Source organism: Nicotiana sylvestris, chromosome 7 (assembly GCF_000393655.2).
Source record: "Nicotiana sylvestris chromosome 7, ASM39365v2, whole genome shotgun sequence".
Taxonomy (NCBI): Eukaryota; Viridiplantae; Streptophyta; class Magnoliopsida; order Solanales; family Solanaceae; genus Nicotiana; species Nicotiana sylvestris.
The window spans coordinates 20,865,140-20,934,080 of record NC_091063.1 but is presented as its reverse complement, the minus strand read 5'-3'; the positions used below and the strand labels follow the sequence as shown (position 1 = coordinate 20,934,080).

Sequence of the window (68,941 nt, the reverse complement as noted above, 5' to 3'; positions counted from 1 at the left end):
CTAATGCTTATCAGCTACTTCAAATCAGTTAATCCAAACGGGCTCTTAATCCTTTATTTTTGTTCTTTGGTTGACCATTGACTTTGTTTTTACATGCCAACTGTTGATGACTTTGGGAGTGAGCGCGCTGAAATTTGCGCTTCATCCCCATATCAAGTGCTATTTAATGTGACAATTAGACCATATCAGTGAATGTTCATACTATGAATGTGAATTCAAATTAGTCAAACAATAAACAAAAAATAGTATATGAATAAATTAGAGAAAAACTATAAAATCCCAAAATTAAATCGATTAACAGGTTTGGTGGCATATTACTAATTCCCGAGAATGCCTCATAAGTTATGTATTCAGATTTAAATCTTTAGAGCTCATAACTTGGTTCAGTGGATTATAGTTCATAGTTCAGCTACGTTAGATTCACGTAACTAAGCTGTTAGACAATTAATTTAATTAAAGTTTAATTATTTTCCGTTTGTTTGCACTAATGGTATTTATGATATTTACACTCAATAAGACTCGGTTCGTCCGACGATTCATTAAAGGCAGATGTCAGTTACGTCCCACCCCAATTTGGAGCGTAACAGTTTAATGTGGGAAATTCGGAACTAAGGCACACGTTTGGGGAATGCAACCACGTGACAGATGATCTAGCCAAACATAGAATCCTTTTAGAAGTTTTTGAAAGCTTAATGTTATATGATGTACCTCTTGTGTTTTGCTTTTATCTTCTTTTAAACTACTGTTTAAGTACTATATATCTAATATGATATGGTGTTTATCTCATTCAAATGATTTGGTAATTAATTTTATTGATTTGGTTTGATTTGGTAGCCAATCTTGTTGAATTGGTATGATTTGGTAGCCAATTTTATTGATTTAGTTTGGTTTGGTAGCTAATCCTGTTGAAATTGTGAAAAGGGTGTGCAAATTGTCAAATATTGTAGGCTTTAGAGAGTGAGGTTTTGGCTATAAAAGGAGAGATTTAACTCTCATTTCTACACACCAACAAAGAGAGAAAAGAGAGAGCAAAGTATTCCATAAATTATAAGAAAATAGTTTGTGAAGAAAAATAAAGTGTGGGAGATATTGTAGTGAGGTGAAAAAAGCAAAAGAGTATTTATTTCTATTGAGGGTGTAGTGGTCTTAGGAGTATTTTTACTCGTTACTACACAGTATAAAATTCCTCGATATAGTGATATCAGTTGCTCTTCTTGGTCGTGGTTTTTCCCTTATTCAGAAGGGTTTCCACGTAAAATCTTGGTGTCATTATTGCTGCATTTCTATTCTTGTTGATTTAACCATAACTTAGTGTTCTGCGTTTATCACTAATACCGTGAATATTATTTTTGCGGGTCTATTTTTCTCAACAAGTGGTATCAGAGCCAAGGTTCTGTCTGAGTATGTTCTGTAGTTGCAGCACAGTCTGAACTTCCACATCAGAAAAGAATTACTTTGGTCTCCTAATAAATAGTATTTGTATTTGTGATAAACAATGGAAGCCAACACTAGTAGAATGATTACTTTGAATGGCACAAACTATGCCATTTGGAAGGGCAAAATGGAAGATTTGCTCTATGTCAAGAATTTTCATCAACCTGCCTTCACCACTATAAAGCCTGATAATAAATCAGATGAAGAGTGGAGTTTGTTACTTAGGAAGGTTTGCGGCTTTATTAGACAGTGGGTTGATGCTATGTTTTGAACCATATTTCTGGGGAGACACTTGCTCGGACCTTATGGGAGCACCTTGAAAGTTTGTATTCTCGGAAAACTGGAAACAACAAGATGTTTCTGATAAAGCAGATGTTGGGTTTAAAATACCACGATGGTTCCGCGATGACAGATCATCTGAATAATTTTCAGGGGATCATGAACCAGTTATCTGCTATGGGCATCAAATTTGATGAAGAAATTCAAGGTTTGTTTATATTTGGTTCCCTACCAGATTCTTGGGAAATTCTTAGAACTTCATTATCAAATTCTGCTCCGGATGGTATGATCTATATGGATCTTGCCAAGAGCAGCCTTTTAAATGAAGAGATGAGAAGAAAATCTCAGGGTTCCTCCTCATCAGATGTCTTGGTGACTGACTCTAGGGGGAGAAGCAAGAATCGTGGTTCTCAAAATAGAGAACATAATAGAAGCAAATCCAGAAGCAAACTTAAAGATATTGAGTGTTATCATTGCGGGAAGAAAGGGCATAGAAAGAAGTTCTGCCGGATTTTGAAAAAGGAGAATAGAGACAAGGAAGAACAGAAAGAAGATGGCAATCGTGTGGCCATCGTCACTACAGAAAATCATGTTACTGTCCTTGATGCGGATCTGATAAATATTGCTTGTGATGAGTCAAGCTGGGTTGTGGACAGTGGTGTCGCATCTCATGTGACATCAAGGAAGGAATTTTTCTCATCCTATACTCAGGGTGACTATGGAACTTTGAGTATAGGTAATGAGATTGTGTATAGGGTGGTTGGTGTTGGAACGATTTGTTTGAAAACTAGTATTAGAACTAAACTAGTTTTAAACAATGTAAAGCATGCACCTGATATTCGTTTGCATTTGATCTCTATTGGTGTTTTGGATGATGAGGGATATGTCAGTACCAATGGTGCTGGAAATGGATGGAAGACAAAAAATAGTTTCTTTCCAGTCTCATCCTCTTTCAAGAAAGACAGAGTTTCTTGAGTTAGTGCATTCAGATTTACGTGGTCCAATGAAGACAAGGACTTTGGGTGGTGCACTTTATTTTGCTACCTTTATTGATGATTGTTCAAGAAAACTTTGGATCTACATCTTGAAGACTAAAGACCAAGTGTTGGGTGTCTTTAAGCAGTTTCAGGCTTCAGTTAAAAGAGAAACTGGAAAGAAGTTGAAGTATATTCGTACTGATAATGATGGTGAATATTGTGGACCGTTTGACGAATACTGCAAACAACAGGGTATCAGACACCAGAAGACTCCTCCTAAGACTCCTCAGCTTAATGGTTTAGCAGAAAGGATGAATAGGATGATAGAAAGAGACAGATGTTTGCTTTCTGAAGCAAAGTTGCCGAATTCTTTTTGGGGTGGGGCTTTGTTGACCGCCGCACATGTTATTAATCTATCCCATGCGGTTGCTTTGCAAAGTGATGTTCTAAACAAATTTTGGTATGGCAAGAATATTTCCTATGACCACTTGAAAGTGTTTGGTTGCAAAGCTTTTGTACATGTGCCTAAAGATGAGAGGTCAAAATTAACTGCCAAGACAAGGCAGTGCATCTTCATTGGTTATGGCCTTGATGAGTTTGGTTACAGGCTATATGATCCAATTGAGAAGAAGGTCATGAGAAGTCGTGATGTTATCTTCGTGGAGGATCAAACCATTGAAGATATTAACAAAGCGGAGAAGCTAAAATCTCCAAGTTCTGAAGGTTTAGTTAATCTTGATCAAGTTCCTTATACAAATGCGGATGAAGTTGGTGGGCTCAATGATGATGGTGATGCCTAAAACCATATTCCAGATCAACATATTGATGGTGATGGTGATGACAATGCTAATGTTGATGAGGAAGATGTTCATACTCACGAAACTGTGGACGAGTTAGATATTCCACTCAGGAGGTCTTCTAGACCTCGTACTCCTTCCTCCCGTTATTCACCCAATGAGTATGTATTACTCACTAATGGGGGAGAACCTGAATGTTATGCGGAGGCCATAGAAGATGAGCACAAGGATCAATGGATTGAAGCCATGCAAGATGAGATGAAATCTCTGCATGAGAATCATACTTATGAGTTAGTGAAATTGCCTAAGGGCATGAAAGCTTTGAAGAACAAGTGGGTGTTCAAAGTTAAAGCTGAAGAACATAGTTTGAAGCCTAGCTACAAAGCTAGATTGGTTATCAAGGGATTTGGTCAAAGAAAAGGTATTGACTTTAACGAAATATTTTCTAATGTCGCGAAAATGTCCTCCAACAGTTCTTGGTTTGACTGTCAGTATTGATTTGGAGATTGAGCAGATGGATGTGAAGACTACTTTTCTTTATGGTGACTTAGAAGAGGAGATTTATATGGAACAACCTGAGGGCTTCAAGATAAAAGGTAAAGAAAATCTTGTATGCAAACTTAAAAAGAGTCTATATGGATTGAAGCAAGCTCCCAGACAGTGGTACAAAAAGTTTCAGTCTGTATGGGGGATCAAGGCTACAAGAAGACTTCTTCAGATCATTGTGTGTTTGTACAAAGATTTTCTGATGATGATTTTATCATCATCTTGCTATATGTGGATGATATGTTAATTGTGGGCAGGAATGCTTCCAAGATTGATGATTTGAAGAAACAGTTGAATAAGTTTTTTGCAATGAAAGACTTGGGTCATGCTAAGTAGATTTTGGGCATGAGAATTACTTGTTCAAGAAACGAAAAAAAGCTTTACTTGTCACAGGAGAAGTACATAGAACGTGTAATGGAGCGCTTCAAGATGAAAAGTGCTAAGCTGGTTCACACACTCCTTCCTGGTCATCTGAAGTTGAGTAAGAAGATGTGTCCTACAACAACGGAGGAAAAAGAGAGAATGGCCAAGATTCCTTATTCCTCTATCGTTCGAAGTTTGATGTATGCAATGGTATGTACTTGACCAGATATTGCTCATGCAGTCGGAGTTGTTAGCAGATTTCTCGAAAATCCAGGAAAAGAGCATTGGAAAGCTGTAAAGTGGATACTCAGGTATCTAAGAGGAAGCTCACATGAATGCTTATGTTTTGGAGGATCAAATCCAATTTTGAAGGGCTATACAGATTCTAATATGGCAGGTGACCTTGATAACAGAAAATCCACTACAGGATATTTGTTTACTTTTTCAGGGGGAGCTACATCATGGCAATCGAAGTTGTAAAAGTGTGTCGCACTGTCTACAACTGAAGCGGAGTATATTGCGGCTACTAAAGGAGGCAAAGAGATGATATGGCTCAAGAGATTTCTTCAAGAACTTGGATTGCGACAGATGGAGTATGTTGTCTATTGCGACAGTCAGAGTGCAATAGACCTAAGCAAAAACTCCACGTACCATGCGAGAACAAAACACATCGATATCAGATATCATTGGATTCGTAAGCAAGTGGAGAACGAATCACTTCAGGTCAAAAAGATTCACACAAGTGAAAATCCTGTTGATATGTTGACCAAGGTGGTACCAAGAGACAAGTTCAAGCTATGCAAAGAACTTGTCGGCATGCACTCAGACTAGAAGACAGTGCTACCTCCTCTAGATGAATGAGACTGGATGGGGAGATTGATATGGTGTCCATCTCATTCAAATGATTTGGTAGCCAATTTTATTGACTTAGTTTGATTTGGTAGCCAACCTTGTTGAATTGGTATGATTTGGTAGCCAAGTTTATTGACTTGGTTTGGTTTGATAGCCAACCTTGTCGAAATTGTGAAAAGGGTGTGCAAATTGTCAAATATTGTAGGCTTTAGAGAGTGAGGTTTTGGCTATAAAAGGAGAGCTTTAACTCTCATTCTACACACCAACAAAGAGAGAAAAGAGAGAGCAAGTATTCCATAAACTATAAGAAAATAGTTTGTGAAGAAAAATAGAGTGTGAGAGATATTGTAGTGAGGTGGAAAAAACAAAAGAGTGTTTATTTATTTTGAGGGTGTAGTGGTCTTAGGAGTATTTTTACTCATTACTACACAGTGTAAAATTCCTCGCTATAGTGATATCAGTTGCTCTTCTTAGCCGTGGTTTTTCCCTTATTCAGAAGGGTTTCCACGTAAAATCTTGATGTCATTATTGCTGCATTTCTATTCTTGATGATTTAACCATAACTTAGTATTCTGCGTTTATCACTAATACTGTAAATATTATTTTTGCGGGTCTATTTTTCCCAACACTATATAAATCAAGCTATGTAACAAACTCCTTTAGTAGTAATAATATTAGTTTTCTTATGGCAAAAAAAAAAAAAAAGTATGCTTTAACTGTCTTTTCTTAGACAAAAACTCATTCTAGACTAGAAAAAATCCAAACAAAATCAAGTGAGTCGCAAGTTCTAGACCACGCTTTCTACTTCTCAAACACAAAAGGGTAGACTTTCACTTTAAAAAGATAAGAAAAAGTAATAATTTGCAATTGGCTCAACATCACTGATGTATTTGCTAGCAAAAGGTAGAATTAATGGTACGTATGAATTTCATATAGAAGAGTTACTACGTAAGATGTGCTATATCAACATTCTATAGTTTCTCGAACTCCTACTTCATTTAGACATAATAAAGTAGGGAAAAAGTTGTTTTCATGTGACCTATAAATTAGGGATCCGAATCGTGGAACCAGCCATTAATGCTTGCATCAGGGTAAGCTGCCTATATCATATCCCTCGGGGAGCGGCCCTTACCCAAACCTAGTGTGAATGCGAGATATTTCCTATACTGGATCGTCCTTTAAAGTAGGGGGAAAAACAATTTTAAGAAAAAGAGATGATTGTGTGAAAAGGAAGTTGAGAAAAAGGGAAGAAAAAGAAAAGGCATGGAAAGGATTCGCACTTTTTAAGATTCTCGAAGGATAAGCAGAGAAAAGGGTAATTTCTATCGCCCAATTTTGTGAAGTATGGAATAAAGTTTCTTTGTCACATTGTCACAGGTTGTCGCAACTCATTTGTTGATGAATCTGCAAAGAGTAAAGGACACTGCACCTCCACTGCCAAATTGCTATTAAAAAAAAAAATCAACTGCACGTCCGTGTCGTATTCTGAAAATAGAAAATCCATTAGTCACTTGATCTTCCCATATATAAATGACCTTTCTTTTTTATTGATATTAATGATAAAACTGAACTCTAATTATTGAAATGTGAACGATAAAAAGTAGAATGATGGCTCATTCTCAAAAAGGAATTACTGATTTTTTGACATTAAAAAGATTGATAGTTTCAGTTTGCATATTGCTTTCATAAGGCTCCTTCTTCGAATGAAATTCAATGGTATACAGAGACCATGTTAGACCACGTCTTCATCCATACGATTCTAAAAAACCCTTCGATCAAAAGTTCAGAAGCCGAAAGCAATACAAGCGAGCATTTAACCAGTCTGCCAAAAGATGGACTGATTCTTGAAGAGCCCTGGTTCGAGCCTTTATTTTGTGACCAACAGGTCATGGTTCGAGCCGTAAAAATAACCTCTTGCAAAATTGCAGGGTAAGGTTGCGTACGATAGACCCTTGTGGTCCGGCCCTTCCCCGGACCCCGAGCATCGCGGGAGCTTAGTGCACCGGGCTGCCCTTTTTATTCTTGAAGAGCCCATCTCCGAAAAAATGTGATATTGCAGCCTGGATAAAAAAACATTTAAATGTAAACATAATCTAATGAGCTCTCAAGTGTCACTGTCTGTATATTTCTCACTGTTCTATTTATTTGTTTATATGATTGATTTGTTATTACAGTTCCTTCTTTTTTGGCGAGCTGCATTGAATTACATTGCAAAATTTGAGTTTGGAGAACTAACTCTGAAAAGAAAGGTGGTAGTACACCTGGTATAGCCATAAGAAATAAGGAAGTACAAAATTCTGCATTCAACCAAATAAGATATCAGGGAGAAGACACAAAAAGGTTGAAAACGACAAGAAAACACATTCTGAAATCAAATCAACTTAACTTATTGAGGGAGATATTATGACCCCACCACCTAAAAGAAATCCTGGTTCAAAATCCTTAAAAGCTTTAATTATAGTGGTATTATTATATAGTACCTCATATTACTGGGAAAAAATATTTTGGCAACTGCAACTATTGCTCTAGACAATAATAAGCTGAAGTTGAACATAAGTTACAGAATTCAAGATGGAGAATAGTGCAATAATCTCCAAATAGCTCTAGTCTTTCCCTTTTTTCTTTTCTCTAAACATTGTTAGCTGAGAAAGATTTTTCCTATCTTGTATGTATATAAGTTTTTCGATGAAAAGAGGGGATTATAATAAGCAAAAGGAATACATCATTTACTCCACTAAAGTTACCTTCCTTTTCTATTCTTACATAATTTATCCCTTCAAAAATTGCTAAGGTCAGGAGTCCAATTCTCCTCCTTTGAAGCTGAAAACGGTGCCATCATTTCATAGGAGCCTACTAATAATGGAGGTGACACTGTACCACACACAGCAGTAATCCCCTGTTAGGTGAAGGTTCAATAACAAAGACCCTTCAAAAAAATAAAAAGATATTTCAGTTTACAAAAGAAACTAACAAAAGAATAATACTATTACAATATCATTTACAACGTTGCTTATGAGTTACAGTATAGAATGAAACAAAAGCGAGCACATAATTGTGTTGTGTATAATGTAGCTTGAATTTTAGCTCCACAGACCAATCAAAGCGTCAAGATGGTCCAAATGAAATGAGCAAAAGCGCACTCTCGTGCAGCTTAGTGATCAGCACAAGCACCTACTATTTGTCCACAATCTCCAATCTTTTTTCAGCATGAGATGGGATCATTCTGAATTACGTTTCCCCTGAAAATTGGGATTTAGTGACATCTCAATCTCTTCAAGAGATCGGCCTTTAGTCTCAACTATAAAATAGTAAGCAAATGCTGCTGCCATCAAAGAAAAAGCACCGAAGCTTCCATAAACTGGAGCAACACCAAATTTCTCAACGAGTTCCAGAAAAAACAAACCCACCAAGAAGTTGCAGACCTGTTCAATCACCATCAACAAGTCCAAATCAGTATAAACATCTTTCACCGAGGGACAATTGCTGCTGAGATAAGAGGCTACACAGAAAAAATAAGAATAGCATTTAACAAGAGGAAAGGGACAAATTACGAATGGCCATAGAAAGCTCAAAAAAATAATAATGTAAAGGGTGTGTCTGAGAAATGCCCTTCTTACTGTTCAACTCCCATTGGCTAGGAAAAGATGCAGGAAAAATGTAAAAATTAAAACTGAGAGAGAGTTCATGCAATCAACTTAATAGGTTGCAGCTAATCAGTTTGAAGCGCAGAAATGACACACATGATCTTGCTACATACCCAATGAACAGAGAAACTAAAGCCCATTATCTTCCCTCGCATCCTGCTGCTGCTGAGCTCTGGTATTATAAGACCAGTTACAGGCCCAGCTCCAACAGCAAAGGTGAAAATATACCTACACCAGAGTGAAATGGTAAAGAGAGAGCACAGGGAAATTCAAGTAGCATTTTCAGAGCATTTTTTGTATGGACGCATACAAGATTGCTCTTTTTTTTTTCAATGAAAAGGTAAAGATGGATGCATACAAGATGGTTCCGACAATTGATAAGTTGTTGCTTATTTCACCTTCCAATGGAAAGCTGATAGCACAGACAATAAGAAACATTGATAAAGCCTGCAAAAGACAGATCCGATAGAAGTGAGTTGACTATTTGAAAAATGACCTCCAAGAATTCTATATTTATTATCCCTTTCTCTGTTATAGAGCCAGGAGGGGGGGTTGGGATTGGGAACCAGAAACATGCCACGGGGGACTATCTTGCAGTCACCTAGCTACTTCCCCCACACATAGCAAGGTTTTGAAGTGTATAATCCTTAAAAGACAAGACGTCTAAGCTACAGAGCGGCTCAAAACATGAGGACAAGCAAGATAAATTCCAAGTCCCTTAAATATTAATCTTAAAAACACTTGATGGATATAGGTCTAAGACGTAACAATAGCAATGAACATTTATGTTATTCACCCCATTCCTTCTTCACCCAAAAGAAAACTTTTACTTAAGGAGAGAAATATTTTTTCCTCACCATTCCAGCATAGCTTCCTACTAGAAGCCTCTGCCTCCCCTGCTTATCCATCAAGTATAAAGCACATAGTGCACCTGCAAAAAGCACACAGTGATAACTAAACATTATCTTGGAACCAAGTGAAATTTAGTAGGTGATGCAAAGTGAGTCTCAAGTCCTTTAGACCCATTAAATACCTGCAAAGTTGGTCAGTCCTACATATAAGCTTGCTAAAGCGCTGCTTGAGATTCCAACATCTTTGAAAGTCAAGGATGAGAAGTAGAGAACTCCATTTATACCAGCGAACTGTTGAAGTACAAACAAGGCACCTCCAATGGTAGCAACTGAAAAAAAAGAATAAAGTTGAAGCCTAATTTGGAGGATTGACATTTGTGTGAAGCGCATGCTCCCACAACATGCATACTATCAGCAGATTATGGCACATATTACACCAAGACGTGTGAGTATCCAGCATGCCATACAGGAAAAATCTTAAGACAACAGATGAAGATATTAACTATAGGCCTTCCACCAAACAAGCAATAAGTAACAAAAAAAATTAAAAACATTTAGTCCTTGGGAAAAAAAAATCAAAGAAGAAGATTATAACTTCCATTGAGTTGGGAAGATGATAGTCCACTTAAATGCCAAAAGTCATCTTTAACAATGTTCAACTTCAAAAGTGGAGGCAGCTGTTAAATTTTGCCAACCAACTCATACAAAGAGAAATCCTGCAAAGCTCCACATATATACTAGCAGAAAATCATAATTCTGTCCTGGTACTATGCAGCTTTACTTTTCAAGCATATTTTCATGATATTCGCATCAAACCCCCGCAGTCTGTAAGAAGCTAAGAGACAATCATCAAAGTCAATCTTAAACATTTTAATCAAACAAAGAGAGAAAATGGTTGCAATGTACGGAGATTTTAGGCACCGGAATGGATCAAATTAGCATAGTGAAGTTAATTTATATACGAAACCTAAACAACCACCATAAACCTAATAAAGGATCATGCATTAACAAACAAACCACCTTCATACAACCTCTAGAGTGTGGTTCCTCTAGGAGTTCCAGCCAACAGCTGTCCAAGTCACTGCCATCATTTTTTATGACGGATCCAAACTCTTCGATAGCTTTATCTACTTCTGATGAACCCCATATGTTTCTGATGACCTTTTTTGCCTCATCAAGTCTCCCAGCCTGCATATATCTCCCATGGCAAGATTAGTGGCAGTCACAGCAACAGGAGTTAATGAAAACATGCAATGAATAAAAATTGCTACCTTACATAGCCAGCGGGGGCTCTCAACAGAAAATTGCATACCAAGAGCAAGAATAAATCCTGGAACACTTGCAATATAGAGCATTGTCCTCCACCTGCCAATGGTTGCATAAAAGTATCAACAGCCAAAGCTTGTTGCATCATATCTTGCCTACTTCTGGTAAGCAACCATTAAAAGGACAAGAAACTACGGGTTGCTTGGTTCGCGGTCTAGTTATGCAAGGACTATATTGTAAGAACTGTTATGTAGGTAAATAACAATGTATTGATTGTTAAAAGGAGACTAGTAATAATACACGGACTGTTGCTGGGGATTGCCTACTTTTAAGTGCAGTTTTGTCTTTAGATTCTCTAATCGACATATTGCTAAATTGATAATACATGTATTCGTACTCCACATTCTATCCCTTATAGTAACATAGATCAAGCACAAGTTATGCTAATATTAGTAACTTACGTAGAGTTTCATACCGGAAACCAAACGTTGAATTAGTTATGCAGAGATTGTGTTACCTTTACGTGGTTTTTATATTGGAAATCAAATGCTCCATATGTTATGCAGAGTTTTATACCAGGATTAATTTTTCTTATCTCAAACCAAATGACCCATAAAAGCATCAGAACATAAAATGAAAGAGGTGAGGAGTATCAACTAGTTCATTGCCAGACAACAGAACAGGTTCTTATTGTCCCCGCATAACATAAGCTAGGATGATTAGAAGCTGGAATCTAAAGTAATAAATTAAACTTCAAAAGCAGAAAGGCAAAGAAAGGCCCTCAAGGATTAAAATTATTTTATAAAGTCTTAAATTCAACATTAAAGCTGGATCTAGATTCTGGTAAAGATATGGATTACCATCACACTTGAAATTTAGGAGTTCTTGCAACATGGCAACATAATCAATTTAAATCGTTTCAACAAAGTTCAGTACACTGACTGCGGTGGAAGGTAGTGGAATAGAAAAAGATAACGACAAGTACTCACCAGTGCGGATCATTTTCTGAGGGAATTGCCAGACAAAGTGATGCAATGATACCAACACATGTACCAATTTGACATAATGACCCCAGGGAGCCCCTATACTGCGTTGGAGCGACCTACAATACAAGCATTTAAGATTATTAGAGAAATAAAATCTCTCTTCAAAGTATCTCTGCATCCCTACAGATATCTGATTGATCGAATAGATATGTATTGTCAAGCAAAAGAATATCCCACAAATACTTCCCCAAAACCAAAGGATCATTCTCAAGAAGCCTTTCCCTCCTTAGTAAAAGATAGCTCATCACTCTCAAAAACAAGAACGGAAAAAACATCACTCACCAAAAATGTTCAAGGACAGTCAGCACAAAACTTGCAAACCAAAATTATCATCTCTCAGCTGCAGCTGTCTTCCAAGATGTTTTAGCATGTCTTATGAGGATGTCTAAAGTTCAATACGTTCCTTCTAGAAATTTTCCCGTTTTCTTCTTCTTTTTCCCCGAAAGGTTAAATTATGAATCATAGATAAGTAAATCTCATCCTTGGATTAACACAAACACGAGTTTTCCAATCTGGGAAGATAAAAGTAGCCAAACCACAAGACTAAGTAGTTTATTCAGATTTTCCCCCTAGTATCTTTTTCAATCAGACTTACCTCTCCATGCACCCCAAAAATAAACAGCAAAAACAAAAGTTAGGATGGATTCTAAAGCATGACTTTTCTTTAAAACTTTTAGAATGCGGACTTAGATAAGGAAATTATAAGTTAAGAGGCATACCTCAGAAATATAAATTGGAACTAATACTGTATTAACACCAATACCAAGGCCAACAAGGAATCTTCCCAAGAGCATTTCTTCAATGGAATGAGCTTGTGCACTGTCAATTGAAGGACATCACACATCAAAATTGGAAATTACTAAAGCACAAGCAAATTATTCTTCTCTTCTTTCCAGTTGTTAGGCGTAGACAAGAAGCCAGAAGATTTAACAAGTGAATGAGAATATAATCCAATTTGCAACTGTCCCACCATCTTAAGTAATGAAAAATCTTTTGGAGAAGGGTGGATGGGGGGCTCATTATCCACCGAATTTCCAATCGAGTGCCACTGGCCCTTGGGGATTTCTCAGTTATAAAATAAAGTACGAAGAATCTTACTACCTATCAGCTCCATTTCACACGAGATCAGTTTGTCCCGAAACTATGCTGACGTTCATAAAAGGAAACTATTTGTCCATATTTTCTACTATGTTTTCACTCATTTGCTAGAGAAAATGTAACATCGGAATACTACTTTCTTTAAGAGGATAAATTCTTGAAAAGCATAACTTTATGTCAATTTTGAGATAAGCCTTTATAAAAGATAAGTTACTTTATCTCAATTCTAAGACCAGCTTCTATTAAATTACAATGAACTTTCTACTCTTACCTCTATCAAGAAGAGAAAATATAGATTGAGAATAAGAGCGCAAACCTTCTTATGATCTTAAATCTGGAATGTTTTGTTTATGTACTTCCTAAACTATTTATACATGTAAATATTTATTCTCAAATGGCATATGAATCAACGTCCAAAATTACCCTAAATTATAGGAACAGTTTTATACTTAGAACTGCATAATTCTTTTGGGGTAAGAGGAGAAAAAATAAAGATAGCAAATATAGCCAAGCAACAAATACCAATATGCATGATCATAAATGGATTACCTTACAATTGCCCCAAGAATAAGTGGTAGTGTGTCAATTTGAAATGTGCGACGATAACCAAGTTTATCAACAAGGGAACCAGAGGCTATGCTTCCTATGAATGCACCAACAATAAATATGCTCACCACAAGTCCTTCAAGAAATGAATTCCCCTCAAACCCAAGCTCTTTCGCTATCGATACAATAGGACCATTCATTACTCTGCATAATATAGCAAAAAATTAAACACTAAAAACAAAAACTAAGAATCATACAAGATACATCTGAAGTCCCCGGACACTAAAGTAAACATAAAGCTTCCATTTTTTAGATTCTAATTCACTATAATAAGTTACAAGTAACAAAAATAAACAGTTGTTCCTTGTAAGGTCAGAGCTAAACAATATTTTTTTCCAATGTGATAACCAAATAATTACCCAATCCATTTCATCATCAACAGAAAATTGGACATAGAAGCAGTCAATAGATTAAGAAGAAAAACTAACAAATAACATAATTACCCAATGTGATAACCAAATAGGAAATTGGACATTGAAGCAGTCAAAACGTGAGGAAAGGCAGGTAACCATCCCAAATCCAATTCATCATCAGCAGCAGCAGCAATAACCTTTTCTTGTAACAACTCATTTTCATCATCTGAAAATAAAAACTGAAATTCAATTTTGAAAAAAGAAAAAGCCAAGTAAAAGACAGAAGAGTGAGCAAAACCTCTATTTTCAGAATTTATTATATCATGGGGTTGCTGTTTGTTAGCAGCAAGAACTTTTATCTCTCTGGAAAGTGAAAAAGAAGTAGAATTGGAATAAGGATACAGTGTATTAATTTTAGGAGAGTTGTAAAAGTAAGGTTTTGGATCGAAACGGGGTGAGTAGAAGCATTGAAAAGGGTGAACTGCTAATGCCCGCTGCATTTGGATGAAGCTTCTCGTTGTTTGCGTTTTTTGACAAAACGAGAAAGTATATTTTGATCAATCATTCTGAAAATATCTCTCGGGTCAGGTGGCACTAGCGGCTTTGGAGCTGCACCGGGAAACCTGAAATTATCCAATTCCACTTATAACCTGTTTTTTGCCAAACGTGCTACTTTTAAGTATTTGGCCTCACTTTTAAAAAAAAAAATGTACTTTTAAATAACGAAAAAGGGTATAATATATCCCTTTATTATAATAAATTATTTAAAGTTGTCCCATTTTATACTATTGGACCATAAAACTTCTTGCCGTCTTACTATCCTAACAAATATTTTCTTAATTAGACGAAGGTGACACATGGCACCCATCTGTGCCCTTTTTACATCTGGGCATATTAAGCAACCCGCTCCACGAAACCCCCATACCCATAACTCGTAATTCGTGATTTATAACACAAAATAAACCCCTATTAAATTATATTACGGTAAAAAAAATATTACAATATAGTGTATATAATTCTCCCACTTATAAAAAATTTCTTTTAAATAATTCATATATAGTCCTCGGGTGGGGCAGAGTGTGGGGTGGGGTTCAGGGGGTGGGTCGGGTAGCAGGGGAGGTAGAGGGGGCAAGGGAGCCTATAGGTTGAGAATCGGGTCATGGAACATAGGTTCACTAACGAATAAATCCATAGAGTTGGCGAAAATCCTGCAGAAGAGGAAGATTAATATAGCGTGTGTCCAGGAGACTAGGTGGGTCGGATCGAGGGCGAGAAACGTGGATGGGTATAAGTTGTGGTACTCTGGTGTCTTGAGGGGTAAGAATGGAGTGGGTATCCTGGTAGATAGCCATCTTAGGGAGTCTGTGGTAGAGGTAAGGCGGGTGAATGATAGGCTAATGACTATTAAGTTGGTGGTGGGTGAGGGTACTTTGAATGTCGTTAGCGCGTACGCACCACAAGCAGGCTTGGATGAGGATATTAAAAGGCAATTTTGGGAGGGGTTGGATGAGATTGTTCGTAGTATACCGCCTTCTGAGAGGTTATTCATAGGAGGAGATTTCAATGGTCATATTGGGTTATCTGCAGGTGGGTACACTGAGGTGCATGGCGGATTTGGTTTCGGAGAGCGGAACGGAGGGGGCATTGCGCTGTTGGACTTTGCCAAGGCTTTCGATCTAGTCATTGCAAACTCGAGTTTTACGAAGCGGGATGAACATTTGGTTACTTACCAAAGTTCGGTGGCGAAGACTCAGATTGACTATCTCCTCCTCAGGAGATGCGACAGAAGGTTGTGCGAGGACTGCAATGTTATCCCAGGTGAGACCCTCTCAACGCAGCATAGGTTTTTGGTGATGGACATTTGTATTAGGATAAGGAGGAGGAAGAGGTCAGTACGAGGACGCCCCAGGATTAGGTGGGGCGCCTTAACTAAGGATAAAGCTAAAGAGTTGGAAGGAAGGTTATCGGCAATGGGAGCTTGGAGAAGTAGTGGAGACGCAAGCACAATGTGGTCGACGACGGCGGACTGTATAAGAAAGGCGGCGAGAGAGGTGTTAGGGATATCTACGGGCCACTATGGTGGACACAAAGGAGATTGGTGGTGGAATGCAGTTGTCCAAGGTAAGGTGGAAGCAAAGAAGACGGCTTACCTAAGGTTAGCAGGGAGCACTGACGAGGAGGAGAAGAGAGAGAACAGTCAAAGGTATAAGGTAGCTAGGAAGGAGGCGAAGATGGCAGTGATGGAGGCTAAGACGACAGCTTTTGCTCGTCTGTATGAGGAACTAACGAATAAAGGTGGGGAGAAGAAGTTATTCCGACTCGCTAAGGCGAGAGAGAGGACAACTCGAGATCTGGACCAAGTGAGGTGCATAAAAGATGATGACGGCAAAGTTTTGATGGGAGATGACCAGATTAAGAGGAGGTGGCAGACTTACTTTCATAAACTTCTAAGTGAAGAAGGGGATCAGGATACTATACTTAGGGAATCGAGGAATGCCGACAGTCACCATGAAGTAAGTAATTGTAGGGACATTGAGATCGATGAAGTCTTAGAGGCAATGCGTAAGATGAGAAGGGGCAGAGCTACCGGGCCAGACGAAATTCCGGTTGAACTGTGGAGGTGTGTGGGTATAGCAGGCTTGGAATGACTTACTGCATTGTTTAGTGTTATATTCAAGACTAATAGAATGCCTGAAGAGTGGAGGTGGAGTACAATGGTCCCGCTGTATAAGAACAAAGGTGATGTCCAGAGCTGTAACAACTATAGGGGCATCAAATTATTAAGTCATACCATGAAAGTTTGGGAGAGAGTGGTAGAAATGAGAGTGCGAAGGACGGTGTCTATTTCAGACAACCAGTTCGGGTTCATGCCGGGACGATCTACCACAGAAGCTATCCACCTTATTAGGAGGATGGTGGAACAGTACAGAGATAAGAAGAAGGATCTCCACATGGTGTTTATTGATCTGGAGAAAGCGTACGATAAGGTTCCTAGGAAGGTCTTATGGAGCTGCTTAGAGGATAAAGGGGTCCCGAGTAACTATATTAGGGTGATTAAAGACATGTATGATGGAGCTAAGACTCGGGTTAGGACAGTAGGAGGCGACTCTGAACACTTTCCAGTTATTACGGGGTTGCACCAAGGGTCTGCGCTCAGCCCATTCCTATTTGCCCTGGTGATGGATGCACTGACTCATCATATTCAAGGGGAGGTTCCATGGTGCATGCTATTTGCTGATGACATTATTCTAATTGACGAGACAAGAGGCGGCGTCAACGAGAGGCTAGAGATTTGGAGACATGCTCTTGAGTCTAAAGGTTTCAAGTTGAGTAGGACGAAGACGGAATACCTCGAGTGCAAATTTGGAGTTGAGCCGACGGAAGCGGGAGTTGAAGTGAGGCTTGACTCTCAAGTCATTCCCAAGAGAGGTAGTTTCAAGTACCTTGGATCGGTTATTCAGGGGATCGGGGAGATTGACGAGGATGTCACACACCGTATAGGGGTGGGGTGGATGAAGTGGAGGTTAGCGTCGGGAGTCTTGTGTGACAAGAAAGTGCCACCGTTACTAAAAGGTAAGTTTTATAGAGCAGTGGTTAGGCCTGCCATGTTGTATGGAACTGAATGTTGGCCGGTAAAGAACTCACACATCCAGAAGATGAAAGTAGCAGAGATGAGGATGTTGAGGTGGATGTGCGGGCATACAAGGATGGATAAGATTAGGAATGAAGATATTCGAGAGAAGGTGGGTGTGGCCCCCATGGAGGACAAGATGCGGGAAGTAAGACTCAGATGGTTCGGGCACATTCAGAGGAGGAGCACTGATGCACCGGTGAGGAGGTGTGAGCGACTGGCTGTAGTGGGCACGCGGAGAGGTAGAGGAAGACCTAAGAAGTATTGGGGAGAGGTGATCAGACAGGACATGACGCAACTTAGGATTACTGAGGACATGGCCCTTGATAGGGAATTATTGAGGTCGAGCATTAAGGTTGTAGGTTAGAGGAGAGGGAGAATATTTCTACAGCACAATAGAGGGAGACTATCCAGTTAGGAGTTAGACTAGGAATGTCATTGGTCGTCTATCGATGCTGGGCTTTACCTTCTAGTTGTACTTACCAGCCATCTATTTCGTAGTTCGTATTTAGTATCCTGTATTTCATATTTCATATCTCTTATATATTGTTGTTATTTTTATTACGCATTTTTATGATACTAATATATCATCTCCTGTTGCTTTTTTGAGCCGAGGGTCTCCTGGAAACAGCCTCTCTACCCTTCGGGGTAGGGGTAAGGTCTGCGTATATATTACCCTCCCCAGACCCCACTTGTGGGATTATACTGGGTCGATGTTGTTGTTGTTAAAACGAAAACCCTTTCTAAACCCCTCTCTTCATACAACCAACCATCTTATCTTCTCTAACTCGTCAACCATGTACATGGCTTCTTTCAAAATCTCACTCCCTTTGTAACTGCCTAATTGGTCGTTTTGAGCAATTGCGTCCGGTTCGACAGTTTGAGGTCACAAGCAGCTTTATATTATATGTATCGATATGCGTACATGGTTGAATTCAGTTTTCGGATGATTCGGAGTCAAATTGAAAGAAGGAATCTAGTTTTGGAAGCTTATGCCGTGAGAATTTGACCGGAATTTGACTTTTGAGTAAACGGCTCCGGGATGAGTTTTGGATGATGTCAGCAGATTCGAATGATGATTTAGACTTAGCATGCTTTCGGATCTGGAATTGGAGTCTCGTAGGATAATTTGAGGCATTTTGGCGAAAGTTGGAAAAGTTAAAGTTTGGAAAATGCAAAAGTTTGACCCATAGTTGACTTTGGTGATATCAGGGTCGGAATGCGATCCCGAGAGTTGGAGCAGCTCTGTTATGTCATTTTGGACTTGTCTGCAAAACTTGGCGTCATTCTGGGTTGATTTGATAGGTTTCGGCGCGAGTTTTGGAAGTTGGAAGATTGAAAAGTTTCTAAGTTTGATTCATGGAGTCATTCGTCATTTCGGCATTGTTTGATATGATTTGAGACCTCGAGCGAGTCTGTGTTAGGTTATATGACTTGTTTGTGTGTTTAGACGAGGTCCCGGGGGCCTCGGGTGTGTTCCTTGTGGGCTAAGGGTCATTTTTCCTTGTTTTGAACTGCTATTTTCTGGTGTTTGATACCCTTCTTCGCGATGGCAAAGTCCATTCCGCGTTCGTGAAGAGTCTGTACTGGTCGCCTCAATTTTCTTCTCCGCATTCGCGTAACATGCCCCGCGATCGCGTAGCTCTGCATTTTCCCTCTTCGCGTTCGCGTCCTTGCATAGGCGTTCGCATAGGTTTCTGTCTCTTCTTCTCCGCGTTCGCGAGCTCATTTTCGCGTTCCCGAAGAGCAACCTGGGCAACCTTCATTTTCTTCTTCGCGAACGCGATCCTTCTTTCGCGTTCGCGATGCATAAAAGCCTGGGCAAACAGAATATATCCCAAAAACTGAGGGTTAGACCATTTTATTTATATCTAGACTTGTGAAGCTCGATTTTGAGCGATTCTTTGAGAGGTTTTCAAGAAAATCAATTGGGTAAGTGTTATTCACTTAGAATTTAATATATTCCATGATTTTACCTTCGTTTTTATCATTTAAATTGTGTTCTGGGTTGAGGAAAATATTGGTTTTTGAAGAAAATTTCTAAAACGGAAAAATGATTAATTGAACGACCAAATGGTTCGGAATTTGATAATTTTTGTATGGGTGAACTCGTATCAGAATAAGTATTCGATTTTTGTAAATTCTGTCGGATTCTGAAATGCAGGCTCGGGGAGTAGACTTTAGTTGATTTTTTACAAATTGTATAAGAATCATAGCTTTGTTAATTGAAATTATTTTCTTTTGCATTGTTTGATGTATTTAAGTCGTTTTTTACTAGATTGAGCCGAGCGTTGATGAATTGGTTAAGGAAAAGCTAAATTGAGTATTGAATTGGCCGAATTGAGGTAAGTATCTTGTCTAACCTTAGGGGGGGACTCCCCCTTAGAATTTGAGTTCTCTATGTTAATTGTAGTTCGTGCATGCGAGGTGACGAGTGCGTGCTCGGTCTTATTTGTGTAAGATTTGACTTTAGGGTTCTTAGGTCCTTATGTTCATTAAGTGGTAAGTTTTTTGATATAATTGGGTTTCCTATTTTCTAGTTTTACCTCTACATGCTCTATACGATGTTGTTAGCTCTTCTTTACTCCTTACTTGTTATTTGACTCTTATTTGCCTTAGTTGAAGTGATTGCCTTCCTTGTTGTTTTGATACTTATTAATTGTGAGTTCCTCTATGACTTTGTGCAAATATGCTACATGTCCAATTGTTGTGGTTGCAAGTGTAATTATCACGTGCCTTACATGTCTCAATATCTTTGTAAAGGTTGTTGTATTCCTTTGATTTTTACGTGATTCTCTTGTTGTCGTGTACTCATACTCTTGGTAGTAGAAATTCTTGTAATTGAGTTGTTGATTTGTCGTTGTTGTTGATTTAAACTATTGTCTAGTGAGATCGGGTTGCACGCCGCAACAGGATGAATAAGGGTGATATGTTGAGGAGGAATAAGGGAGAATTGATATTGTCTGGTAGGGTCGGGTTGCACGCCGCAACAAGAGTAATAAGGGTGGACATGTGGGATCAGGTTGCACGCTGCAACAGGAGAAATAAGGGTGATATATTGAGGAGCAATAAGGGTGGACTGGTGGGATCGGGTTGCGCGCCGCAATATATTATATTTATTATTGTGATATTGATATTGTCCGATGGAATCAGGTTGCACGCCGCAACAGGAGAAATAAAGGTGGATTGATAAGGAGTAATAAGAGTGAATATAAATATCTTATATTTTGGTATCTCATGTTTTACTGTATTGGATTTAGTTCATTTGCACAAGATTTTCATAATTTGTATTTCTGGTTTCACTGAGTTTTGAGGTTCGGGTTATTGACATTGATTTATTGACTTGCTGTTGTTCCCTGAGTTCTTTTCCTGAAACTATTATTCTGGTGAATTAATTTTCAAAGTAAATTTATCACGCTGAGTCATTTCCTCCTGTCCTACGGAGTTGTTAGTGTTAGAGGGATTTAATTAATATTACGTTATCTTGACTTTTAAATTAGAACTCGTCGTATATATATATATATATATATTTCAATATTTTAAATTCTGATAATTGTTATATTTTATTTCAATTAGTTCTCCATTAAATTTCTTTAACCCATCTGAAATTGTATTTTACTTAAAAAGAAATTCTATTAAGTGTTAATTTAATAAATCGTATATTAAAGGCAATAATTTAATCAATTTGTATTTTTATTTGAAAATGGTATTTTCTTCACTCAAATAATTTCTAAAAATAACTTCATCTTTTCTCATTGATTTCCTAATTGGTTTAGAAACTGTAATTTACTTTATGCTATATAAATGAGACTTCTTGAACATCTTTGTCGCGCCCCTTTTTTTCCCTTCTTGCGGGGAAGTCCGGGTTTCGACATTCATGGGAGAATAACTCGTTTTCTTTAGGAAATTGGGTATTTGAAGAGTCGCCACCTAACGGATTATGATGCGTTAGGGCACCTAGTGCGATTAACTCATGTAACTAGTTTGCATTACCAGAGATTAGGGTAAGGGCTCGAAATAACCTTGAGGGGAAGGTGTTAGGCATCCCTCTCGGTCCACAATGGTGGGTCCCGGCCGAACTTAAACTATGTGAATTAGTCAATTAACAAGTAAACGGTTTCAACACATATTTGCAAGTAAAGACATGTTTTCACATTCCAAATACATGTATGATTCAGGTAATGGAAGCAAGAGAGAGGTTTGAACAACTTGCACATGTATATGTAAAGAAAAGAAAGTTTATAAAATTTAAACACATAGGGGGAGTCAGGAAAGGAAAGTCCTAAGTTGATTAGCCTACAAGGTCATACCCATGCAATGCCCGGTAATCACTCCTCAATGAGAGAGGCTACATGTGACATTAACGCGCAGGTCATCATATACTTTTACTACTCATTACCCTACTCTTAGTGGTTATATGAGCGAGTTTAATTATCGACCTCTAAGCGTGCTGCTACCCGTCCCTTCCTTATGGTTTTGGAGGAATTTGGGACCTCTAACCTGGACAGTTCTGGACAGCCTAAGGTTTGTAAAAGGTAAAAATTTAGGCGACAAGCAAATAAGATATAGGACAAGAAAATAAGGACAAGTAGTTAAAAGGATCACATTTACCTCTGCATGTATATAGGCAAACAAATAGCACGTCTAAAACACGGATTTTGAAGAAATTCAGAAATCCTAAGAACATGATATCTAGATGAATGTTGCAGATTGAGGATATGCATAAGGAAAGTGGCAGAATCTTAACCAGTTTGCCTATTGATTTTATAGCCTGTTAAACCTGGATAATCTCACATATAAACAGAACTGGTTTCACAGTTATTTAACACCTTAAGGCTTGCCTAAGTGTATATGTAGTCACAATTCTGGGAAAACGTTTTGAAGTCTTTTATCCTATAGGCATGCTTTCTAGTGATATTAGTTAACACAACATTGAAGACTATTAAAGAAAAGGGTAAGATAATTAATTAAACTGATTCAGAACCTACACGCATGAGTTCTAATGAAACTGATTTTAGATCCTATAGGTATGAGTTCTAATTAAAACTGATTTTAGATCCTATATGTATGATTTCTATAATTAAAGCTGATTTTAGATCCTATAGGCATGATTTCTAAAGAGATAATTTTGAATATATGTCGTAATGGAAACTGAATCTTAGTTATTTTATTCCCTACATGCATGGTGTCTAATCATGTAAAGTTAAGTAGGCAGAACTTATTTGACCAAAGAAAAACCCTATAGGCATATTATCCAACAAAACACATTTGAATCAAAATGAACCATATAGGCACGTTATCTACACAATTTTACCCACAGTATACAACTACCCTCCCTTTTTACTAGTCACCCCATTATTTGTTTACAATTAATTATTTATAGACCAATGATTGAATAAAATTACATAAATAGAATAGAAATTAAGCCATAGGGATCCTGAAGTAGGCCCAAAGCAAATCCTGATGTACCAGGCATTCACTAGTCTCAAATGCCCAAGATACATTGCCACATTTGTGTCCAGGTGTGTCAGAGTTACCTAAGGACCTCAAGGATCCCGGGCAGTGCTCACACCCAGACTTTCTCAAATAAAGATCAATTATGTGCAGTGGGGAAGAGCCAGCTCTGATATGCCAGAGTTCAGAAAGATCTCAGGGACCTCTAAGTAGTACACATACCAGAGGGGCAGGACTTAATAAGCTAGGAATAAGTGAGAGTGTTTGACATGATTTGAAAGAGTTTTGGTAAACAATATGAAGAGGGGTTTTAAAAGTGAAAAGATTTTCTGAAAATCAGTACTAGCTTTGATGGTAAAACAGAAGTTAGAAAAACGTGGAAAACATTTTGCAACCAGAACACAAGTCACAGAACAAACAGCTTCAGAAAACACTTTGGCAAACAGATTCCACACAAGGAGAGAGGGGGTTGGGGACACATAGAATACTCCTTAGTGTATAGGGGAGCATATAAACAACAGGGTACATAGAATTCTCAAGGGGTTATATAAAGCTAATAGGTTAGATATAATGTAGGTCATTGAAACATGAAGCAAAGATCACATCAGAAACATGTTGAGGGCACATAAACAACACGACTAGAGTTGCCCTGGAGAGACTAGAGAACTTAGTAGGAGTAAGGCAGAACAGGAAAGAACTTAAATGGACAGGCTAGGCAAGTATTAACTGTCACACCTCCTTTTTACCCGCGCCCGCAGGGGCGCAGAGGAGTTTTTTCCAATTAAAGGACAATCGAAACGGGATTTTATTTAAAGATTCAGAGTCGCCACTTAAGAGATTAATGGTGTCCCAAGTCACCAGTTGAATCCCGAATCAAGGAAATGATTGACTCTGTATTACAGTTTGCGAACCAGAAATCCGAGTAAGGAATTCTGTTAACCCGGGAGAAGGTGTTAGGCATTCCCGAGTTCTGTGGTTCTAGCACGGTCGCTCAACTGTCATATTCGGCTTATTTATCTGATTTTAATACATGTTGAACCTATGTGCAAATTTTAACTGTTTACTGTTTTTATTATTATTATTTTTAACGAGAATTGCAACGTCGTGAAAATACATCTCGAACCACGTCACATCAATGCACCCGTGATTATTGACACATTTCAACTCTATTGAGATTTGGATTTGGATCACATAAATGTGCACCCGAGTTTAAGAAAGTAAATTATTAAAGGCGCGCCTAAAGCAACTAGCGCATCATTATTTTGGGTAAGGCCGTGAAATTTTGCTAAACGGCCCATCCCGAAGTCTAAGTAATTTTACCAACACGTATAAAGGGCCCCGCAGCATGTGTATTTTCGTTTGTCGAGGCTCGTCTCATTCATTATTTTAAAAAAAAAAATTGCAACGTCGTGGAAATGCATCTCGAACCACGTCACAATCGATGTACACGTGATTAGCGGCACATCTCGACTTCGTTGAGATTTGGATTTGGGTCACATAAATGCGCACCCGAGTTTAGGGAGGTAATGTTATTAAAATACGCGCCTAAAGAGACTAACGCGTTATTATTTTGAGGAAAACCGTGAAATTCATTAGACGGTCCGTCCTGCAATCTAAGTGTTTTAATATATACATTTAACGGGGGCCCTGCGATCTTTGTATTTTTTATTTGGCGAGTCTCGTCTCGTTTTTATTATTTTAAAGGTCCATCCTAAAACAATCTATAATTTTCTATTTAATTCGTCTCTAAAATGAAAGCAGTCCTAGTTAATTAATGTACGTGAAAGATCCGAAATTACCTAACTCGATTTCAAACAGTTAAGCCCCAGAGTTGAACAAAGAGAGCGGGACATTTCCAGTACACGACCAAAGTTTCATTTCACAGAAAATGGGCTGTCTGAGCCCGCAATGGTTTATACGCCTAGTATCCTATCAACTGAACTTCCATAGTCAGGGTAGGAATTATTTAGGCCTCAGGGATCATGACAGCCCAACTTGATCAAATGGTGTAGGGGGAGCTAATTTACAGAATTAATCATACTCATAATTTCTAATTTTTTGCACTCGAGATTGACATCATTTCTAAGCTATTGTAGCACTGATTTTAACACATAGCTCAATTTTCATTTGGTGTAGCACATAACTCACAATTGTTTGCTCATCCCTATTAGAGTAGGAATGGTCTTACCTATAACTCACTCTAACGAATCACTTATCCAACAATGACTTAAATAACACATAGAGTCATGGATAATTTCCAATTCGAAACTAAGCATACGTGACCTGGACCAACGTGAATATGCACCTATTTGCTGTGATTTGCCTTTGATTTTTGGTGTGGCGAGCAATTAACCCGAACAGTGAAACTATTTGACACTATGGACTTGATTTCATCCAGAAATGAGTTACATATTAGAGTTCACAGTTTCTCACAATTCAAAACAACTCAAATTGGTTTAACAACCATCCTAATTATACAAGTACCTATTGTCCACAAGTTACAAAACAGTACATAGCATGTTAATAATCCAACTAGTCCCTTACAGGCGCATTAATGCACAAATCTATCATACAAATCTTAAAGCTAACTGTATCATAATAAACTAAAAAACAGTAAAGCTTTAATGAATGTCAAACAGCAATTGCCTTTCCATTCCACTAGAGAAATTACACCAAAACAGGTTCAAATGTGTACCTGGTATGTAAAACAGAAAAATAGGGTAAGCAATCAGCAACAACAAACAGCAAAATACAGCAGCAGAAAGCCCAACACAGTAGCTTCAACACCTCAATCCAGAAATCCCAGCAACACGGAGAAAACCAGTAAAAATGGAGAAGAAAAATAGTCCGAAAATCTCTCTTTGTTTTATCTTTCTAGCTTTGAACTCTCTTTGGTGTTCTTCCGCTCTCAATATTTCAGAAAATTTGGTTCTATCTTTTTACTCTCTCCAAAATGAATTCTGCCCTTGTTTATCCAGTGTATCCAAAGTGTATATCAAGTGTATACCACACTCTCCGCCCCCTTCTTTTTTTCTTCCCCTCTATTTTTTCCTCTTGTTTTGAACCCCCTTCTTCCTAAATTATCTGTTCTATTTATAGCAAAATTTTCGAAATTTTTCAGATTTGTTTTTTTATTATTTTATTATTTTTTAATTAAAAGAAATCCCACTTACAAATTGCTTTTATTTTTTTAGAAAAATAAATCCCACATTTATTTACTTTTATTTTTAAAATTCCAACTTTAATTACTTTTATCTTATTTAAAATCCCAATTTTTATTTTTTTAAAAGAGAATCTCACTTTATTTAACTTTTCTTTAAAAAAACAAACCACTTTCTTTTCCTTTTTCTTTTAAAAATGCTACTTTCATCTACTTTAAATTTTTTACATTTTCAGATACCTTTATATTTATTTTTTAATTCCAACCTTCTTTTACTTTTAAATTTTTTAAAATTTCCACAAAACTTTTTTTTTTAATTTTCTACATTCTTTTACTTTTTTTAAAAGAGAATTCCACCTATTTTTACTTTTATTTTTTTATTCAATACTTCCCTTTTTCTTATTTTTTAAATCATTCCCGAAATATTTTTTTTAAAAAAAAATAATATTTTCGGATTGTTTTTTTTATAAAAAAAAACAAAAAACAAATAAAAAAATATTAATAGTGATAATTCACCTTTTAAACCTTTTTTTTGTATTTTTATCCTATAATAAAAAGTGTAATAAAGCTAAAATAATAGTAGGTTAAAACCCCCTAAAATATTTACATAAAAGAAGTGATAAAAAAATTAAATGTTGTCAAAAATTAGGTGTTCACATTAACAAGTGTAAACATTCTAATCACACACTTACAAAACAAAGTTTAGACATGCTAGATAAATAGTAGTCACGCAAACAAGCTAATCACATATGGAATAAGACAGTGTAAGACATGTTAAACAAGATAGTAAATAGGCAAGTAAAGGGGGGATATGCTAATCATATATTTGAACAAGGCAGTATTTAGGCATGTTAGATAAACAGTAGATAGACAAGTAAGTTGAGACATGCTAATCACATATTGAACAAGGGATATTAGGCATGCTAGATAAGCAGTAAACAGAAGCAGGAATGAACTCAGGTCTGATGAACTAAGGCAGTAAACAAACACATAGGTTTAGATTCTAAAATTTAATCAGAGGCATACCAATTAGGGAAAGAGAATACAAGATGTAAGACAGGTGTTGTGCAATTTCCAGCCTTGGCTTACAGCCAGCTAGACCAACGAAGATCACAAGTAGCAGGAAGAACAGAGAACTTTTTTAGAGTGCAAGAGTAGTTGATGAACTAATGTTCGTGTGTTGAAGGAGTAGAATGAGAGTGTATATATAGCACTTTAGAGAGTACAACAAATAAGGTAAAGAATCATAGTTCAATCAATTAGGAGTAATTATTCAATCACAGAGTCAATTCCTATAATAAAAAAAAGTCCAGAATAGACCCCTTTATTCGGGGCAATTAATTAACGGTCAGAACTGGACTTAAGTAAGGCAATAAATTAACACCAAATCATATAAGGAGTCCATCAAATCCCCAAGACTGATAACTAATTAAGGCAAGGGTAATTAATCACAATAGGGAAAAAAGTAGAAAATCCCGAAAAATACTGATTTTAACCAAGAAAGAATCATTCAAATTCCCTAAATAGAAATCAATTAAGCGACAAAATCCTCAAGAATACTGGATTTAACAGGAAAATCACTCAAACCCTAAATAGAGTCAGTTAATATGAATAGTTCACAGAAAGAAACATAATAGAAGAAATCAGTGTTACCATCAGAACATCTAGGGTTCATACATACGGGAGTTAACCAAACATGTAAAGAGATGAACAGATAAAATATTGAAAGTAGAAAAAAAAACTCTTGAAGAGGAGTCTGATAGGAACTCTAATTTGAAAACACTTAAAAAAGGAAACAACCATGGAAAACTTGAAAGCATGTCATCACATAGAGATTCGAATAACAGAAATCGTAGAAATCGAAATCTAAAGTAGCGTAGTGCTTAAAAATCGATTAGTAGTAAAGAAGTAAAAGAACCCAAAAGAATAGCCATGGAAGTTTGAAAGTACTTCAGATACCTAGAGGTTCGACTAACAAACGACAAGAAAACAAGCTCTAATATAACAAAAAAATGTTCAAAAATCGAATAATTAGTAAGAAATGAAGGAGCCTTAAGGAAAAAGCACTGATGAACTCAAATCGCTCCAGATCTACAAGGATCTGGACGGATTCAAGTCCAAATGCTAAGTTTTTGAAGAAAAGAGAAAGGGTAAAGAGAATCTGGCCTTTGAATCAAGGATTTGAGCCGTGAAACTTTGATAGAAAGCACGCACAGACCATGGACAGACTCTTGAAGAGTCTTAAACAAGATCTGGACCAGATCTCTTCGAGGTCCTTCCACAAAATCACACAATCGAGCAACCAGGGGAGATAGGAGACAAGTAGAGGCCTCGTACAGCCATGGAAAGCCATAGATCGAGTAGGAATCACAGGGATTAGGGCTGGTTTTGAGTGGCGTCAGATAGAGTTAAGCTTGGTTTCAGAGAGAATTAGAGAGGAGATGGTTTCAGGGCGGTTATTTGGTGAGAATGGCTAGGTTTGGGAGGGGTCATTTGGTTAAATTTGGTAAGAAGTGATGGTGGCCGTTGATCTCTAGGATCAACGGCCAGGATTTAAAGGGTTTGGGGCTAGGTAGGATTTGGTCTGGGCTAGGGGTTTGAATTATTTGATTTAGGCTAAATCCGAAAAATAAGAAGGCCATTTATTAAATACCCATTTAATTGATAAAACAATTTTAAAAATAGCTAATAGGTTGTAAAAATAATTTTCATGCCTGAAAATATTTTAAAATAATTACTTAATATTTTAAAAATATAAAAGGCTATTTTCTAGTAACATAATATAATAATGCATGCATAGACTATAATTGTAAAGTAATTGCAACTGCATCTTAAAATACAAATGTGGTTATTTGTGCAATAATTGAAACTCAGTACAAATGCAAATGATAAAATTAAGCCACAAAAATTATTATAAAACTATTTGTGATGCAATCAGTGATTAATTAAAATGTATTACAAATGTAGAAATTGTATAAAAAATACTAATTGATGCCAAAGCATAATTTTGAAAATATTATGGAAAAAATTGGGTATCAAAAGTTTCCCCTCTTCACCTGGGAAAGATGAAAGAGTTTCCAGGTAAAGAAATAATGGCCAATTTTGACCGAATGGGATGTTTTGAAAGATAGAGGTCGGACTCTGGTCTTTGAGCTGCTATATATCCTTGGTTTTACAAGAATCAGGACTTGTGTAGCTCTGGATCCATCGGTAGAATGTACCGATGAAGTCATTACAAGAATGAACACGAGATTGTGGGATGAATGCAAGAATGGTTATGGTGAATGGTCAAGTTTGAGATGGCGAAGGAATTGGTGCGAGGTCACTCATGTCGGGATAACGGTTGCTTACTGGTCACCTGCATATAAAGATATGCTACAAGCATGTATTTGCGTGAAAATTTAAACATGATGCAGATTCCCTTCGGACCATGAAAGTTGTCTTCGGACGGTTCAGGATGACGTCCTCAGACCATGATGTCCTGGGCCATGAATTATTCAGTGAGGAATTCGCAGGCCATGAAATGATGTTCTCTGGCCATGAAAATGGTGCCTCCAAACCATGTCGCCTTTGAATAATGATATGCAAATTTGAGAGATCCTCAGGCCATGGCATGGTGTATTCCGTCTATGAGGATTATGCCTTTTAGACTATGACGCCTTTGGATAGATTGGCGATATTTCAGCCCATGAAATGCAATAATATGATGTTAACAAGACAAGGCTTAGTCTTATGAAATGAAGGGCAGAGCTTAGCCCGATTCAAAAGCAAATGGATAATACTGGAATAGAGCAATATTTATGCAATGAGGGACAATGCTTAGTCCCATGTGAATATGGAGGCAGGGATTAGCCTCATGCAAATATGGAGGCAGGGATTAGCCTTATGCAGATATGGAGGCAGGGATTAGCCTCATGCGATTATGGAGGCAGGGATTAGCCTTATGCAGATATGAAGGCAGGGATTAGCCTCATGCAAATGTGGAGGCAGGGATTAGCCTCATGCAGGATGGAGGCAGGGATTAGCCTCATGCAAATATGAAGGCAGGGATTAGTCTCATGCAGATACGGAGGCATGGATATCCTCATGCAAATATGGAGGCAGGGATTAGCCTCATGCAAATGTGAAGGCAGAGATTAGCCTCATGCAGGATGGAGGCAGGGATTAGCCTCATGCAAATGTGGAGGCAAGGATTAGCCTCATGCAAATGTGGAGGCAACGATTAGACTCATGCAAATATGGAGGCATGGATTAGCCTCATGCAGGTATGGAGGCAGGGATTAGCCTCATGAAGGTATGGAGGTAGGGATTATCCTCGTGCGGGTATGGAGGCAGGGATTAGCCTCGTGCAGGTATGGAGACAGGGATTAGACTCATGTAGATATGGAGGCAGGGATTAGCCTCATGTAAATATGGAGGCAAGGATTAGCCTCATGCAAATATGAAGGCAGGGATTGGCCTCATGTAGATACGGAGGCAAGGATTAGCCTCATGCAAATATGGAGGCAGGGATTAGCCTCATGCGAATATGCGGAATAGGGCTTAGTCCTATGCAGAGAATGAGTAGCAAATAAGAGTACCATATTTTTCAGCTGGAGATATATATTCGGTGCCTGATGGCCTGATTGATAGTGATCTTGTTACGTGTATACATGTTTGCGAATGCTATCGCTACGTCAAATGTGTCTGCGCTCAAAGAAAAATTATAAGTTTTGTGAGGGGGAGGTTGGTTCGTGCCTTTGTCCGCTGACCTTGCTATGCTCCATTTTGTAGGCCTCGTTTGAGTTTCCCTAGGTAATACCTGACTGTTACGAAAAGTAGAGTTTTCGAAAATATGCAATTATTGATGGGAAAAAATAGAGTTATTTAGGAACATATTGAAATATCAAGTAATTGTTAGATGAACTAGTGACTGTAACACATTTCAGAGACATTGCAGCTTTTCTATGTTAGAATTTTGAGGGTCCTCCTCAAAGTTCTACCCCAGTTTGGTAGATCATCCTTTGGCCATTTGCGAATAACGAGACTTATTGAACCTTCTTCGGAATTTTGAGAATCCTTCTCAAAATTCTGCCCTAGTTTCTTAATCGATTTCTGACTGTCAGGCATATGTTGGCATCGGCTGGACTTGCTCCAGAATTTTGAGGGTCATCTTCAAAATTCTTCCCCAGTTTCTGATCTTGGCATCGGCTGCCTACGTATCCCCTCTTAAACAGGAATCAGGTCCAGCGTAGTTCAATTACATCAGAGGAGGAAATGTAAATAATCTAAGCATAGTATCTCTTGACTGTGTCTGAATTGATTGGTTTTGCCCAAATTTCTCCGTCCATTTCTGCAAGTATGAGTGATCTTCCTATTAGTACCCTGTGAACCACGTAAGGACCTTGCCAGTTGGGAGAGAATTTCCCTTTGGCTTCATCTTGATGTGGGAAGATTTTCTTCAGTACCAGCTGTTCTGGTGTAAATTGCCTTGGTTTGACCCTTTTGTTGAAAGCTCTAGACATTTTGTTTTGATAAAGCTAACTGTGACATACTGCGTTGATTATTTTTTCATCTATAAGTGCCAATTGTTCATAGCGGCTCCTTATCCATTCTGCATCACTAAGTTTAGCTTCATGTATGATTCTTAAAGAAGGAATCTCTACCTCGGCTGGGATAACAGCTTCAGTACCATAAACCAGCATGTAGGGAGTTGCCCCGATTGATGTGCGAATTGTAGTGCGATATCCCTACAAAGTGAAGGGTAGCTTCTCGTGCCATTATTTGTGGTTTTCTACCATTTTCCTTAGTATCTTCTTGATGTTTTTGTTGGCGGCTTCTACGACTCCATTCATTTGAGGTCTATAGGTTGTGGAATTCTTGTGCTTGATTTTGAAAGTTTCACACATGGCTTTCATCAAATCACTGTTGAGATTGGCAGCATTATCAGTAACAATGGACTCGGGAACTCCGAATCGACAAACAATACGATCTTTGATAAAGTCTGCGACGACTTTCTTGGTTACAGCTTTGTAAGATGCAGCCTCTACCCATTTTGTGAAGTAATCAATGGACACTAGAATAAACCTACGCCCGTTTGAAGCAGTGGGCTCAATCGGACCGATGACATCCATTCCCAGGCGGCGAATGGCCAAGGTGAGCTTGTTGCATTGAGCTCATTTGGTGGCACTTTTATCATATCGGCATGTACCTAGCATTGGTGGCATTTGCGGACACACTGGACGCAATCTGTCTCCATGGTCATCCAAAAGTAACCAGCCCTAAGTATCTTCTTGGCTAAAACAAAACCATTCATATGTGGACAGCAGGTCCCAGTATATATGTCCTCAAGTAGTATAGAGGCTTCTTTTGCGTCGACACATCTTAGCAATCTTAAATCAGGAGTTATTCTATACAAATTTCCTCCACTGTGGAAGAAGTGTTTGGACAATCTCCGAAGTGTGCGTTTCTAACTGTGGTTTGCATACTCCGGATATTCTCCTTTTGCCAAATATTCCTTGATGTCGTGGAACCAAGGTTTTCCATCTGTTTCTTCTTCAACATGGTCACAATATGCCGGCTGATTATGAATTCTCACTGGGATAAGAGCGATGAAATTCTTATCTGGATGTTGTATCATGGATGACAAAGTGGCCAATGCATCGGCAAACTCATTCTGAATTATGGGCACATGCCAGAACTCTATCTTCGCGAACCTCTTTCTCAATTCATGTACATGGTGCATATATGGCAATATCTTGCAATTCTTGGTGGCCCACTCTCCTTGTACCTGGTGCACAAGCAAATCTGAATCACCGATTACTAGCAGCTCTTGAATATTCATGTCGATTGCCAGGTTGAGTCCTAGTATGCAGGCTTCATATTCTGCCATGTTGTTGGTGCTGGGAAATTTGAGCTTGGCAGATACCGGATAATGTTGTCCTATTTTTGATACCAAAACCACTCCAATGCCTATTTCCTTGAAATTTGCAGCTCCGTCAAAGAACATCCCCCAACCGTCATATGTTTCGATAATGTCCTCTCCTACAAATAACACCTCTTCATCAGGAAAATATGTTTTCAAGGGTTCGTATTCTCCTCCCACCAGATTTTCAGCAAGATGATCTGCCAATGCTTGTCCTTTGACCCCCTTTTGAGTTACGCAGACGATATCAAACTCACTCAGCAGTATCTGCCAATTGGCTAGCTTCCCAGTTGGCATTGGTTTCTGAAATATATACTTCAAAGGGTCCATCCTGGATATGAGGTATGTGGTATAGACACAGAAGTAATGCCTCAACATTTGGGCCGTCCAGGTCAAAGCAAAACAGGTGCTTTCCAACAGAGAATACCGTACTTCGTAAGGTGTGAACTTCTTACTCAAGTAGTATATGGCTTGGTCCTTTCTCCCTGTCTCGTCATGTTTTCCTAGAGCACATCCGAGGGCTCCATCCAATACAGATAGATAGAGTAGCAAAGGTCGTCCTGGTTCTGGCGGGACCAGAATTGGTGGTGTGGACAGGTACTCCTTGATTTTGTCTAAAGCATTCTGATAATCCTCTGTCCAGCTTGTTTCAGCATCTTTCCTCAGCATATTGAATATGGGTTCATATATGACCGTGGACTGTGCTATGAAGCGACTGATATAGTTGAGACGTCCTAGGAAGCTCATCACGTCCTTTTTGCTCCTAGGTGGTGGAAATTCCTGAATAGCTTTGACTTTAGACGGATCCAGCTCGATCCCTCGATGACTGACAATGAATCCCAGTAACTTTCCCGCGGGAACCCCAAATGCACACTTTGCAGGGTTCAGTTTCAAGTTGTACCTTCTTAACATGTCAAAGAACTTTCTTAAGTCCGCTATGTGATCTGCGGCCCTTTTAGATTTGATAATGACGTCATCCACATATACTTCTATTTCCTTATGTATCATATCATGGAATATGGTCGTCATGGCTCTCATGTAAGTAGCCCTAACATTCTTTAGACCAAATGGCATCATCTTGTAGCAGTACACCCCTCATGGTGTAATAAAAGTTGTTTTCTCTGAATCTTCTTCATCCATCCAGATCTGGTGATAACCCGCAAAGCAATCTAGAAAGAATTGGAGTTCATGATTGGCGCAATTATTGGTCAGGATGTGTATATTTGGCAGTGGAAAGTCATCCTTAAGACTTGCTCTGTTTAAGTCTCGATAGTCAACACATATTCTGACTTTCCCATCTTTCTTCGAAACTGGCACAATATTGGCTAACCAGGTTGGGTACTCAACCACCCTGAGAACTTTGGCTTTGATTTGCTTAGTAACTTCCTCCTTGATTTTCAGGCTCATATCTGCTTTGAACTTTCTGAGTTTTTGCTTTACTGGTGGACACATAGGATTAGTAGGCAACTTGTGAGCCACTATGGACGTGCTCAGACTAGTCATGTCATCATATGACCATGCGAAAATGTCCTCATATTCCTTTAAGAAACAAATGTATTCTTCTTTCTCTATCAGCGATAAGTGAATGCTGATGTGAGTCTCCTTGACGGTCTCGGTGTTCCCCAAATTTACTGTTTCGATTTCGTCCAGGTTGGACTTAGGCTTATTCTCAAAGTTTTAAACCTCCCTGACAACTTCCTTATGTATCTCATCTTCTTTATCCGAATCATTATCCTCATATTGTGTTGCCTCATTACATGTCACAGCCACCGGTTTATCAGAAAAAGTAATAATAACGTTGTAGAAAGAAAAGTGTAGAAGATAATAATGAATAATAAAGAGAAAGGCATTTGATTAAAACTGAAAAACATTCAAACAAGTACGGCTCGATGAATCGAGCATTTATTTTGAAACAAGTAAGTCTTTAAAACAAAATTACTGAAAATCTTAAATGCCTAGAATGGCTATAGAAATAAAATCTGCCAAGCTACCCAGGGACTCGGCGGGCCCGGGATGGTGTGGCGGTCCAGTTCCTGAGAACAGCTCCCTTCTTCACGGTCTGAATAGTGAGGCCTTCTTCCTCCTTCTCCTCCTCAATTATTACTGCAATTTATGTCTTCATCCTCCAAGAACAGATTTCTCATCCCAACTAATGCTTCTTCTTTTGTGGTTCCCCATATTGTATCAGCTTGGTGAAAAGCTTGATCCAGATGTGGCACTGGTTGCTCGAGAGGGTAATACGGTCCGCGCCATGGATTTAAAAATAGCTAATAGGTTGTAAAAAAAAAAATTCATGCCTGGAAATATTTTAAAATAATTACTTAATATTTTAAAAATATAAAAGGCTATTTTCTGGCAATATAATATAATAATGTATGCATAGGCTATAATTGCAAAGTAATTGCAATTGCATCTTAAAATACAAATGTGGTTATTTGTGCAATAATTGAAACTCAATTAAGCCACAAAATATATTATAAAACTATTTGTGATGCAATTAGTGATTAGTAAAATATTTTAAAAATGCAGAAATTGTATAAAAAATACTAATTGATACCAAAGAATAGTTTTGAAAATATTATGGAAAAAATTGGGCATCAACAATCTTAATTGCATTTGTTACGGGCATTATGTACTGGGTAGCACGTGAATTTTATTGTGCAAAGTGAGATGGAAATATGTGGGCACAAGGTGCCATGTGTGCTAAAGGTTTGGAATTGAGGTTATGATATGAGACTTTGAGGATTGAGATGGCCGGAATTGTGTATTAGAAATGATGCGATTGATTGAGTTAACATCGCCAACATCGCCTTCCTTATTTGAGCAAATTTTTACTTGTCTGTGTCCCAGCTATGTTGTTGTTACTTTACTTGGTTATCTTTCGTTACCATCCGTGTTTTCCTTTATTGTCTCTACTATTTGTAGTTTGATTTCTCCTTGTTATTGGTATTACTTTGTTATTTTTATCTTGTTAGTTTATTATTATATCCTGTTCAAATTTATTAGAACAATAGGTGTCTTGACTGTTCCTCGTCACTACTCCATCGAGGTTATTCTTGATACTTATTGGGCATCGTTGTATTGTGCTCATACCGTTGTATTGTGCTCATACTACACTTCTGTATATTTTTATACAGATCCAGGTATTTGATCGTTAGTGGTTGTGCGGATCGTTGCCATGGAGACTCAAGGTAAACCTGATGTTGCGTTCGCAGGCCTCAGAGTCACCTTCAATTGTATTTATTTCCATTGGTTCATTTTTGTTCTGGGACAGTGATGTATTTATTATATATAACTACTCCTAGAAAAGCTTGTGACTTGTACTACCGGTTTTGGGAATTGTAGCTATTCAGAGTTATCTAATTCGAAGTTAGTGAATATCATTGTTATTTCTGTTAAATGTTAGGCTTACCTAGTTTAGAGACTAGGTGCCCTTACGATTCCTTCTGAGGGATTTTGATTCGTGACACCCTTCTTCTCATTTCTCATTCTTGAACTCAAACCCTAAATTCATATTCCCAAAATTTAAATCTTTTCCGCTTTCCTCAAACCCCTTTTGCATTAAATGTTCAAGGAGGGTAAAAAGAAGAGGAATATTAAGGTACCTATCTGAGCAAAAGAAGCTGAAACAGCAATAAGAAGAAGCACAAGTTGATGTTAAAAACAAATTTGAAGGGATTTAGAGGCTATCTAAGCTCAATGTTTCAGTTCATAAAGACCATAGCAAATATTTACTGGGTCTTTCTAATGCTTTGCTTCAAGAAATTGCTAAAGTTCTTGAATTTCCGGTAAAAAGGGTTGGGGTTTATTTTGTGTTATAAATCACGGGTTATGGATATGGGAGTTTCGTGGAGTAGGTAGCTTAATATGTGCCCAGATATAAAAAAGGAACGGATGGGTGCCACGTATCACCTCCGTCTAATTAAGGATACATTTATTAGGGTAGTAAGACGGGAGAGAGTTTTATGGTCCAATAGTATAACGGGGGACAACTTTAAACAATTTATCATAGTAAAGGGACAGATCAGACCCTTTTCCGTTTGAATAAAAGCAAAAGTAATTTTTAAGAAACCGAAAAAAGCAACTTCTCTCTAAAAATACTTTTTGAAAAATATTTTTGGAAAAATATATTTAAATACTATTTAAAAGCTTGGCCAACAAATAATTGCTGTTCAAAAGTACTTTTAAAATTAATTAACCAAACACAAATTGCCTCTCATCAAAAATACTTTCTTGAAAAGTACTTTTCAAAATAAGCTAATTTTATAAGCTTTGCCAAATAGGCTATTACCCAGCATAATCAAGGGGCAAGTGCATCAATAATCGATTTTGGGAACTCTATTTAAAACATGACCTAAATTTATAAAAAGAATAGTAAGCTTAGTCACTTTAAAAACGAATTCAGACATAAAGAAATGAAGTTTAAGTATTATTATTGAACAACATATTAATTAGGTACCACCTTATCCTAAAAAAAGAAGAGGGGCCACCTATAAAATTTACCAATAATTTCAATACAGGAAAAGGCAATGCAACCTTTTCATATGATTAAGAGATTTCTCACTTTTTAGCCTGTTTGGCCTAGCTTCTCCAAGGTATATATATTTTTTTTTAAAAGTTGAAGTGTCCAAGCTTTAGAAAGGGAAAAAGTATTTTTTTTTTCAAAGTTGAAGGGTCCAAGTTTTAGAAAGGAAAAAAATGCTTTTGAGTAGAAGCAGAAGTAGTTTTGGAGAATCAGAAAAAAGTAGATTCTCTCCAAAAATACTTTTTTAAAAGCACTTTTAAGAAAAATACAGAAGTGTTATAAATAGAATTTTATTTAAGGTGAATGTTTATATTTAGAGAGATTCTAGGGTTTATTGCTTGGTGGCTAAGTCAATCTCTCCCTATAAATAGATGGTTCTATTCCATTGTAATTCATCTCATATCAATAAGAATTCTCTTCTTTCTACTTTTTTCTGCAATACTTTTTTTTTTTTATTGTTTCATAACATGTTATCAGCACGAGACTCTAACCAATTGAGTAGAAGATTTGGGATTGAGCATAATGATTGTCAATTATTCTATGAACTTCCTTCATGATTAAATTCTGGATTTAAGGTAAGTATTTTACTTTTCTCTTTCAAATTCTTGACATTCTATAATTTGATTTTAAATACAAACAAAGACGATAAATTTTGATTGCAACTCTAATGGAGTTTGAAAGATATTATAACCACCCAAAGTGGTAAAATTTCTGTGTCTTGCCATGATCAAATTCATGTATGATTGTGGGCAAAGAATTGAAAACACGTCCCATTGAATTTGATCCATTCCCATTCCCTTTAGAGGATGTGATAGCGGTATGTGATAAGTCTGAAAGAAGACAAAATTATTACTATGAATGTATCAATGAATGTGGACGTAGCAATAGATGAAATTATAATCGTCATCATTGTGGTAATGAGAACAACAAGGATTCTCAAAATAATCATTCACTTTGTGAAAGTAATATTTATCATCGATTTGACATGAGATTTTATAAAGCACATATAGATGATTATGGTCCATTCATGATGTGAATATGACAACATCTAATTTATGAATACATATTCATTCTTGGAAGAATATGAATGTGCTAATGGTAATGAATATACCACACTCACCTCTAGAAGGAGGTTTGAGATGATATAAGAAAATAATGTCATTATTATGGCATGAATGGTCATTGGTCACGTACCTATTACACTCCAAAATATTTTGGTAATGCGATTATCAAAGAATAACATTAATGCAAGAAACATATCTTGCATATAATTTTGACCATAACCATAATGGTATAACTTTCTCTTTAAAAGAGATATTCACCATATTGATGTTGATGAATATGTGGTAGTACAAAATTAATTGAGAACTCTGCAAGAGCTAATTATACTATTTTGGAGAAACACAATTGATTATCAATAAAGTATTGTGTTGTAATAAGTCTCAAAGAAACTTATTTAGTTTCCAAAGTACACGCGAAAGCAGTTGATTATATTGAGATTATAAATAAAGGAAAGATTTAATATCTTCTATTACTACAACTTGTAGCGGGGTAATATGTATATGAAAAGTTACCCGCTTTATTCTTCAATTTGTACTACACAAATAAAAGAATGCCACAATAAAGTAGAACTTTATTGATATAAAACTCATAGCATAATAAACTTGGAGTTTATTGATATCCACTTGGCATAGTTGGTTTAGTCATATCAATTTAAGTATGATGTGCAAAAATAAAAGAGAATTCAAATGAGTAAACAGTAAAGAACTAGAAAGTTCTTTTCGAATTCTCCTAGGTTGCTTGTTCTCATTAATTAGTAGACCAACTAAAATTGGGATTGAATCCCATAAACGCTGGAAATATCAAAAGTGAATATGGGCCCATTCACTTACCATGTATACCATATAAGATGCATCTATGAGATGGTTACATGTGCGATTATTATTAACCCGCAATATGATGTTTTGCGAGGTAACTTGCTCAATAATTTAATTTCGAGCATAATTTCCAGATTTTCTACTCAAGAAAGTTTATCTTGATAAGTTGGTTTACATCACAGTTGGTTTAGCAAAATAATTTATTGAGTGCCTCCACTTAATAGCTAAACTATTGCTTATGAGAACAAAGTTACCTATATCAGTTTGTATATTACATTCTCCCCTCACAAGTGGTTCTGGGTCAGGAACCAAATAATTCCATCTTATTATTATTGATGTGCGGTGTATATTTTGATTAGCACCATGACACACAAAGATGGGCTCTCAAAAGTTGAGGAAACAAGTTAATTTTTCTAACATGAGGGGCAGACATGATAAACACTTGAGAAAAAGTTACGTGGAACGGATTATCATTTGTATTTATAGATCCTCGAATATCATAATATGAACTTGAAGTTCATAAAAAGATAATTCATTTGCAATATATTTCAAAGCATGTCATACGCATCTGCTGACCCAAAAAAAGTAACTATATTCTCATTGCAAATGCTCATATTAAGTCCTAGAAGGACAAAGTCTATAGTACGCTTAAAGCGTATAGACAAATCGGTTTCAAATAAAACTTCTTGATAAAGAAGATGAGCAAATGATCAAATTGATCATTATAAGGAGGCAAATAATCTAGAAGATCACATAACATAACACTTCATAAAATCTCATGAGAGATTCAGGTACCTGAATATATGAGTGAAGAGGTCTTTATGTTATGTCTTTATGAAAATTATTGGAACCGATATCAAATGTTCGTCGACGATATCTATCATAGCACTAAGTATAGATGGGGATCTTAAGGTTGTCGAGACAGATACAAAAATATTGGCCAAATAGACGATACACAATTCAAATAGAATTGGTTTAATATGAAAGACATGTAGTTTTGGACATGTAGTTCAAATACTTGAAAGTATAAAGTCAATGGTATGTGCAATCAGTTTCCGATATGTTATATATCTAGCATGACATAAAAACTTGATATGCATCTAAAGTCTATTATATGACTTATATGACTTAACTTATATGACAATCCATGAAGGATTTAAGTTGCCTGAAGCATATACAATTCTTGATCTTGAAGTACCGCTTCCTCAGTGCAATTTGTACACAAATGTATCTTGCTATAACTATAAGCATGATAATATGATAGCAAGAGTTTTCACCTCTATGTGAAGATATTGAACTGACGATTCCAACAAGATCATATGAAGACAATACATCTATTAAGAATGATGATTTCAAGGTTCAGCATATTCATTCAAGTTAATATGGCTGATTTATTTATCAAATCTCTACCAAAGATCCTTTGAAGATGGTGCACAAGATTGAAATGCAAATGCTTAAAGATGTGAATTGATGCTCTCATCATGGGAAGTTAATGCGTGTTGCACTCTTTTTTCCTTACAAGATTTTTTTCCATTGGGTTTTTCTTGTAAGGTTGTTAACGAGATAACCAAAAAGCGTATTGTTAGATATGTGTACTCTTTTTCCTTTTCTATAATTTTTTTCCCATTGGGTTTTATTTAGTTAAGGTTTTAACGAGGCACATTATCTGTTGAATAGACATTCAAGGGGAGTGTTATAAATAGAATTCTATTTAAGGTGAATGTCTATATTTAGAGAGATTCTAGGGTTTATTGCTTGGTGGCTAAGCCAATCTCTCCCTATAAATAGAGGGTTCTATTCCATTGTAATTCATCCCATATCAATAAGAATTCTCTTCTCTCTACTTTTCTCTGCAATACTCTTCTTCTTCTTTTATTGTTTCATAACAAGAAGCACTTTTTAAAAGCTTGGTCAAATATTAATTGTTGCTCTAAGTACTTTTTCAAATTAATTAGTCAAACACAAACTGCTTCTCACCTAAAGTACTTTTAAAAAGCACTTTTGAGGTGTTTTCCCAAGCTTTGGAGGGGGGGGGGAGAGTGCTTTTGGGTAGAAGTAGAAGCAGTTTTTGAGAAGTAAAAAAAAGTAATTTCTCCCTAAAAGCAGAAGCAGAAGCAGTTTTGAATTTTCTTCCTTCAAAAAATGCCCTTAGCAAAATATTATATATACTAAATTAACTTTGCTTAGTTTAAACTATTAAATAATATATAATAATTTTTGGGATTAACTTTCATATTTGTTGAATGATTTTTTAACATATTTAAATCATTTTGAAAGAATAAAGTAATTTTCAATTTTATTTTTACTTTTTGCTTAAATAAAATAAAATACTTAGTTATTGTCTTTAATAATAAATACTTCTAATTATTTATCTACTTATATAACACTAACTATTAAGTAAATATCTTCATGTCCTTATTCGTAATTTGATACGTAAAAGCACTTTTTGAAAATCTTGGCCAAACACAAATTATTGCTCAAGAGTCAAGAGTGTTTTTCAAATTAATTAATCAAATACAAACGACTTTTCTCCAAAATTATTTTTTTGAAAAGCAAACATTTCTCAAAATAAGCTAATTTTTCCATATTGGTCAAATATGTTATTTTATCTCGATGGAAAGAGTTGGGGACGGATAAGTTTTGTCTCTTTCCTCTATTCTTATATTTAGTAAATGGATTTAAATTAATATATCGATAATTTACATTGGTATATAGATTAACTGATTGTAACAAATTGTGAGTGAAAATATTCCCAAATACTTTTCAAATAATTTTTTAATTTTTTAATTTTTATATATCAAGTTGAAGTTGAAATAATAGACAAATTATAAAATTAAGTTGAAGTTGGGGAGGGAACAAAGCTATCTTATTATTTTGATGTCGTTATTGTTTTTTCTCTCCATTATTTACAACAAGGAAACTTAATTACTGTTGTTTTTCTCGAACTTGTTTTTTTTTTGGAGCCGAAAATCTATTGAAAACATCTTGTTCGTCTCATACAAGTTAAGAATAAGGCCCGTGTACGCACTGCATTCCTTAAAGTCTGCGTACGCAATATATTCCTTATATTCTTCGTGTGGGATTGCACTGATTATATTATTATTGTTGTAATATTAATTTACAAAAAATATTTTATTCTGTACAAAATAGCATCTAAGTAGAACAAAATCAAACAGCGGTTGCTCTAATGCTTTCCTAGAAAATTAGAAGAAGATGTCGGCCATGCATAGGGAACCAAAGCCATGACCTCAACGATTCGGCCTAACTCCACCGTAAATCCAGGGGCCAGAAATCTTTCCTGTTTTTAGGAAAAAAATCAAACAGTGTTGATTATTAGAAAGGTCAAAATGGGTTTGGCCCGTGAAGCCAGTCCAATCCAGCCCACTATTTGGGTAGGGTTGGATTGAGATTTTTTTAGCTCATTTAAAATTGAGGCTTATAAGCCCGGTCCAAGTTAGCCCGCTGGCCCTTGAGGTTTGATCGAGGTTGGGACTGGGTCGGCCCGTGAGTCAAAAATTAATTAAATTCAAGTTTAAATATTTAAAAAAATAAAATTTTAAAAAAATATTAAATATAATCCCCATTTTCTAATCTCAGATTGTGCATTTACCCTTCCATATCAACTAGAATTTATATTTTTGATATGCACGTAGTATGACAAGATTAGTTTTTCTTTTGCTTAATTAACAACGAAGTAGGAAAGTTTTAAGTGACTAATAATAATTATTTTCAAAAAAAAAATAGTTCTTTAAGTGGCCAATGATCAGTTTGCTTACTTTAATATATTATTAATTATTAAATTTCTCTTCAGTATAGAAAAAGATCAAGTTTTAATATCCCCCAAAGAAAATTAACAACACTAGCAAATTTCATTAATTTTAAAAATTTATGGACTATAATGATGAAATCAACAAATAATGTTAAACTTAAATTAAAAAACCTTAACATATAAACTTATTGAACCAATTCTTGAACCTAAAGGAAAGTGAAGCAAAGTACTAAAAAAAAATTATGTAACGTTAAAAAAGGAAGAACTATAGATATAGAGAATTTGTATTTCAATTACAAGATTCTTTTGTCAAATATCAAGATTCTTGTACACTCTAAATAAACAGAAGTCTTTCATATGATTAAGAGATTATGTCACAGAAAAAATATCTAAAGATTTGAAAAAATATTTTTTCCTAAAAAAATTGAAGGGCCGGCCCGCCCTAGCCGGCGACCCTCTTAGGGCTGGGCTAGCCATTTTAAAGCCCATATAGATGGAGGGCCCGCCTGCCCTAGCCCACCAAATTTAAAAGTCCACGAGGCTTGGGCTGGATTTGGCTAGGCTAGTTCATTTTGACCTAATTATTATACAGGGGAAGGTGTGTGGCCCTACCCAAAGTGTTCTTTATTTTCTTTTTTTGTTTGATTTTTTCTTACCTATGGGTCAAATATGGGAAAAGAAAAAAGAAAGTTAGACTTATAGTACAATACCCTCTATTTTTATTTATGTGAAAATGGAATTCTTTTTATTTTCAGCTTGTCGTGATATTTGTATAACTATAAGACAATTGAAACTTGCATTAATAAAAAAAGTGTCATACATAAATTAAAACAAAGTGAGTATTTATTGGCCAAATACATATGAAGCCCATTCAACTTGACACCATTTTTCATTTTGGCACTCTATCTCTACCTTGTTCCATTTTGGCCCTCCAACTCTATTTTATATGTTCAATTTTGGCCCTCCAACTCTATTTTATATGTTCAATTTTGGCCCTCCAACTCTATTTTATATGTTCCATTTTGGCCCTCCAACTCTATTTCTTATGTTCCACTTTAACACAAAAGCTGAAATCAGTGCAAAAAATATAGTGCGTGTGTATACACAAATTTGAGATGTAATAAATATCCAATTAAATATTGTCACCTGGTTTTGTTATCCATGTCAAATAGGTTAATACTAAAATACCTGAACCGGCGGTATTTTTTCATCCATTGTAGTCCATCTTCATTCTCTAAAATCCAAAGCTTTCATCTGTCGATTTCATACCTGGCCCATTTAGATGAAATAAACTCACAAAAAATATGGTTGAGTTCAGATATTTTAGTATTTGCCCGTTTGATATGGATGAAAAAACTAGGTGACAACATTTAATTTACACCTCAGATTTGTGTATACACACGCGCTATATTTTTTGCGCTGGTTTCAACTTTTGTGTTAAAGTGGAACATAAAAAATAGAGTTGGAGGGCCAAAATGGAACATATAAAATAGAGTTGGAGGGCCAAAATGAAACAAAATAAAAATAGAATGCCAAAATGAAAAATGGTGCCAAGTTGAATGAGCTGCATATATATTTGGCCGTATTTATTTTGTTAGACACTAGCCAACATTATCATATAGAGCTCAATAGTAACTCATTAAAGTGAATTTGAATATGATAGACTTCAATAGTAAGCTCATTAAAGTGAAGTTCGAATATGACCACAGTACTACCTTAACTGCAAACTGAAAGAAGAAAGGGTGGATTTTTTTTATTTCAGAAGCATGCACTAATTAAGTATCCCAAATCATTCTTACTATACCAAAAGAAATGTGCCTTTTGTTTTTTCGCGTTTTAAAAAAAAAATACTACTACATAATCACACCTCTTTATAACAGTTATATTCTATAATAATACTTTACTGTAATGTTGGAGTTCCTGATTTGTCTCAGCCCACTATAAAGTTCAGCAGGCCCAATTGCAGCCTTCTTGAACCATTAGACTTAGTTTAATTATTCATTCAATTCTTTCTTTACTGTAAATATATAAAGAGGTCTATTTCTTTACTTTTAGACAGGTTTCTCAATTAATCAATAATATCATTTTTCTCTCTCCATAGGTCATCGTTCTCTTTGAACCTAGGGTTAGTGTCAGATATTTCATCAAAATTAGCTGGAATTCTGAATGTTATTATGGTATCAGAGCTTAGTACCATTCGGTTTTCCATAACGTTGTTCAATTTTCTTCCATAGTTTTTGTGCAGACTCGGTGTACATAACACTTTCCCTAATTTCTGTCTCTAAACTGTTTAGTATCTAAGCAGTCACCATATCATTACATCGACACCATGGTTCAAACAAAGGAAAGTTTTCATTTGATTTAGCAACCGTCTCATTAATAATCCCTAATTTATTTTTGCAAGATAAGCCTATCAACATACTCCTCCTCCAACCTCCATAACCCGTGCCATTAAAGGATTTAGTCACCAATACTGTGCCAGGAGAATCAGAAGGTACAAATATAAAGGATGAAACGGTTCGACAGTAGAAGATGTGCTGGAAGAGCTGACAGTAGGGGAAGCCCCAACAGATTCCATATGTCAATTATACTAAAGCACAAAATCGGATTATGATTATCACACAAACAATCAGACAACAATTTCACCGAGACCAAATCACCCACACCAAATACAATCGAGCAAAATTGGTGAAATTCCGACGATAACAAACACAAGTGCACGAAAGCAGTAGTGGAAGACGAGAATGAAGAGAAATTACCAAACTTTGATAATAACTTTGGAAAAGGAAGACCGCAACAACAGAATAGTCAAAAAAATTGCTGAAATACTCGCCTGAATGCCAAAAAATGGCCACAAAAAAATCGAACAAAAAATGATGAATCACCCAACAAGGGTAACACCGGACAAACGGGAATGATCGGAGCTAGTCAATTCCTTGCTCTGATACCATGATAACATTCAGAATTCCAGCTAATTTTGATGAAATATCTGACACTAACCCTAGGTTCAAAGAGAACATCGATGACATGTGGAGAGAGAAAAATGATATTATTGATTAATTGAGAAATTTGTCTAAAAGTAAAGAAATAAGCCTCTTTATATATTTACAGTAAAGAAAGAATTGAATGAATAATTAAACTAAGTCTAATGGGTCAAGAAGGCTGCAATTGGGCCTGGTCACACTTATTGGACCAATTTGAGAGTTGCCAGCTTGAGCCTCAATTTTATCATCTGGCTGCTTCAAATCCTGCTTGGCAAGAGGCTATGATGCAGGAATTTCAAACTTTGGAGGCAATACTTGGTCTATTGTGCCTCTTCCTTCGGGGAAGAAAGCTATTCCTTGTAAATGGGTGTATAAGATAAAACAAAAAACAGATGGTTCTATTGAAAGATACAAAGTTAGACTAGTCATTAGGGGTGATAATCAATAAAAAAGAGTGGATTTCACCGAGACTTTTTCTCCGGTGGTCAAGTTGACTACAGTTAGATGTTTGTTGACTGTGGATATTAAAAGAAATTGGGTTGTTTATCAATTGGATGTGAATAATGTCTTTTTGCATGGTGATTTGGATGAAGAGGTGTACATGAAGATACCTGCTGGTTTGTTTGTCCAGTCCACTGATAATTCTACTTTTGCTTGTAAACTTCATAAGTTTCTTTATAGCCTTAGACAAGCTTCTAGGCAATGGTATGCTAAGTTGTCCGCTGCTCTTCAATCTAAGGGATTCCAGCCTAGTTTAAATGATTACTCTTTGTTTATTAAGCTTTATGATGGTTGCTTGACTATGGTGATTGTTTATGTTGATGATATTCTTGTGTCTGGGGACAGTCTTTCTGAGATAGATGCTCTCAAAAGATTTTTGGATGCCCAATTCAAGATCAAAGATCTTGGTGAGATACATTATTTTCTTGGCTTGAGGTTGTCGAGCAATCCTCTGGTTTCTTGATCAACCAGCACAAGTTTCTCCAGGATCTCCTATTAGAGTTCCATTGTTCAGATGTTACCCCTGTGGTGTCTCCCCTTGATCCTCATATTAAGTTGTCCTCTGAGGTTGGGGATTTGTTGTCTGATCCTTTACTGTATAGGCGGCTCGTGGGCAAATTGAATTTCTTGCAACACACTAGGCCAGACATTTCTTATACGGTGCAACACCTAAGTCAGTTCATGTCTACCCCTAGATTGCCCCACTTGGTCGTTGCGTATCATGTTCTCAGGTACTTGTCTGGCACTCCAACGTTGGGTATTTCTCTCTCTCATTCTCCCGATTTTGGTCTCAAAGGCTATTATGACTCTGACTAGGCCGGTTGTGTTGATTCCAGACGGTCAGTTAGTGAGTTTATTTTGTTTCTTGGTAGCTGTCCCATTTCATGGAAGTCTAAAAAGCAACCAACTCTTGCTCTTTCTTCTGCTGAAGCAAAATATAGAGCCATTCGACTACTGGTTGCTGAGGTTATTTGGGTTGTTCGCCTATTGAATGAGTTTGGCCTTGCCAATTTGGTTCCTGTTGAGGTTTATTGTGATAGTCAGTCGGCTATCCACATTGCCAAGAATCCTGTCTTCCATGAACAGACTAAGCACATAAAGGTCGATTGCCATTTTGTTAGGGTTGCTTTAAAGTCTGGGCTTATCAGTTTACATGCTACTTCAACTTCTTCTCAGATTGCTGATGTTTTTACCAAGTCTTTGCTAGGTGTTCAACAACAAGGCTTAATTTCCAAGCTTGGAATGAGCTCCCCTTCCAGCTTGAGGGGGGCTGTTGGAGTTCCTGATTTGCCTCAGCCCACTACAAAGTTCAACAGGCCCAATAAGTGTGACTAGACCCAATTGCAGCCTTCCTGACCCATTAGACTTAGTTTAATTATTCATTCAATTCTTTCTTTACCGTAAATATATAAAGAGGTCTATTTCTTTACTTTTAGACAGATTTTTCAATTAATCAATAATATCATTTTTCTCTCTCCACAGGTCATCGATGTTCTCTTTGAACCTAGGGTTAGTGTCAGATATTTCATCAAAATTAGCTGGAATTCTGAATGTTTTCATATAATGATCTAGTTTTTTTTGGAATCTTTATGTTAGGTTGTATATATGTTCTTTTAACAACATTTCATTATAGCAACCACACAAATATCGAAACATATAACGCTGTTATAGGAAGGTTTGATTGTTACTTCTAGATTAAAAAAAAAAAGAAAAAGGAAGAGCTTATTCTTGATTTTTCTTATTATGATTTGGTCTGCCGGAGTAACATATGTGTCTTAATCGAGATTGATAAGGTTGATAAGGTTAAATGAAAAACGATAAAAGAAAGCTTATTTTTGGTTATCATGTTATCATTTGGTCTGCTAGAATAACATATGTGTCATTGCCTAACTTGAGACAGTTGCGCCATGATAACTGTAACTACCAAAGCTGTAATTGATTAATACAATCAAAACATTGTTTTTCTTTTATATCAAGCAGGTCCACCATTCTTTTATAGTTTGACCAAAGCGGTCCAATTTGTTTTTAAAAAAAATGAAGTTCATTCTCTAATGTGGTTCAAATACCAAAATCTTCGTCCTAATTGTCGGAAAACACACTATTCCACCAAAACTTAAGGTTGACCACCAAATAAGAAGCAATAGACTATTTGCTTTATTTTGTTTTATTTTATATGTTATTTCATGTGTCATATTTTAACGGTTGCTTTAGCTTAAAGAAAATATCCTAAAATAAATATCATTTTGAAAATTCAAGGCTAAATTTATTAATTATTTTCAATTATACCCTTAATATTAAAGAACTACTAGTTTTTTCCTAATATTATTTAATTCTCAAAATGCATTTAACAGGGGTAACTTAGTAATTTAAACTTTATTTTTATTATTTTTCTTAATAGGCATGGAAAAACTAAAACGATAGTTAAAATGGACAGAGGGAATACTATTTAATTTGATAATATATGGATGAACTGAGATATGCCATAGTGAAAAAAAATATTGGATAAGAATTTAAAAGAATGACTAAATAGATAAATATCACATCATAATTTGAATTTAGGTATTTGAATGATTCTAATATTTCCAACAAAATCAAGAAAACTATGTTAAACAGTAGTATATCCGTGATGCATTTTTTGCCTAATTTCTTGAAACGTCTAAATAATTCTTTAAATATGTACTCCGAGTAACACATAAGGTAATGGAGGAGAATTACGGCTTAAGTTATTGTTATTAGTTTCTTTTTTCTTTCTGGGCACTTTCAAAGTCTGAAAAACATCACCGACAATGAATTTGGCAAGTTTGTTGCTCGTTTTAAAGCATGTTTGGCTAATTTTTTTTTTTTGGCAAAAAAGTACTTTTTTAGTGTCAAGATTATTTTTTTCCTCATAGTTAAGGTGTTTGACCGACCTTTTAGAAAAAAAGAAGTACTTTTGAATAGAAGCAAAAATATTTTTGAGAAGTAAAAAAAACAATTATTCCCAAAAAGACGCACCTTTTCAGAAAGTACTTTTGAAAAAAATATATTTAATTTTTTTTAAAAGTTTGGTCAAACACAATTATTGCTCACATATACTTTTTAAATTAATTAGTCAAATATAAATTATTTCTCACCAAAAATATTTTTTTGAAAATGTTCACTATGTTCTTTTTGCGGGACAAAGATATGGAAGAGGAAAATCAAATACGAACTTTATTTATTTTGCAATTGAGAGCAATTCTTGTTAAGAGCATTTTGTAAGACACATACATTGACGGACATGCAAGCATGTAATTTCATTAAATTGGAGGCTTGTCTTCCGCTTCACCCATAGCCCTTATCCCCAAAAAAGAGTGGAGATTTCCACACAATTTCCGCATGGGTTGTATGCGGAAATTGAAAATAGCTAACATTTGTAAAGTCATTGAAAAATAACCATTATTTTGCTACAATACGAAAAGTTTCAGCATAATATACTGGAGATCGTTGCACCTGTGTTTGAACTTCCAGCACATTATGTTGGAACTCCAACACGCGCAAAGTTCTAGCATAATATACTGGAGATTGGAGCACCTGCGAATGAACTTCCAACGTATTATGCTGGAGCAACATGTTATACTGGCACTTCAGTATAATATGCTGGAGTTCTAGTATATTATACTAGAATTCTAGTATAATATGCTGGAATATTTTCTGGATTCTGAATAATGTTTTTGTTCAAATTTATCTTTGCATGAAAATTGACAAAATTTCGATTACTTTTAAAACTCTGACTATTTTTGAATGACCACTTTTAAATCTGGTTATATTTTAATTTCCCCCAATATATAGGTATGGTACCGATATGTCGGCAACAGTCCAATTAATAGCTTTCAAAAAATGTTTTTTTGTTGTTTTAATAAATAGGGTCATATTCATGTGTAGTAGAGTATTTTTGACTTCTAATTTGATTTTTTGAAGGTAAAAAACAAGCGCAACAATATATGCGTTTGACACAGAGTTTTTAGAAATTATAATGAATTTCTCAACCTATTTTTATAGTTCACGAGGCACTAGGTCGGGGTATATCTCGAGTAAAATCGATAGTCCAAATCAAGAAAAGGGTATAGGGTTATTGGTTTCGAATTTGGTTTGCCCAATTTTATTAATTATTTTACCAATAATCCAGTAAAGTTCATCAGAGTTACAATCTTAATCCTTAGATATATAACGGCAACACCTTCAAAGCCCATATTTTGGTAAAAACCAGCAACAGACGAAGCTATTAAGTGATAACATCCAACCGCCTCTGTAGTTGATCGGTTAAGGCATTACTTAGAGCCCGTTTGGCTTGATTGATTTAGAGTAACTGATAAACATTAGGTGTTGAAAAGTACTTTTAAGTGCTGAAATTAATTTAAAAAATAAGCAATTATGTGTTTGGATAAAAACGCTGAAATTAATAATAAGCAGTTGAAGAACTGGGTATACGGAGAGTTTTGTTTTAAAAAGAAGTATTTTAGGAATAGAATAATACATATTTTGGTCAAACCTAACGTGTTTATAAGCTGAAATTTGATAAGTTGAGGGAGACCAACTTATTGCTTTTGGCTTATTTTTGGCTTATAAGCACTTAACTTATAAGCACTTTTAATTTTACCAAACGCGTAGATAAGCCAAAAAGTGCTTATAAGCCAATTTGACCAGCTTATAAGCTTAGCCAAACACCCTCTTACTATCTATCCATTTGCTTAACGCTGTAACGCATGAAGCTCCTATCCAAAAACTCATTAATTATCATGTTATCTTCTTGATCACTTAAAACATTACTTTGTTTTATCGAGGTAAACTGATAATCGAATCGCTAACGATTGATATTCGATTAATCAATATTCGATAATTGATATATTATCTGTTTTGTTTGACCCAAAATTTAGATCTGGACTTAAACAATTAGATTTAATAAAATAAAATCAATCTTAACCAATATTAAGTCCAAAAGATATGTTAACTGATTTTGTAATAAGATAATACGTATATTATCCAAGTAGTAATAAATATTGACGACAATAGCAGTATTCAATGACCCAAAAAGAAGGGGATAACATTAAATAACAATAAATAGCAATGAATGACTATTAGGTAAATAAGAACGTGTGAGTCGTCCGAAAAGGGTGAGATATGTGAATGTTCTTTCTAACAACGATGAATGATTGATGAGCATTCGAATGTTTAGAGTGTTCTAAGATCCACTGAAAAAGTTAGGCAAAAATCTTAAGAAAAAGGTATATATGGTATGTTCGCAATGAAGCCAGATTCTATAGAGAAAGTCAATGTATTTTCTTATAAGTGCTTATCATTATATCTCTTTCTATTTATAGAGAACATATACCTAAAAACCGTAATAGTGCGGATCCAGAGAATATCCACTAGAAGTCTTATCCTAAAACTAGCCGTTATTTATTCTGGTTGCGATGAGTGCTCAACCTCGACCTTGATCTTCAATAACTCACCGTCTCCGCCCTTCATCTTTATAAGGGACCACTTCGATCACTTTGTCGAAGTCATACTGGTGACACATGGCAGCCCATAAAGGCCTCTTATTGCTGATTCACGGTAATCATATCAAAGATAATTTTTGGTCCATACATATTTAATTATCGATTTAGCATATTTATAAATCGATTACTAATATATCGAACCGATAACATTAAAATCAATCTGATCCGACAGACACCCGCCCTTACGAGGCGCTTGGCCAATTGGAAAAGGATATAAGATAATATATTAGTTATTTAATTTTTTTTACAGATAAATATAGTTTAGTCCATTAAGAAATGTTACTTATCATATTTTTATCACATTATCCATTAATTATATAACTGATCTATGTCTCAATTTATGTATCATACTTTTTTTAGTCTGTTATAAAAAAAACTCATACTTCTTTATTTAGAGACAATTAATGAGATGATTTTTGACCACATAAATATTTATGATTTGTTTTGGACCATAATTTTTAAAAGTCTTTTTTCCCCCTAAATTCGAGTCAAACGCTGAGAAATAAATTAGAACATAGGTAGTAAAATTTGTTGTAGGAATATTTACTTGTGATTATCTTATAACTAATCTCATTGTATAAATTTATATTCATTATATAGTCAGTTCATAAAATTTAAATTCTAAGATTGAATGTATGTTTCTTATTTCATTCTCCACTAAATATCTAATTTTAATCATGAAACCTCAGCTTCTGTGGCATAATTCCTTTCTTAACCCAACAGCTGCGGTAGTGGTAGAAGGGACAGCAGTACTTTTTGAAGAATATATATGACAGCGGAATGAGGGTTTAGCCCAAAATCAGGGAAGAATCACGTTGACAAAAAGTTAAAGTTGCCTACCTATTCATATTCAACAAAAAATAAGAGGTGACATAGGGATCATAAATGTAGCTTCCATTTTCAAAACCTAAACAAAATTTCAAGTAACAAGCCGTTACTGTTTAGAATTTTGAAATTGGGGTATTATCACTTTTAATCAGCGCTAAAAATTATTTATATTTTTATAAAATATATAAATTTCATATATTTTTGCGATTATTATTTTTATAACGGCTATACAATATTATTTTTCCTTTGAAATTTTACCCTAAAGCCCACAACTGTAGGGCCCGTTTGGCCATAATTTTTTTTAGAACTTTTTTTTCAAAATCAATATTTAGCCATGAAACTTTAAGTTGGTGTTTGGACATAAAAATTGTAATTTTAGTATTTGAAGTTAGGGTGAAAAATAATACTTGAAATTTTAAATTATGTATGGACATGCATTTTACTTGAAAAAATATTGTAATTTTGTGAGTGGGGAAACAAAATTTTCATTTTTGATTTTTGAAAAATTTATTTTCGATTTTTTTTCAAAAACTTGCAAAATTTTATGGACGAATACTTTTTGAAAGAAAAAAAATTCAAAAAAGGAAAAAATATCAATGGACAAACTTGTCCTAAAATTTACTTGAAATTGAATTTCGGATTTTTTGGAAAATTTTAAAAACTCTAAAAAATTGTTTTTCAAATTTTACATTTCAAATCACTCACAAAAATTCAGGAATAATTTCAAACTATATGTCCAAACACAACTCTAGTTTGTAAAGATCATTTTCATTTAATTCTTATTTTTTCACTTTTTTCAATTCTTAAGTCCAAACGCCACGTAATTTCCTCCTTATTCATATGAGAGAGAAACACAAGAATTTTCTTCACTTGGGGAAAGAAAGTGACACACTAGACATCTACTGCATAATGCATATTCACTAGAGTAGATCCCAAGTGAAGAAACAGAGCAAAACAGAGTATAGCTTCTCCATTTCCTTCACTCCTAAAACCTCTTTAGCAGTAGAAGGGGCTAACAAAAATGGCTGAAATAATGCAGAAGAAGAAACCGTCTTTTGCTTATCATTTCTCTTTATACAGATTTTTAAAACATTTTTCTGTTCTGCTTTCACTCTCCACCATTTTTTCTTCTGTTAGAGCTTTTGATTATGCAGATGCTCTTTCCAAAAGTCTTCTTTATTTTGAAGCTCAAAGGTCTGGTCGTTTACCTTATAATCAACGTGTCACTTGGCGCGACCATTCTGGCTTAACTGATGGCTTAGAACAAGGAGTAAATTCCTCTACCCTTTTTTGTTTCTTGTTCTTTTCTTAGGTTAAAAAAGATTTGATTTTTATAATGATTATGATTTGTGGTTACTGTTTGCAATTTTACAATGTAGGTAGATTTGGTTGGAGGATACTATGATGCTGGAGACCATGTTAAATTTGGGCTGCCAATGGCATTTACAGTAACAATGTTGTCATGGGGTGTAACTGAATATGGTGAAGAGATTTCTTATGTAGGTGAAATGGAACATGTTTTTGAAGCTATCAAATGGGGTACTGATTACTTCATCAAAGCACACACTAGCCCAAATGTGTTATGGGCAGAGGTAATTAAATAAAATAAATGTTTAAACATAATTTAGAGCTAAAACATTCTTGAGCCAAGTTTCTATCTGAAACGACCTCTGCACTTTCTTAAGATAGGGTTAAGGTCTGGGTAGTGCGTATACACTAACCTCCCCAGCAAGGGCAAAGCTACATTCTGGCGACAGCACTTCGTATATAGGTTAAATATTGGGTTTTAGAGGTATATAACATATACTGAGCACCCTTTATTTGAGAATTTTTTTTCCTTCTTTTTTAAGTTTGAGTACCTTAGGAGAAATTCTTGGTTTCGCCACTAATCTCCAGACCATGGGATTACTGAAATTTATTATTGGTTTCGCCACTAGTCTCCAGACCACCTTTTGTGGGATTACTGAAATTTATTGTTGTTTTTGTTGTTGTTATTAGAGCTAAAACATATGTGGTTACTTAGACAATGAAATTTGAAAATTTTGTGACACAGGTGGGAGATGGAGATACTGATCATTACTGTTGGCAACGGCCGGAGGACATGACAACTTCTAGGCAAGCATTCAAAATTGACGAGAATAACCCTGGTTCCGACCTAGCCGGAGAGACGGCAGCGGCAATGGCAGCGGCGTCGATTGTGTTTAGAAAAAATAATCCACATTATTCTCACTTACTATTGCACCACGCCCAAGAGGTAACTAATAATTAAATGGTTTAAAGTTATATATACTGACCTATAATCACATGTTCGGGTCGTGGAAATAGCTACTAATGTTTGTAATAGGGTAAGCTGTATACATCGTATCCTTTAGGGGTCGCTTGGTGGGAAAGAAGTTATCCCAAGATTAATTATTCCGGCATTAGTTATTCCACCCTTCCATGGGGATTAAAAAAAATACTATAATCCCGGGATAACTAATTGCGCGATTAGTTATACCGCAATTTTATCCCAACCAAACATGGGATAAACTCTTCTTAAATTTAATCCCGGGATTAATTATTCTTTATCCCTCCTACCAAACGTGGTGCATCTTTCTCGGATCTCGCGTGAACGCATGATGCTTTGAGCCCGAACTGCCCTTTTAAGTTATATATACTGACCTATAAGTCACGGGTTTGAAGTGTGAAAGCAACTACTAACACTTGCATTATGGTAGGCTGTTTACATCGCATTCCTTGAGTGCAAGGGTTGCCCTTCCCTAGACACTGCGTGAATGCAAGATACTTGGTACACCAAGCTATCATTTTAAGTTATATAAACTGACATGTAAAATTATTAATTGCTTGCTAGTATGTATTTAATGAAATGAACATTGTGCAGTTATTTGAGTTTGGTGAAAAATACAGAGGGAAATATGATAACAGTGTGGGAGAAGTGAAGAGCTATTATGCATCAGTGAGTGGTTACGAAGATGAGTTGTTGTGGGCAGCATTGTGGCTATACAAAGCCACCGACAATGAAGAGTATTTGAAGTATGTAATTAACAATGCAAATTCCTTTGGGGGTATTGGTTGGGCTATTACCGAGTTCAGTTGGGATGTAAAGTTTGCTGGTCTCCAAATTATTGCTTCCAAGGTACGGCCTAACTCTTCCTTTCAACTTTTTAGATTTTACTTTATTTCACTCATAGTGTATAATTGCAATCAAATTTTTCTATAATGATATAATATAACATAACATAAAAAATAGATTTCAAAGAAAATTTTATTGTTATAGTGAAATGTTGTTATCGAGGATGAATGTTATAGAAATATCTAATTGTATTTACATTATTTGGTTAAGTTACCTATAAAAAACAGACGTTAGCACTTCTTATATGGTAGTCCGAAAAAAGGTATACGGCTTGATATTACATAAGGGGACGTATGGTAGAGAGACTAAATTATCCCAGAATAATAATCTTGGGATTATAATCCCCGGACTAATTTATCCCACTTGGGAGGTAGAATAATATAATCCCAAGTTTGATGGGATAAGACTGCAATTAAATTTATACCATATTTGGTTGACAATATAAATTTATCCATTTATACCATGTTTAGTTGACGACATAACCAAACATAGTATAAATTTAATCCCACATCTTATCCCGCGTACCAAACTACCCCTAAATATTAAATTATGTAATGGTAATCCATGTGCTTTTTCTGCACAAGATTTCATTTTCAAATGTTTGAATTTCTAGGCCAGTGTGTTCTTGTACTGCATTAGCTTCCAATATTTCAAATTCAATATTATGAAACGTGTATCATAAGAAAACAAAAATGAACATGTACACCTTTATAAAGTAAGAGCCTATTTTCTTTGAATTTTTAAATTGTTTAAACAGTAAAATTTCCTCAACATCTTTGCGTCAAATCTATGTGGTGGCTTTTGTTTAAGAGTCAAATGTGGAATTATACTTTTACTTGTGGGTGGGATGTGCTTTTAACTTTGTGGAAAACTAGTGTACTATAATAAAGTTGAAAGAGCTATGTGAAGTGAGCGCAAATTAAGGTATCTTAATAAATGAGGACTACTACTAAGATGTGGTGAATAAAGGCATAGGGCCTTAGGAGAACAAAGTCACGTGCATATGATGCCTTTGCATTGGGCATTTGACAGTGCCTTTAATGTGGGATCTTCAATTGTTAGGTATCTGGTAGCTATGTTGCGCGGAATCTATGAAATACTGTCGTATTCGTATCGGATCTTCCAAAAATACATTACATTTAGAGAATCCGATACGTATTCGGTATTATTTTTGGAGAGTACGAGCAACATAACCTAGTAACAAATTGGATTAAGCACTAATTATAGTTTTCATGTGAAATACAACAACAACAATAACATACCCAGTGTAGTCTCACAAGTGGGGTTTGGGAGGAGAGGAGGATCTAGAATTTCTAGAACATAGGTGCACCACAAAAGAAAGGAGGGAAAATAAGTGTAAAAGTGTGAATTGATCCTTGTTTCTTTGAGTAAATAATTAAGTATTGAACCAAGTGGACCATTCAACCTTTATGGAGAATGAGTGCCAATACATAATATTTGATCAATTCTAGAAAATACATACATAAAATACCTAGTTTTTGGTGAAGGGACCAAGAGTTCATGTGCCCCACAATTGAGGTTATAGATCCACCTCTGTTGGGGAGGATAGCGTGTACGCAGACTTCACTCTTACCTTGTGAAGGTAAAAAGATTGTTTTGGATTATCGATAGTGAAACGAAAAGTAGAAAAAGGAAGAGCTTTTATGAAATATGCATCTAATTGATAGAAAATGATTGATCATTAGATTGCATTTCTAATTCTGATAATAACTATAGTTGGGCATACACTATAATACAAAGGCTTTTTTTTTTCTTTTCATTTTTCTTGCATATGATATGATGTAATTTTTGTGGTGAAATCACTGCTGGTGATTCTGATTTAAGTTCCCCCAACATTGAATTGCCATCTACCCAACTTGAAAATTATAAGCAGATTTGCCCCACTTTCTGCTGCAACTTCCTGAAGTTTATACTAGCATATCTTTTAATTGATGTGAAAATAATTGAGCACTATGATTTTGGTTATCTACTTAAATTCAGAATTTAATGTAGCACTCTCTTTTTTAGCGTGATAAAAATCCCTATCCCTTCAAAATATAGTAAACTTAATAAGGAAACAGCATATAAATTGATTTGACAACCTACTGACTAGCAGCACATGATCCATACCCAAGAAAAAACAAAATGAGAAAAGGATGTAACTATCTAATTTTATTTGACAATAATATGATTCTCCACCCCCCCCCCTCTCTTCCCCGGTCGGTTAAAAGTATATTGAAACCGGACTTATTTGAGACTGAGACATAGTTGCTGATTATGTCAATGCAGTTACTGCAAGAGGAAAAGCACAAGGAACATAGTCACATGCTGGAACAATATCGATCAAAAGCCGAACACTACATATGTTCATGTCTTAACAAAAACAACGGCAGTAGCAACGTTGAGCGTACTCCGGGCGGCTTATTATACGTCCGGCAATGGAACAACATGCAGTACGTATCGACGTCGGCTTTCTTACTCTCAGTTTACTCAGATTTCCTTCAAAAATCCAACCAGAAAATCAGCTGCAGTGAAGGAATAGTTGATCATGAAGATCTCTTCAATTTTGCCAAATCTCAAGTAGACTACATATTGGGCTTTAACCCAAGAAATATGAGTTATCTTGTGGGCTTTGGCCCAAATTACCCAAAAAGAGTCCACCACAGAGGGGCCTCAATTGTGTCCTATAGAGAAAACAAAGGCTTTATTGGTTGTACTCAAGGGTATGACTATTGGTATAACAGAGATGAGCCCAACCCAAATATTTTAATTGGGGCTTTGGTTGGTGGGCCAGATAATCAAGATAATTTTGAAGATGATAGAGCAAATTATGTGCAGACGGAGGCGTGTACATATAATACAGCACCTCTAGTTGGAATTTTCGCAAAGTTGAATTTCCTGAATAATCCACCATTAATTGCATCTTTCTAAAAACGAGCAATTATTACACGCGATATTATTATCCATAGAATATATAATGTTTTTGTATTTCTCTTTTTTTTTTTGTGGGTTTTTTTCTTATGGTGGCTAAAAGTTTGGCACAGCCCCATTGACCCCCCACCCAACCCCCTACCTTGTGTGACCCCAATTGTGCATATTTGATAATGCAATATAATATAAGTATTAGTTTATGTTCTAAATCTATGCATTTTCAATATTTTGTTTATTTTAATATATGTATACAAGTTATATACGGTACAGATATTTATATATATACTATTTATGAATTGTAATATGTGACCACTAGTTAGTTACGATTTTTATTAGATCTTTTTTTGTGGAATTTTTTTAAGGAAACTCGCAGCCACTATCATTCGAGCGCATTGGGTAATCTGCATAGTGTGCAATAGCTCGCAACTCACACGAGATATGTAAATCACACTGCTTCGTGCTAGTGAGGGAATCGAATGTTTTTCATTTAGGAAACCACTCACCCAACTAACTCAGTTAATTCTTATGGCGATTTTTATTAGATTACCAACTAAGTTTATCAAGAGATTTATTTGTAATTACCAATTAAGTATCCTGATTGTGTAAATACTCTTTCGTATCATCAGTCTTTAAGACTTAAACTCATTAATAGTTTTATTAAAGGGATTAAGTTATGGCTTGTATGATAATAAGGCAAGTGACGGACTCTGTTATTAAGCAATAGAAGAAGGGGCTTATGCAAGACAGTGCCCTACTAATTAGGCCGTTTACTTATGAGGAAAAACGTTATATGGGATATAAACACGTTATTATTAAGACACATTGTTAGCACAAGTAAAAGGTGAGACAAATGGAAAGGCGCGTGAATGCAAATAAATTACGGCGGTATTTGATTGAATACGAAGTTTAAGAAAGAATGAAAAAAATATAATTTAAAAGACAAAATGGCTTCTTGGCCACCTAAACTTGCACCAAATTTTAAAGCCGATATATGAACTTTTGATTTTCCCATTTTAATATCTCAACTCAACCGATTATTTATAAGTGAACACCTCTGACCTTTGACTATGTTTATGTGGCAGTAGCACAACTGACGTCAGGGGCGTATGCAGAATTTTTGGTAAGTGGTATCAAAATTTTAAAAAATGAATGAATGAATAAATCATTATAATAAAAAGCGGTGTTATTTTTTATATTTATACCCAATATTTTTATTTTGTATGCTATTTATACATATATATTTAATAAAAATTTCGACGAAGCGGTGTCTGCCGCATGCTATATCCGCCTTTGGCTGACGTGGTCAAAGTGTGTGTTAATCATGTAGAAAAAGACCGTCACTCGAACTACTGTATTTTAAAATGTTAAATTTGAATAAGAAAAAGGAAAAGTAAATAAAAGACCAAAAAATAAAAAATAAAAACATCCTAAATCCTAAATCATCCCTCCCGTAGCCCCCTCTCTTATTTTCTTCCTTAACCCCCCTTCCCCCTCCCCTCCCCCTCTCCCCTCCCAAATTTTTTTCCGTTCCACCAACCCCACGTCCTTTCTTTTTATTGCAACTTTGAACAATCCCTTTGTTAGTCTTCATTTCTCCACAAACTAATCACTTTGCCGTTGGTTGGTCTATCTCATTTTTTCAGTTGACGACAAAGGTACGGTGCTGACAGTGTTTCTGGCAATCTTCTTCGGCCGGTTGAGACTACGAAATTACTGAAAACTTTCAGGGGTGGGAAGTGATAGGTTCTCAAGGAGGTATGTTAATTTTGATTTTGACGAGTGTCGCCGAGATGCCATTTTTCCCGATGAAAATCTTGTCAGAATATTTTTGATATTTTTTCAGAAGATCTGATGGCTTGTTTGGACTAATTTCTAGACTGAGGTTTGGTTAAGTTATGTATTAGGATATGAATTGATCATATTTGAATTTTTATTATTGAAAATAATGGCTGGGCAAAGGAAGGTTTTGGTGGAGCTGTGGTGGAGAAGAAAGGAAAGAGAAAATTAAAAAATTGGTAAATTAGTTTTAAAAAGGATGGGACCCAGATATCACAAATGTCAAACAATAAATGGTCTTAGTATCTGGCGTGGTATTCTTGTCAGACAATTAAGATACACGCTTCAAGGGATGAGTTTATTATAAGTATTTTTATCGAGTTGAGGTACTAAAATGAAAAAATTGAAAGTTCATGTATTGGCTTTAAAATCCGGTGCAAGTTTAAATGGTCCAGATGTCACGACCCGGACTTTCTACCGTCGGGATCGTGATGGCGCCTACTCTTGAAAGCTAGGCAAGCCGACAGATACAGTTTTACCACATTAATTATTAACAGAACAGAAATAAATAATAGCTAAAATCGAACAGAGAAAAAGTGCGAAAATGTTATAACAGTTCGACAACTCTAATACATGACTACCCCAATGATTTGGTGTCACAATCCACGAACTTCTAAGAGATTCTACAAACATAGGTTTAAAAGAAATACATTTGTTCACAAAATAAAAAGAGACAGGAAATCTAAAATGGGGAAGAAGGGGACTTCAGGGTCTGCGAACGCCAGCAGATCTACCTTGGGTCTCCCGTGGACTAAAGGCAGACACCCAAACTCTACTCACGAGGTCCGGCATCGAGATCTGCACAGAAAGTACAGAGTGCAGTATCAGTACAACCGACCCCATGTACTGGTAAGTGTCGAGCCTAACCTCGACAAAGTAGTGATGAGGATAGGACACAACAACAATATAAACCTGTGCAATTAAATCATATACGAGAAGAACAATAATAACAGAATTTTAACAAACATAACGAGAAGGGTAAACATGTTGAGGGAATATCAAATTCTGACAGTAAACAGTAAAGAAGTAAAATAACATCATACTCTGAGCCAACAGAAACAATAACATAGTAACATGTGTACAACATCACCCTTCGTGCTTGTACTGTCGTCCTCACCATAAGAATCAACAAAAAATGGCACGACATCACCCTTCATGCTTTAACTCTCTCATAATCATGACACATCATCACCCTTCATGCATTAACACTCACAGAATATGGCACAACATCACCCTTCGTGCATTAACACTCACTTACAATATCATGCACGACATCACCCTTCGTGCTTTACACTCTTTCTCACTCAAATAATAGAAACAATAACATCTCGGCAAGGGAATCAACTATAACCAATCTCGTTTCAACATTTAAATTTACAATGTAAGTCACAACTTGAGTCAATACTCAACAATTACCCAACAACAAGAAAATATAACCAAACTTGTTCAACATGAAGAGTAACCAGCTTAAGCATGAACAATACGTGATAAGAGACACAATGGTCACAAGAATAAGACTCATTTGCATGTTATGACCCAACAACAACGTATAGATACTCGTCGCCACACCTATACGTCGTATTCAACAACTAAACACGTAGCAAATAAGACAACAACACCTATTCCCTCAAGCTAAGGTTAGACCAAACACTTACCTCGATTCCACGACCAAAAATCAAGCCTCAATTACCGCTTTACCTCTCGGTTCCACCTCCAACCGCTTGTATCTAGTCATAATTTACTTAATAACATCAATAAATGCTAAAGAACTTAATTCCAATGTTTAATTATAAATTTCTCAACATTTTCACCAAAAAGTCAAAAATCGACCCCGGGCCCGCTTGGTCAAACTCGAAATTCGGACCAAAACCCGATTACCCATTCATCCCCGAGCCCGGATATGCAATTGGTTTGGAATCCGACCTCAATTTGAGGTCTAAATTCCCAAATTTTTAAATTCCTAAATTCTACCAAAAAATACCCAATTCCCCCATGAAAATCCCTAGATTTTGTGATGAAAATCTTGCAAAAAGATGGAATAAATTGAAGGAAATGAGTTATAAATTGTTTACCTATGATTTGAGGAAGAACTCTCCTTTAGAAAATCACCTATGGGAGTTTAGGGTTTGAAAATTTTAGAAATAACGTGAAAATCCCGTCAAAACTTATTTTGAACAGTTGCAGGTATCGCATTTGCGATCACAGGTTCGCAAATGCGACCAATGCTTCGCAACCTGACATGCTGCCTTCGCAAATGCGAACAGATGTTAGCAATTGCGGCCACTGTTCAAGTCGCATTTGCGATGATGAACTTCACAAATGCGAAGGTCCCTTGCCCAGCCCAATCATCGTAAATGCAATGATTCTTCGTAATTGCGGCGTTCGCATTTGCGAGCCATACTTCGCAAATGCGAAGTTTGTAGACCTGCAATATCAGAAAATTTTTCGTAAGGTTCAAAACATTCTGTAGCCTATCCAAAGCTCACCTGAGCCCTCGGGGATCCAAACCAAACATGCACACAAGTCTAAAAATATCATATGGACTTGCTCGTGCGATCAAATCGGCAAAATAATAACTAGAACTATGAATTCAACACCAAACTCATGAAATTTTCAAGATAGTTCAAAAATTTTATTTTCTCAACCAATGGTCCGAATCACGTCAAATTACTTTCGTTTCTCACAAAATTTTACAGATAAGGTTTAAATATTATAACGGACCTGTAGCGGACTCCGGAACCAAAATACGGGCCCGATACCATCAACTTCCAACACTATTCAATTTCCATAAACTATTATATTTTTCAGTTAACAATTTTCTTCAAAAATTCATTTCTCGGGCTAGGGACCTCGGAATTCAATTCCGGACATATGCCCAAGTCCCATATTTTACTACGGACCCTATGGGACTATCGTAACACGGGTCCGGGTCCGTTTACCTAAAACTTTGATCGAAGTCAACAAAAATCAGCTTTTAAGCCAAAATTCATTATTTCTTAAAAGAATCATATAAGGGCTTTCCGGATATACGCCCGGACTGCGCACACAAATCGAGAAGAATGAAAATAAGGTTTTTAAGGCCTCGGGACACAGATCCGACTTCTAAAACAAGAGATGTCCTTTTGGATCATCACACCAGAAGCCATTATGCCAATTTAAAATAAGCTTTAGACATATATATGGATATAACAATCTCATTAACATTAAAATAAGAGATTTAAAATTAAATTAATTCTAAAATTTTACATTCTTTTTGAATATACTAAAAAGTAAAGTCCGTTATATAAATTGAGACGAATGAAATATAAACACTTACCTATTTTTCATTTATTTTAATTTATGTAACACAATTTGAATCGATACGGAATAAATAAAAACTTTTAAAATTTATGGTATTAAACATACCATAGTATTTGTGTGACTATAAAACTTTTGAAATGTATGACCTTAAATAATTTATAATATTTGTGTGATTATAAAACTTTTGAAACGTGTAACCTTAAATAATCCGTAACATTCGCGTGACCAAAATTTTATTGAATCTTGTGCCAGGCCAACTCAAATTTCCCTTTTCAACCATCTCAAGTCTCAATCAAAAGCTTGAAATAAACTGTTGCTTTTCTCATGCCGACATCCTGCTCTCTGTCATTTTCTAAGAGTACGGTAAAGATCTCTTTTTTAAACACTTCACTTATATGACATAGACATAAATTTTAACCGGAAAAATTCAAAAATAAATGTCATATAAGCTTAAATGGATCATACCCACTTTAAATTCATTTTTTTTCTTAATCTGATTTGACCCATAACCTAAATGAGTTTCAATAGGGGAAAAAACACACACCCCTAATAAAATTAGATCTTATGATTCTTTTGTGGGGTTTTTATAGTACAAATACAATCTCTCTTTTGTCTAAACAATTGCAATAGGTTGTCTGTAATTGCATGTTCATTGTGAAAATAGACTCTTATTAGCCTTATTATTATTCTTGTATGCTTATGATACATTAATATGTTATGTGAGATGAATACAATACTATTTTAATTTCACTAAAAAATTATAAATATGTTATGTGAGTTGGATAGTAGTATTTTAACTTCAGTAGAGCTATAAAACGATTCGGATGAGGCATACAAACAAGATAAATTTTTTTTTAGTATAAAATAATTATAAATGAGCATTATGTAACAGAAAAGGAAAGAATTTTGTAGTATAGGACAATCATTTTAAGCTAATGTAAAATTTAATATTTTTTTTATTGAAAGTATTTGGGTTATGGTCAAATCACATTGAGGAAGAAATGGATCTAAAGTGGATATGATCCATTTAAGCTTATGTGACATTTATTTTTGGATTTTTCTCATTAAAGTTTATGTCATGTCATATTTATGGTAGGGTTTTGAGCCAAAATGACTTTTAAGTGACAATGATAAAGTTTAGTTACTTTTAAGTGACAAAATATAGTTGAGTGACTTTAGTGAAATTGAAAGATAGTTGAATGATCATCAGTGAAATTAATTCCATTGAAAGATAGTTGAATGATCATCAGTGAAATTAATTCCATTTTATCCTACCTTATCCTGTGTACTAAATGACCCTTAGTTTATACATAATTTAAAAACTGCATTTACCCTATTTGCACAGTATAATTTTTACTGTAAAAAGGTTTAAACCTTAGCCTCCACCTAGCTCCACCCGTGGTCACACATCAAAAACAAAGATACTTATCGTAGTTGGTTGTGTACTCACATCATGAGAAAAGTGTTTTTTTTAAATAAAATTTAAGTGATACATAGCATGTGGATTTAATCACGTACAAAAAGCATCAAATTGGTTAAACTATTCATGATGTAATTTTTGAGGGAAATAGTAGGGTTCATCATTCTGGGAAATCGCCGCCAAAAGCACTCAAACGTTATTGGAGAATTCAGCCAATGCCGTTTGTTCAGAACAATATCATTTCGAAAGGGACAAGAGAAGAAAATAGAATCATTTAGTACATAATACTAGTTGTACAAATGCAGCATAAGAAAGAGTCCGAAACCTAATTGTGGTTTCAATGGACTCAAGCAATCAAAATAGGTAAAAAAAGAAAAAAAAAAGAAGAAGACTAGGCACCATCTTATATATAGCGTGGTTATTTATCACGCTATACTTTAACGGCACGTTTGTCCATTAAGATATAGCGCGGTGAATAACCGCGCAATATATAAAAGTATGCCCCACCAATTATTTATCTGCACTTAACTGACACAACAATAATTCATAAGGGTATAACGTGCATATATAAGACGCTATACATCAAATAATTGTACCCCCGAGACTGATTTTTTTCCTTATTTAAGGAGTTTCAGGATTTTGTAAAAATTCATTCACGATCCTTCAAGTCTTCCGAAATATTTGTTCGTTAATTTATTTTGCATTTTGTCATAATATCCGTAGAGCAAAAAATTAGGGTTTCATTATAATTGGGGGGGGGGGAGTGATGTTGTGGTAGAGAATACCTCAGTACGCTATAGTTGTTCTCCACAGTGTCATGTTAAGTTACCACTTACAATGGAGTACGATACATTGCTATCGTTGTTATGTAAAAAAATGAGTGTGAGCAAAAGTTCGGTGAATATTAAAGTAACCAGAAGATATCCGCATGATGTTGCTCCACAATGGGTTGCTTGTTATGTTGAGTTTAACATCGAAAACGATGAAACTCTGACAGATTTTTTGAAGACTCGGGATGAACACCAGGAACTTCTTGTGATAAAAATATTGGAAATGTACGTCAAGGCTGAAGACGTTTGCAATAATTAGGTTTCGCAAAGTAGGGATATCCCTCAATCATCAGGTGGTTATTTTAGAGCAGTTTTAGCCGAAAAGGTTTCGTATGAAAGAATATGGTCTGATCTAAACTTATCTCCACGGGCGAATGAGGAGCGAGGAAATAATTTCTTCCCCGGTTTACATAATCCACAAGATGAGTGGTAACCTTCACTTTTTTTTGTGTTATGATGTTTATTTTTATGTATTGAATTTGTATTAACACTCATATATTCCCAGGGTGTCGCGACCCAAAATCCATTAAAGGTCATGATGGCGCCGGACACCGCTGTCAGGCAAGCCAACAATTAATACTTAATTTTTCAAGTCTCATTTTAATATTTTTGAAATCATAGTTTTCCTTCAATTAAATAGTAGAAGGTGGAAAATTCAGAGTAGATAATAGTATTTTTAACAATCTCAATACTAAATAACCCATAATCATTCCAGAACGCGGTGTCACTTATGCATGAGTATCGATTAAGAATAATAAAATAAATACATCATCTGTCCGGAATACAACATTTGGACAGGAAAGAAAAATACAAATACTCTGAAGGAGACTCTGCTGGTTGCGGATTGTAACATAAGATGCAGCTCGCCTAAGTCCCCGCATCAACCACGCTGCTGCGCCCACGAGGCCACTATATGTGTATGTGCCTGTACAATAAAATGTACAGCAAGTGTAGTATGTGTACGAAAATAACGCGTACCCAATAAGTATCAACTCTAACCTCGAAGAAGTAGTGACGAGAGGTCGACTCCGACACTTATTAGTAGTCCAACAATATCAGGCACAGTAATGGTAAGCAGATATGGGACAGAACAAATAAACGAGATAAACAAGTATAAATACATGGTACGATCCTCCTCTTTGAAATAAGCTCAAGCTCTCTATTAGAAATTCCCTCCTTAACCGGAGCATATGTATAGATATAGTGGACCTCATCTATTAGGTTGTCATAATTCAAATCGGGATAACTCACAGATACACTAGCTTCTTGCCAGATATTACACACGATTCCATAAGGATATCTTTATAGGAAATGCCAAGGCGTACGACCAGAACCAACATAATATTTAAACTGTGCATTGCCGAGGGTCGAACGACACGAGCCATAGATGCAATTATTAAACTACCGAGGCGAACGACCCGCTCCCATGAGGGTGTCATACATAAATCCTGCCGAGACGATGGCCCAATCCCATAAGAGTAGTGGAAATTTACCCCGCTCGTGAAATATAATTGCTGCGCGATTACATTATAGTATTCCTCAATTCTTTTCAAAATACGAAGTTAAAATGAAACTTTTAAGTTCCCAATTTTTCCTTAATTTTAACTCCTTTCAAAACATTTAATAAGCAAACTCAATCTCGCTTCTTTTCAAGACAAGCAATAAACATAAATCAACAACAATATCAACAAGTCATGATGTAAGCCTAAAATTACCCGGACATAGGCATAGCTAGTAGCTATGTACGGACTCTTGTCACCTCATACGTACGTAGCCCCACAAATAGAAGCACACAATAATTTAGTTCACATATGGGGTTAATTCCCTCTTACAAGGTTAGGAAGGAGACTTATCTCGCTCCGAAGTTGCATAACCGGCTCCCAATTCATTCAAGCAACTCAAATCGACGGTCAACGCTCCAAAATTAATCAATAAATGAACAAATCCATAAATATATACTCTAATACTCATTAAAATCTCATTTACAACAATTTTCAACTCCATTCGAAAAGTCGATAAAATCACCCTCGGGCCCACATGCCCAGATTCTGAAAAATTTTCGAAGTTAAACTTTACCCAAAGAATAACAAACTCAAATATATAATTTTGTTCCAAATTTCATGTCCAATTTCGTGATCAAAATCTAGAAATACCAACTTCTAGTTTTTCTTCAAATCTCAAAATTTTTATAAATTTTCATGTCTAAATCCATACATAATCCAAGTAT

At 35.8% G+C, this 68,941-nt stretch overlaps 2 protein-coding genes across 2 annotated transcripts; one reads left to right on the top strand and one right to left on the bottom strand.

Annotated features, from left to right (window-relative positions):
• Positions 1–8,215: 8,215 nt before the first annotated feature.
• On the bottom strand, positions 8,216–14,740 carry LOC104220110 (probable plastidic glucose transporter 1). Its single transcript, XM_009770920.2, has 12 exons — positions 14,411–14,740; positions 14,203–14,338; positions 13,703–13,903; positions 12,775–12,874; positions 11,999–12,111; positions 11,015–11,108; positions 10,775–10,931; positions 9,926–10,072; positions 9,750–9,823; positions 9,251–9,339; positions 9,006–9,120; positions 8,216–8,670 (listed from the first exon to the last, which is right to left on the bottom strand). The coding sequence occupies exons 1-12, from the start codon at positions 14,610–14,612 to the stop codon at positions 8,467–8,469; spliced, it is 1,632 nt and encodes a 543-aa protein (XP_009769222.1). The 5' UTR covers positions 14,613–14,740; the 3' UTR covers positions 8,216–8,466.
• A 39,334-nt stretch (positions 14,741–54,074) lies between these two features.
• Positions 54,075–59,537, top strand: LOC104248101 (endoglucanase 11-like). The gene is made up of 5 exons (XM_009804290.2): positions 54,075–54,534; positions 54,644–54,856; positions 55,318–55,518; positions 56,146–56,400; positions 58,687–59,537. Exons 1-5 carry the CDS (start codon positions 54,286–54,288, stop codon positions 59,326–59,328), a joined length of 1,560 nt encoding a protein of 519 aa, XP_009802592.1. The 5' UTR covers positions 54,075–54,285; the 3' UTR covers positions 59,329–59,537.
• The last annotated feature ends 9,404 nt before the right edge of the window (positions 59,538–68,941 follow it).

What these genes read in the sequence shown, in the direction of transcription:
- LOC104220110 (XM_009770920.2), bottom strand. Translation starts at nt 14,612, where the DNA reads ATGCAGCGGGCATTAGCAGTTCACCCTTTTCAATGCTTCTACTCACCC. An exon ending in GCCCCCGCTGGCTATGTAAG is followed by an intron (nt 10,932 to 11,014) that starts GTAGCAATTTTT and finishes AGATATATGCAG; the next exon opens with GCTGGGAGACTTGATGAGGC. An exon ending in TAGGAAGCTATGCTGGAATG is followed by an intron (nt 9,340 to 9,749) that starts GTGAGGAAAAAA and finishes TGTCTTTTGCAG; the next exon opens with GCTTTATCAATGTTTCTTAT.
- LOC104248101 (XM_009804290.2), top strand. Translation starts at nt 54,286, where the DNA reads ATGGCTGAAATAATGCAGAAGAAGAAACCGTCTTTTGCTTATCATTTC. An exon ending in CAAATGTGTTATGGGCAGAG is followed by an intron (nt 54,857 to 55,317) that starts GTAATTAAATAA and finishes TTTGTGACACAG; the next exon opens with GTGGGAGATGGAGATACTGA. An exon ending in TATTGCACCACGCCCAAGAG is followed by an intron (nt 55,519 to 56,145) that starts GTAACTAATAAT and finishes AACATTGTGCAG; the next exon opens with TTATTTGAGTTTGGTGAAAA.